The sequence below is a fragment of the Rhinatrema bivittatum genome, chromosome 2 (assembly GCF_901001135.1).
Source record: "Rhinatrema bivittatum chromosome 2, aRhiBiv1.1, whole genome shotgun sequence".
Taxonomy (NCBI): domain Eukaryota; kingdom Metazoa; phylum Chordata; class Amphibia; order Gymnophiona; family Rhinatrematidae; genus Rhinatrema; species Rhinatrema bivittatum.
Window position 1 is genome coordinate 762,903,929 of NC_042616.1, and position 72,089 is coordinate 762,976,017.

At 46.2% G+C, this 72,089-nt stretch overlaps 1 protein-coding gene and 1 long non-coding RNA gene across 2 annotated transcripts; both read right to left on the reverse strand.

Moving 5' to 3' along the window:
- Nucleotides 1–7,806: 7,806 nt before the first annotated feature.
- LOC115085686 (E3 ubiquitin-protein ligase TRIM39-like) lies at nt 7,807–30,113 on the reverse strand. The gene is made up of 6 exons (XM_029591991.1): nt 29,672–30,113; nt 16,395–16,625; nt 14,429–14,451; nt 12,625–12,743; nt 10,590–10,610; nt 7,807–9,333 (listed from the first exon to the last, which is right to left on the reverse strand). The coding sequence occupies exons 1-6, from the start codon at nt 30,056–30,058 to the stop codon at nt 8,789–8,791; spliced, it is 1,326 nt and encodes a 441-aa protein (XP_029447851.1). The 5' UTR covers nt 30,059–30,113; the 3' UTR covers nt 7,807–8,788.
- Nucleotides 30,114–50,169: 20,056 nt separating this feature from the next.
- On the reverse strand, nt 50,170–59,022 carry LOC115086282. The gene is made up of 3 exons (XR_003855206.1): nt 59,011–59,022; nt 57,583–57,584; nt 50,170–50,454 (listed from the first exon to the last, which is right to left on the reverse strand). It is a non-coding gene; the product is annotated as an uncharacterized LOC115086282 (long non-coding RNA).
- Between the last annotated feature and the right edge of the window lie 13,067 nt (nt 59,023–72,089).

Consider the following 72,089-nt stretch of genomic DNA (forward strand, 5'->3'; position numbering starts at 1 on the left):
GGCTCCGAAGAGGATCTGATAAAACACTCCCCTCTGGATGGTGATGACCCGAAGGTGGTCCGCCTATTTCACAGGGAGGAACTGGAGCCTCTTATTTCCTCTGTCTTATCCGAATTAAGGGTGGATCTCCCCCAAGTTTCATTACCACAAGGTTCTGTGGATCCTGTCTTAGCGGGGCTGCAGGCTCCAGCAAAAACCTTTCCCTTGCATCCTATGCTACTCCAGTTGATGACTCGGGAGTGGGAAGTCCAAGATGCTGGTTTGAGGGAAGGAAGGGCTATGGATAAGCTTTACCCTTTGCCAGAGGACTCGGACATTTTGCAGTCCCCTAAGGTGGACGCTTCTGTGTCCGCAGTCACAAAGTGGACCACCATTCCTGTCACGGGTGCGGCAGCCCTCAAGAATCTTCAGGATAGTAAACTTGAGGTTCTTCTTAAGCGGATCTTTAAAGTTTCAGCCTTGGGTATTCGCACAGAGGTGTACAATAGCTACATGCTGCGGGCGAGCCTCCGATGGGTACAACAATTATTGACTTCAAGAGAGCTTCCTCCTGGAGCAAGCGGAGCGTTTGGAGGCAGCGGTGGCTTATGGAGCGGATGCGCTGTAGTGCGGTAATAATGGGAGACTTCAATTACCCCAATATTGACTGGGTAAATGTATCATCGGGACACGCTAGAGAGATAACGTTCCTGGATGTAATAAATGACTGCTTCATGGAGCAATTGGTTCAGGAAGCAACAAGAGAGGGAACTATTTTAGATTTAATTCTCAGTGGAGCACAGGATTTGGTGAGAGAGGTAACGGTGGTGGGGCCACTTGGCAATAGTGATCATAATATGATTAAATTTGAATTAATGACTGGAAGAGGAACAGTATGCAAATCCACGGCTCTCGTGCTAAACTTTCAAAAGGGAAACTTTGATAAAATGAGAAAAATTGTTAGAAAAAAACTGAAAGGAGCAGCTACAAAAGTAAAAAGTGTGCAAGAGGCATGGACATTGTTAAAAAATACCATTCTAGAAGCACAGTCCAGTTGTATTCCACACATTAAGAAAGGTGGAAAGAAGGCAAAACGATTACCGGCATGGTTAAAAGGGGAGGTGAAAGAAGCTATTTTAGCCAAAAGATCTTCATTCAAAAATTGGAAGAAGGATCCAACAGAAGAAAATAGGATAATGCATAAACATTGGCAAGTTAAATGTATGACATTGATAAGAAAAGCTAAGAGAGAATTTGAAAAGAAGTTGGCCGTAGAGACAAAAACTCACAGTAAAAACCTTTTTTAATATATCCGAAGCAGAAAGCCTGTGAGGGAGTCAGTTGGAACGTTAGATTATCGAGGGGTTAAAGGGGCACTTAGAGAAGATAAGGCCATCACGGAAAGATTAAATGATTTCTTTGCTTCGGTCCTTATGAAGAGGATGTTGGGGAGGTACCCGTACTGAAGAAGGTTTTCATGGGTAATGACTCAGATGGACTGAATCAAATCATGGTGAACCTAGAAGATGTGGTAGACCTGATTGACAAACTGAAGAGTAGTAAATCACCTGGACCAGATGGTATATACCCCAGAGTTCTGAAGGAACTAAAAAAATGAAATTTCAGACCTATTAGTAAAAATTTGTAACCTATCATTAAAATCATCCATTGTACCTGAAGACTGGCGGATAGCAAATGTAACCCCAATATTTAAAAAGGGCTCCAGGGGCGATCTGGGAAACTACAGACCAGTTAGCCTGACTTCAGTGCCAGGAAAAATAGTGGAAAGTGTTCTGAACATCAAAATCACAGAACATATAGAAAGACATGGTTTAACAGAACAAAGTCAGCATGGCTTTACCCAAGGCAAGTCTTGCCTTATAAATCTGCTTCACTTTTTTGAAGGGGTTAATAAACATGTGGATAAAGGTGAACCGGTAGATGTAGTATACTTGGATTTTCAGAAGGCTTTTGACAAAGTTCCTCATGAGAGGCTTCTAAGAAAAGTAAAAAGTCATGGGATAGGTGACGATGTCCTTTCGTGGATTGCAAACTGGCTAAAAGACAGGAAACAGAGAGTAGGATTAAATGGACAATTTTCTCAGTGGAAGGGAGTAGACAGTGGAGTGCCTCAGGGATCTGTATTGGGACCCTTACTTTTCAATATATTTATAAATGATCTGGAAAGAAATACGACGAGTGAAATCATCAAATTTGCAGACGAAACAAAATTGTTCAGTGTAGTTAAATCACAAGCAGATTGTGATAAATTGCAGGAAGACCTTGTGAAACTGGAAAATTGGGCATCAAAATGGCAGATGAAATTTAATATGGATAAGTGAAGTGCAAGGTGATGCATATAGGGAAAAATAACCCTTGCTATAGTTACACAATATTAGGTGCTACAACCCAAGAAAGAGATCTAGGCGTCATAATGGATAACACATTGAAATCGTCGGTTCAGTGTGCTGTAGCAGTCAAAAAAGCAAACAGAATGTTGGAAATTATTAGAAAGGGAATGGTGAATAAAATGGAAAATATCATAATGCCTCTGTATCGCTCTATGGTGAGACCGCATATTGAATACTGTGTACAATTCTGGTCACCGCATCTCAAAAAAGATATAATTGCGATGGAGAAGGTACAGAGAAGAGCGACCTAAATGATAGGGGGAATGGAACAGCTCCCCTATGAGGAAAGACTAAAGAGGTTAGGGCTGATCAGCTTGGAGAAGAGACGACTGAGGGGGGATATGATAGAGGTGTTTAAAATCATGAGAGGTCTAGAGCAGGTAGATGTGAATTTGTTATTTAGTCTTTCAGATAATAGAAAGATTAGGGGGCATTCCATGAAGTTAGCATGTGGCACATTTAAAACTAATCAGAGAAAGTTATTTTTCACTCAACGCACAATTAAACTCTGGAATTTGTTGCCAGAGGATGTAGTTAGTGCAATTAGTATAGCTGTGTTTAAAAAAGGATTGGATAAGTTCTTGTAGGAGAAGTCCATTACCTACTATTAATTAAGTTGACTTAGAAAATAGCCACTGCTATTACCAACAACAGTAACATGGAATAGACTTAGTTTTTGGGTACTTGCCAGGTGCTTATGGCCTGGATTGGCCACTGTTGGAAATAGGATGCTGGGCTTGATGGACTCTTGGTCTGACCCAGTATGGCATGTTCTTAAGTTCCCCACCTAGTCTGAATCTGACCCTGTCTCTGCGCTTACAGATCTAATTCTGGGTTACAAGTTCTCAGCTCTATCCTGCGGATTATGTGATGCAGGGAGTGTACATCCCTGCCTAGTCTGAATCTGAATCTGACCCTGTCTCTGCGCTTACAGATCTAATTCTGGGTTACAAGTTCTCAGCTCTATCCTGCAGATTATGTGATGCAGGGAGTGTACATCCCTGCCTAGTCTGAATCTGACCCCTTGTCTCTGCGCTTACAGATCCAGTTCTGGGTTACAAGTTCCCAGCTCTATCCTGTGGATTATGTGATGCAGGGAGTGTACATCCCTGCCTGGTCTGAATCTGACCCCATGTCACTGTGCTTAAAGATCCAGTTCTGTGGTACAAGTTTCCAGCTGTATCCTGCGGATTATGTGATGCAGGGAGTGTACATCCCTGCCTGGTCTGAATCTGACCCCATGTCTCTGCGCTTACAGATCCAGTTCTGTGGTACAAGTTTCCAGCTGTATCCTGTGGATTATGTGATGCAGGGAGTGTAGATCCCTGCCTGGTCTGAATCTGACCCCATGTCTCTGCGCTTACAGATCCAGTTCTGTGGTACAAGTTTCCAGCTGTATCCTGTGGATTATGTGATGCAGGGAGTGTACATCCCTGCCTGGTCTGAATCTGACCCCATGTCTCTGCGCTTACAGATCCAGTTCTGGGTTACAAGTTCCCAGCTCTATCCTGCGGATTATGTGATGCAGGGAGTGTACATCCCTGCCTGGTCTGAATCTGACCCCATGTCTCTGTGCTTACAGATCCAGTTCTGTGGTACAAGTTTCCAGCTGTATCCTGCGGATTATGTGATGCAGGAAGTGTACATCCCCACCTGGTCTGTTTCTCTATATTATACTAGCCGTTACGCCCGTAACAACGGGCAACATTAAAAAAAAAAATTTTCGGTCCATTTCCTTCCCCCTCATTCTCCCTCCCATCTCCACCTCCCCCCTCATTCTCCCTTTCTCTCATTCTCCCTTCCACCTCCCCCCTCATTCTCCCTTCCACCTCATTCTCCCTTCCACCTCCCCCACATTCTCCCTTCCACCTCATTCTCATTCTCCCTCCCCTCAATTCCTCCTTTCCCCCTTCAACCCTCCCCCTCATTCTCCCTTCCCCTCATATTTCCCCCTTCCCCCTCATTCCCCCTTCTCCCTCCCCTCCCCCATTCTCCCTTCTCACTTCCCCCTCCCCCATTCTCCCTCCCACCTCTCCCTTCCACTTCTCCCTCCCACTTCTATTCCCACCTCACTCTCTCTTCCCTCCCCCTCCCCTCAGTCACTCCCCTCCTCTCCCAGCTTATTCAGAACTGCTTTGGATGGTGTGCGCGCGCGCCGCTGCTGCCGCTACAAGTCCTGGTCCTCGCCGCCGGTCCTGGTCCTGATCCGGGTCCTCGCCACCGCCACTGGTCCTCGCCGCAGCTGCTGCCGCCACTACGAGTCCTCCCAGCGCCATTTTTTTAAATAGGCCAACTCTGGCCGACGTGCTCGCATGCGCGGTAGAGCTGCTCTCTACTGCGCATTTGCGGCATGTCGGTCCCATCCCATTTATATGGTAGATCACACAGGGTGGGGTTAGCAGCAGCCTCGACATCGGAACTGACATTCATTTCAAGCTCCCTTGAGCTCTCCCGTGATTGATGCAGGAGTTATCCGGCTTATGACTGGTCGCATGCTAGATAGAAAGAGAAGCAGCAGCTCTTGAACTGTACTCAGGGAGAAAACTCTTCTGTACCACGCAGAACAAACAGTCAGGTCGATACTGTAAGACCGCGGGAGAGCGGACGAACGCCCGCTCTCCCGGCGCGCGCACCAGCCCTTCGCTGGTGCGGGCGATTCAGTATTTAAATGAGGTGACGCGGGAAAAACGGGGAAAAGGAGGCGCTAGGGACACTAGCGCGTCCCTAGCGCCTCCTTTTTGTCAGGAGCGGCGGCTGTCAGTGGGTTTGACAGCCGACGCTCAATTTTGCCGGCGTCGGTTCTCGAGCCCGCTGACAGGCACGGGCTCGGAAACCGGACGCCGGCAAAATTGAGCGTCCGGTTTTCGGTCCGACAGCCGCGGGCCGAATTCAAATTTATTTTTTTTTTTTTTTACTTTTTTTTAACTTTTGGGGACCTCCGACTTAATATCGCTATGATATTAAGTCGGAGGGTGCACAGAAAAGCAGTTTTTACTGCTTTTCTGTGCACTTTCCTGGCACCGGAAGAAATTAGCGCCGACCTTTGGGTCGGCGCTAATTTCTTAGAGTAAAATGTGCGGCTTGGCTGCACATTTTACTTACTGGATCCCGCGCGCATACCTAATAGGGCCATCAACATGCATTTGCATGTTGAGGGCGCTATTAGGTGCCGCGGGTGGGCCGCGTGTTTTCCTCCCCTTACTGAATAAGGGGTAAGGGAAAACACGCGTCCAGAGCAGGATGACAGTGCGCTCCGACGGAGCACACTTTACTGTATCGACCTGTGTGTAAGGAGCATTCATTCTGAAGAGACTTTAGAGAATGAACATGCTGCATAAGTCCATACAGCGAGGAAGGGGAAATGATAGTGCAGACTACTGCTGGGGGTTTGCAAGCTGTCTCCAGGATAGGATGACTGATGCCTGCGAGAGATTTACTGCAGTTCTTTTTCTTCCTGAAGCACTGGGCTTCATCTGAACAGCATCAGTGCACACTGTAATAAACAAGAATCTATATTCACTCCAGGCTTCCTTTAATGCAGGAACCTTTGTGAGGCACCTAAGCTCTCCAACCTCCGAGGGTCCTGGAGACAACATACTGTACAGAGAAGCTGTAATTTGGCAGGGAGGGACAGGATCCTGGCACTGCTTCCTGTTCTGGACAAATCTCAGACCAGCTCGCTCCTGTTTTCACATTGTAGATTGTACCTGGGCATGCTGGGGTTTGAAGACTCTTGTACTGCCATTGAGCCATGCAGGGCTTTTGTGAACCATGGCTGACACTTGCCAACAGAAGTCCTCATGGAGTAAGGAGGAACCACTGATTTTTATGTGCGAAACTTTAGAAAATTTACTTGCAAGTGAGAATTCCCACAGCAGTGATCATCACTGTGAATTGGCACAGAGTCCCTATCAGAAGGCAGGCATGAAAGAGCATCACCTCCCTTTCTTCCTCGCAGCTTTCTCTTCCCTCTGCCTCTTCTTTTAACTCACTCTCTATGGTACGTCCATTCCTGCATCTCTGGGCTCTCTCCCCCTTCTCTCCATCTCTCTCTCTCTGCTCTGTAACCCACTCTCTCCCTACTTTCTATGCCTCCCAGCTTCACTCTCCTCGGCTCCTCCATTCCTGGGCTCTCCCCCCTCTCCCTGCTCTGTATCCCACTCTCTCCTCTCCTCCTTTCTATGCCTCACAGCCTCTCTCTCTCTGGGTCCATGCTGCCTGTGGATCCCTCTCTCCCCATTCTCAATGCTTTTCTCTTTCTCTGTGTTTCCTTCTCACTTGCCAGGGTGTGTGGCTCCTGAGTTTTTGTACTTCGCAGTCTCTAAGCTGGAAATTGCCATCTCCAGATCTGTCTCTCTCCCTTCCAATCCTATTTTTCCAGAACCACTCTGCTCAGCCCTGTCTCAGCCCTCCATCCTCCCCTGTCTCTTTACCTCATCCCCCCTTACTCTCAGCCATATGTCTCACCCATTCCTCCATGTGCTCTGTCCCAGATCAGGGAGGCAAGAGACAGGACAGAAGTCAGACACCTTATAAAGTATCTTGGAGAAGGCAGCAGCCGCCGGCTGCCCCGGGAGGCAGGGGAGCCGCGGTGCGCGCCTCCGCAGGAGTGCAGAGAGGGCTGTAAGAAAAAGTAAGTTAACTTTGGTTACACTATTCACAATACTTTACATGTCGAGTCGCTTTTCGCCCTGCGCCTTGCTTCGGGAGGAGGGGATTTTAGGTTTTTAGGTTTTCTTTTGGTTAAAGTTGCTTCGGGAGGAGGGGAGAGAGGACTGGGCTTCCCTGGAGACTGGCACCCATGGACGTGGCCAGGGCAGGTGAGCGGGGGCTGGGGGAAAGTTTGCCGCCTACCCTTACCCCTGCCTCTAATGCAGGGGTAAGGGTAGGCAGTAATTTAGCAGGTTAAAGACGCGGCTAAACTGCAGGTTAAAAAGGCAATAGTCGAGGTGCGCGTTACTGTATGGAGGGAATAGCTAATCATATACATGCCGCGGGCGGAAAGGGTTACCCGTTGATTTAAAGAAGCGGTAAGGATGGGTTAAAAGGGATAGTGAATCGCAGGTTGGACTAACGCGGCCAAATTGTGAGTAGAAAGCGGGTTAGAAGCAGGGTAACTGCGGCCGCACTTTACTGTATTGGCCTGATTGTCACTGAGACCCCTCCTCACATTCACAGACTCTTATCCCATCTCTGTCACTCTCACCGTGTCCCCGAGCCCATCCTCACATTCAGAGGCTCTGATCCCATCTTTGGGCCACTGATACTTATACTATTTTCTTTTCAAGTCTCCTAAATCATTTTTAAATTGTGATTTTGTAATTGCTGCAATAGTACCTTTTCTTCACAAAATTAGCCCAGCTCTAGAAATCCCATCACATATTACATACAATAAATCTGATCATCATAGCTCACACGCAGTGCTCTCTGATTTATTTCTTCACTCTTGTTTACCGCTCATTCAGAGAAATCTCTGGTCCGTGCCATTTATAACTAATATATCCAAACCGAAGCAACATAAAGCAGCAAATCTACAATAATCTTCTGGTTAAAATGAAACCCATCACATAAAGAATGAAGGAGAAATTTCTATTCAGCAGAAGGGCATAGGAACATATAGGTCAGGACTCTTTCAAATGGCTGAGATGGAAAAAGACAACACTTCACCTTTGGATGAAAGGACTGATAATTCACTTCCAATCTCCGCTCTCTGGTGCTAAATCCCTAAACTCTGAGTGAAGCTTTTCCTCACTACCTTAATCGCTGGCACTTGGAATAAAGACTCTGAGGTGGACCGAGGACTTCTATTTGGTCTATAAATCTGGGCCAAAAGTTGTAGATAACTCACTCCCTCACCATGCGCAACCTTAAGCACTGAGCACATTCCCTTAAACTGGGCTCTTAACCGGACTGGTAACAATGTGGAGGCTGCGCTAAGTCTCCTCGGGCATGACAAAATTAGCCCTGCTGCCGTATTTGTAACTGGGAACCCCAGCAAAAGTGCACTGCAGTAATCTAACATTAGTAGCAATCGAACCCGGCCCCCCCCCCGAATTCTCTTTAGTTATCTGAATTTTAAAAATATCCTTTTCAGCAGCGTTGAAGAGAGAGAGAGAGAGAGAGAGAGGGGCATCAAGTTGCAGAAGTCATCACACCTCCAGATTAAGCTATAATGGGCGCATTGCTGTACCCCTGCCCTGATGTAAGACCATTCCATTGTGCCACATTTAAAAAGGGATGGGTGTCTCCGAAACCACTGCACCACCACAAGATGAGCCCAGCTCTAGAAATCATGCAATAAATCTGATTGTCTCCCTCTGATCCATCAAACGCTTTCATGCAGATCTGCACATTCATCATCTCCCAGATCTCACATCACAGCCCTGAGCCCGGCTCTCTCATTCCCAGGCTGGTACGGGGCGGATTCTCAGAGCTCCGGCATTTTTACCTCCTTCATTGAGGTAAGGACTGAAATAGGGCCGGAGTTTCTCAGTGAAGGTGTGGGTGAAGGTGAAGAGATGAGATTTCTCATCTGCATCGTAAAATGAGACCTTTCCTGCCTGATAGTCCAGGAGGATCCCCACTGCCCGGGGTCTCACCCTCAGGGTGAGGAGGGTGGGGGAGGAGGTGCAGGCCTTGTATTTATCTCCATCCATCAGTATCACTGTCCAGTATCCATCCTCAGGTGTTAGTGTGATATCCCCCTTCCTGCTCACAGAATCTTTACAAACTCCCAAATCCCAGTCAGTCTTGTCTCCCACCTCCACCTCCCAGTAATGTCTCCCCGAGGTGAAGCCCTCACGCCCCAGCACACAGGCATAATAATCAAATCTCTGGGGAGAGTCAGGCAGGTTCTGTCTTCTGCCTCCCTGTCTGACGCTTTTCCCATCCTCGGACAGGACGAGCCATGGATTTGCAGTCTCAGGATCCAGAGTCACATCCGCTGCAGGGAGGAGACACATTAATAAACATGAGCACACACTTCTCATTGGCTCCTCACACACCCAGTTCTAACCCTCACTGAATGCTTCCTCACTCATATTCATTAAGAGAAGCTCTGCTATTGGCTATCACTCACTGACAGGCTTGCAGAAAACAACACTCTTATTGGCAAATAGATCTGTTCTCCATGCTATTGGTCTCACAGCTCTGCTGAGTGAATGCATGAAAGAAAGATTCTGATTGGCTCATTCATGCACAGGCTGCATAAAACAAGTCTCCTCATTGGCTCCCCCTAGCACAGTGCAATAAGCTCAGCTTCTTACTGATCCCTGTAGGGCTGCAGTGCTCCTGTAACTGATGAGTGATTAGCAACGGGCTCCACTGTGCAATTAATTACACAGGCTCATTCCCCAGTGGCTTTCTTATTAAACTTTTTAATCTTCTTCAAAGGGGCCCTGAGCAGCTCCTGTAATCCTGAAGCTCTTCAACAATAAAGGATGGACCCAGTTTTACTCACTCACTCACTCAATCACTGCAGAATCTGAACAGAATGCAAAGTTCGGGATGTGTCTATCTGTAGCTGATGCCATCAATAAGTAAAGATTATCAGTAACCAGTGAGTTTCCAAAGGAAGGATTATATCAACTACAGGATGAACCCATCCTGAGCTTTGTAGGTCATTTTCCCTCTGCAGTAACTGATTCTATAGAAAAGGAATTTTAACCTGGGAATAACAAGACGACCACATGCAGCTGAGCTGAAGAGGTTGGATTTGTGAACCCTCATAAGAACATAAGAAATTGCTATGCTGGGTCAGACCAAGGGTCCATCAAGCATTGGCAAAAAGAGGCAACTGCCCAGCGTGCCGATTCTGAAGGCAGCAAATAATCTGGCTGAAGAGGAGCCTGCTCCTGTTTGCTTTAGGGCTGTGAGTCTGCGTCACTTCAGAGGGACGCTGCAGTGACACGCTATCCTCTCCCACTTACTGTCCCACCTCCAGCAGGTCCTGCCTATGGGCACCAAAATCTGGCCTTGGTTTCATGCTGCAGTATTCAGCCAGTAACATAACCCCAAATCCTGTGGCACCGTCTCTTTCATTTCTCAGGGCTCTGTCTGTGACCATAAAAACCTGAAATTGCTGTTTCTGGGTGCAGCCTTCTCTATTTATTGTAAGGGAAACAGGAGCCTTTCCAAAGCAGAGATGCACCTTAAATATTTTTTTTTTAATGTAAAAGAGAGAAACTGAAGAAAGCTTACCTAGTTCTGCAGAAAGTTTGCCTAAAAGAAAATGTAAGGATAAACAATTATACTGAGAAATGGTCAACATTTAAAATGAAGCATTTTTGCAATAAACTTACAGCCTGATATTCAGATGCAGGGAGTGTGGTGAACTTACCCAGATAAGCCTGTATAACATTACTAAAATCCATCCCTTCTTTTCTGAGCACGCTACCAAATGCTCAATATCTCTTATCACCTCCTCCTCAGACTTCTACAACTTGCTTTCTGCAGGCCTCCCCCTGAACTGTTGCTCACTGCAATCTATTCCAAATTCAGCTGCACCTCTTCTCCTCCTTCAGTGCTGCTATGCGCATCTATCCCCTCTTCTCAAGCTGCTACATCGCCTCCCTGTCTTCTTCTCTTACTCTCCTGTAAATGCACTCACTCTGCAGCTCCTCACTACCTGTCTTCTCCTCTCTCTCCCTGCATCCTTCCTCATAAAGCCCATTCATTGGTCAGGTCACTCTTATCTGTGCCCTTCTCCTCCACCACCAACTCCACCTTGCTGTACCGAATGACCGGAATAGGTTTTCTGAGCCTGTCCATTATGCTCGCTCTCTCTCTGGCCATGTTCAAATCCAATTTTTAAAAAAACTCACCTTTCTGAAGCTGCTTACTTGACAGGACTTCCCAAACTGTGAGTCTGGACCCCAACACCTTCAGCTGTGGTCACAAGTGCCTCAAATGCACCAGAAGCAGCAGCACTATTAGTAGTGGGAGTCAGCATGGGGCCTGTGAGCCTGCTCAAGCTCACAGGCCCTGGGGTGGTACTGCCCTTGCATGAGTTTCCGTGGTAACAGGAAGCCCTGCACGAGAAGGGACAGGACCGCTGCAGGGCCTCTGAGCCTGCATAACCCACAGGCCCTGTGCTGCTGCTACTGCTTGCAGATCACTGTCAGACCTGGGAGTAGCCATGAGGGGAGGGCAGGGCTGAGTGTGTATGGATCGGTGCAAATTACCACTGCTCTTCTCTCTTCACCCACCACTGAACCTGCCCAGTCATCAACCTGCCCTCTCGTCCCACCCGTTGTCATCCACCTTTTGGCCCAGGCCTAAAGGCAAATGTTACAGATGAGCCTGGCCAGGGGATGGTTGCAGGAGGGTCTATTTGAAAGGAGGGATGAGATGCAGGAGAGGTTGGAGGGTTGGATAAGGTGGAAGGTGAGGGGTAATGACAGAAGATGAGCTGAGAGATGTAAAAGGAGTTGGAGTGTGGCTGAGGGAAATGTAAGGAAAGGCAGGAGGGGAGGAGATGAGGATGGGCGGTGAGAGGGAATGCAGGATTAGTGAGAAGGGAATGGAGAATGGAGAATGGGGTGAGAGGGAGGGGATGACAGAGGATCAGTTGAGGGTTATAAGAACACCTTGCAGGTGATAGAGGATTAGCTGAGAGGACGTGAAGATGGATGGAGGGGGTGAGAGTGAGGCTGGGAGGTAAGAAAGGGGATGGCGGGATAGGTGAGGAGGGAATGGGGGATTGGGTGAGAGGGAAGAGGATGGGATAGGCTAAGGAGGTGAGAGGAGTGGAGGTAGGAGGGGGACCACACCCCTGGGAATTAGTTTGGGTCATTCTCTGGGGTCATGTGAATTTTCAAATGCTAAAATGGGGTCACATTGCCCATAGGTTTGGGAAGCCCTGCCCTAAGCACTTCTCTAAACAGTTATCCAGATAGTCAGTGGGTGACATTACGTTTCTGGAGAACGTAGCAGGATAAGTAGAAATATTCAGCCTTATTCATGTAAGATAACCAGCCTTATCCATTTAAGATAACCAGATAAGTTAAACTTGGCCCATAGCAGGTCTAAAGCTAGCCAGATACGCTTATCCTGCTTATTTTAAAACTTATCTGAATAACCAGAGTAAGTGAGCTGGATAAGTCTTCTCCGGCTAACTCACAGAGCCAGATATATTTTAATATTGGGCCTCCCTTATATTTTAAAGCACTACTAGACATTCAGCTACACCGAATCACAACTGCCCGCTAGCCCTGAGAATGAAAGGGCTCTTTACCTTGGTGTTTGGCGAGCACATCTTTCAGAACAAAATACTGCCGAAGGAAGCTGAGGTGCGAACATTTTCCCTCTCCCACAGGAGCAGCCTCCGGTTTTGGAAACGCCACGGCCTGACACCTGAGAGTAAGAGAGTGACAGGGATTATTCTGGGAGTCCCCGGGGAGAGAGATGGGACAGAGATCTTCTAACTAACTGTGCGCTGGGGAAAGGGAGAGGAAGTTCTGCTGATTGCTGACAGAAGGAGAAAACAGAAATTATTCTCCCACAATGCTGCCTTTATTCCTTCATTTAATGATTTATATTCACTCTTCATAATCCAGAGCAGAGCACCGCCCTGAACAAGGGATGAACAACTCACTGGAACTGAGGGTCTCATAATCCAGGATCCTTCTGTTTTCTGGGAATTAAGGTGAAGACAATTCTGACTCCCAATCTGAGACCTTATTCAAGACAGCATTCAATTGTGCCAGTGACGTTTTCCAATCCTTCCCCAATGGGTGCAGAAATGGACATCGTCTGCATGCACAGAGTAACACCCTTTCAGCTCTCAAAGCAAAAAGGTCAGAGGATAAACAGAGATGTTAAAAAGGGCAGGAGACAACACTGCTCATCTTCTAAGGAGGAGAGGTCCTGACTCCTGCCCTAACAAAAAAGAACAAAGTCATCATAAACTTTCCCTGCAATGCCCAGTCCTGCCCATCAGTCTCAGAGTGCTCCATGATCAGGAGCATTCAGAGCTGAGAATAATTTATAATAAGAACATAAGAAAATGCCATACTGGGTCAGACCAAGGGTCCATCAAGCCCAGCATCCTGTTTCCAACAGAGGCCAATCCAGGCCATAAGAACCTGGCAAGTACCCAAAAACTAAGTCTATTCCATGTTACCATTGCTAATGCAGTGGCTATTCTCTAAGTGAACTTAATAGCAGGTAATGGACTTCTCCTCCAAGAACTTATCCAATCCTTTTTTAAACACAGCTATACTAACTGCACTAACCACATCCTCTGGCAACAAATTCCAGAGTTTAATTGTGCGTTGAGTAAAAAAAGAACTTTCTCCGATTAGTTTTAAATGTGCCCCATGCTAACTTCATGGAGTGCCCCCTAGTCTTTCTACTATCCGAAAGAATAACTAACCGATTCACATCTACCCGTTCTAGACCTCTCATGATTTTAAACACCTCTATCATATCCCCCCTCAGCCGTCTCTTCTCCAAGCTGAAAAGTCCTAACCTCTTTAGTCTTTCCTCATAGGGGAGTTGTTCCATTCCCCTTATCATTTTGGTAGCCCTTCTATGTACCTTCTCCATCGCAATTATATCTCCGCCTGCAATGCGCAGTCCTGCCCGTCAGTCTCAGAGTGCTCCATGATCAGGGGCATTCAGTGCTGAGAATAATTTATAATAAGCTCCGCCTGCAATGCCCAGTGCTGCCCGTCAGTCTCAGAGTGCTCCATGATCAGGGGCATTCAGTGCTGAGAATAATTTATAATAAGCTCCGCCTACAATGCCCAGTCCTGCCCGTCAATCTCAGAGAGCTCCATGATCAGGGGCATTTAGTGCAGGTAATACATTATATTGTTTTATGCTCACTCTCCACGGGTTTTCTCTCTGTAATGTTATGGAGAGTGAGGATAATGGGGTGGGGTGAATAGGAAAGCGGGTGAGACCCCAGGACAAGGAGTTTGAAAGCAGGTCTTTCTCCCATCCTCTCCTCAGTCACTGGGGAGGGGCAGGTCCCACAGTGACGTTACAGAGCTGCTATTTCATACAGAATGAGAGCAATCAGAACAGAGCCGTACCTGCTCAGGGTGGCCTTTGCATCCTGGAGAGAAGAGAGAAAGAGAGATTATTACTGTTTATATTATATGGACTATACTGCAGTCATTATAAACACTACAACTTCAGGCACACGGCTCTGTGCAGTCTAGTTCCAGGTTGTTTGCTGAGAGAAAATAAGTATTGTTTCCATTTCATCCTGCTATACCAGTCCAGTCGAGACAAGTGGATTATGTCCCCCTGCCAGCAGATGGAGGCCGAGCGCACAGCTTTCCTTTGTGACATTATCGCCACTTTACGGAGGTGGATCAGCGTAGTGAAACGCCAGTAATCTCTGCCGCCAGCAGATGGTGGGGCAGCAGGATTTCTCCAGGCACTGATGGATTCTCGGGCCTGGTCCCTGGTTTGCACAGGACTGCGAGCCTATTGAAGGTGTCTTGGGCCAGGCTCCTGCTACGCCAGGAGAGCGAACCCATCCTGCAGGTTCCCAGTCCCTGAGGGGAGAGAGACTTCCCATAGAAAAATAAACAGGGAAGCTTTAAGGCAGAATCTTCAGCTTTACAATGAGGATGCTCACTGTCCACACCCCCTCCTCTGTCTCTGCTCCAGAAGTGTTTAAAGAAAAGAAAGAAATGGGGCCTTTTAATCGGAGCAAGTTCATCCAGGGAGGCTAGGACAGACTTCGGGTAAGTACCTGCTGGGGGACTTTGTTTTTCAGTGGGATTCAGTGTTTCCTGTATCGCACAGCTTTGGGGGAGGTGCCAGGCCTGCACCTGTGAGAATTTGAGCGCGGCTGCCACTGCTGGGCCTGCGGCATGAGCGGCAGTCCAGCATCTACCATAGGAATGCATATGTCATTTTCAGGCTATTTCTAGTGGATCCCCCCGGGAATCTGAGCTTTCGGTGTCTTTCTCTTGCTGCAGGAAGGAGCCCTGGCCTGCACCATGAGTGATGGCCTTATCGATGTATTTTTCTCTGGAGTTTACTTAGGGCAGGCTGATGGCCATGTTAAGTCCTTCACCTCTGGTTGGGTCTGTATACAGCAGCATTGTTTGAGGATTCAGGGGATTTTAGACTCCTTCCAGCTCTGGTTTCCTTGGAGGCTGCAGCTTTTTAAGATTTTCCTTTCTGGATGACTCTGCTTTGTAAACCATTTCTCTGGATCTCTTTATATCTTTCAACCTGTCTTTCTATGAATTGCAGAAGCCTGAAGCCAGGAGGAGGCCTTCCGTTGGCTTGGTTTCACTTACAGATCCCAGCCATGCAATCAGGTTCCCATGAAATGAAAACAAATAAAACTTGCTATGGTTATCTGTTTCCCAGCCCAGAGTTGGCACAGGAGTAGCCTGAGGTTCGGCCTGAATTGCTCATCTGAAGGGGTGGTGCCTTCAGAGTGGAAGGCACAGTTGTGCGCCTTTTTTCATGAGGATGATAGCATGGCCTTAGGATGATACCTTGCTTAGGTTATCAGAGGCTTAGATTGAGGCCTGGTTGGGAGCCTAATAGTACAGGACTCGTATGTCCTCTTATTTTGAGGAACTGGTGCTTTGTATGGTGTCCCCGAGTAGTGACCTCGGAGGTGTAATGACTTTTGGCAAACTGTGCCCTCTTTCCCAGAAAACGGTTCAGCACTTATTCCAGTAGCCTTGGTTAGCCACTTTCTCTCTCTCTTCTTGGCTACCAGGCACACCCCTGGCTACCAGGCACACCCCTGTCCCAGCAGACAGTGCTGTTCTCCTGGGGGTCCTCAGGATGGGCGGATTGAACTCCCAGTAATTCTCATGGCTAATGCCTCGAACACTTTTGTGCAGGTGAAGAGTCTCACATGAAACTGGCATTCGTTTTGGATGGCCTTTATGAATTTTCAGTGGCTTCAGCCTGCGTGTCATTGCTTTTGTTCATTTCAAACAAATGCTCGTCCCTATCGCGAATTGGGCAAAGTGGGGCCCAGTCCATTCTGGAGTCTGGGGATTTGTAATTCCATCTCACCTTCAGTAACTCCACGGCGGGCTGCTGGCACTTCTCCTCTATCTCTGAGATCAGTTTCTGGAGAGAGGAGCTTTGCTCTTCTAGCTGGCTCACATTATCCCTGATTTTCTTTACAATCTCCTTCTCTTCCTCTTCCAGCCTTGAGAGATGGATCTGCTGCTCCTCATTCAGGAACTGGTGCAGCTCCTCAAACTCAGACAGGATTTTCTCTCTCTTGATCGCTGTTTCACACTACATTCAACAGATAAGAGCAAAGAGAAAAAAATATCACTGACACTGACAATATATTTTATTGCATGCAACAGTGGAGCCTGTCCCTGCAATAAAGAGAGACACAGTCTGTGCCATTGTTTGTATTATTCGGAGCTTTATGACAAGAGAAGTTGCAAATCATCACTCCTGGGAATCAGCTGTGGATTTAACCCTCTGGCTGCCCCTAGGCACAGACTGTGGCGAACCTTGGCATGGTCTACCCTGGATGATGCATCAGCTCTCTGTCCTAAAATACTGACACAGCTGCGCAGGAGGGGTTGCTGAAGCTGCTTTCAGTGACAGAATGGTCTTCTGGTGGCAGGGCAGCTGCCCTTATGTAGTTACCTGCTCCAGTGGTTCTCCATATCCACAATGAATATATATGAGATAGATTTGCATGCTCTGCCTCCATCGTATGGAAATCTCTTTCATCCTTATTCATTGTGGATATCCTAGAAACTTAACTGGCTTGGAGTGTCCTGAGGGCTGGGGTTCAGAACCCCTGACCTGCTCTGCCCCTCTGGATTTTCACCAGGTTTCCTGAAATGCTCAGGAAATCTCTGGGTGCTGCCCTTCTTCTCCTGTCCTGTGCATGCTGCCCATGAGGAAGGAAAAACAACAGGAGGAGAGGGACTGGATTAGGGCCTACAATAGCTCTTCTTTACTCTGGCCACTCCAACCTCAACCACTCCTCTTCTATTCCCTGCACAGGTAGGGAGAAGAAAGGACAAAAGAGAAGGGAGGTGGAACAATAGGAGGTGAGGGGCTGGATTAGGGCCTAGAGTATCTCTTCTCTTCTCTGGCCACTCCAACCTCAACCCCTCCCCTTCTATTCAATGCACAGGAGGGGAGGGGGAAGGACAAAAGAGTATGGGGAGGAACAACAGGAGATCAGGGGCTGGAATGGGAACAGAGTGACTCTTCTCTTTATGCTCCAGCCTCAGTCCAACTCCCACCCCCTCCCCTCCTGTTGCCTGCATGCTGCAGCAGGAAGCACAGGGTTGTTCTTTGCTGGGGGAGATTCTTTGTAAAAGGCAGAGGGTGTGTGCTGAGGTGAGAGAAAAGGCAGAGTGCTGGGTTTGGGCCTGAGGAAAGGGGAGTGTTGGGATTGGGCCAGGGGATGGGGAAAGCATGCTGGAGGGAGGAAGATAGAGAGAAAGAATATGTGAGAGAGAGTACAGTGGATGACTGGAAGAGAGAAAGTAGATGAGACCTCCCCTCCCCATGTTAACCCACTCCAAATCTTAGAGTGATCACAACTCAAAATTTCCCAGATATGGGTGACCATACGGGGGGATGGGGAGGGGAGAGAGGAAGAGTAAGATGAGAGGCGGAAGGAGAGTGGGAGAGATGAGGTGAGAGCAGTGTAGGGGTTAAAAAGCAAGGGAGGAGATGAAATGGAAAGAGTGATGACAGCATGGAAGAGGGGAGAGCAAAGGGGAGGTGAGTGCAGGAAAAGAGTGAGAGAGCAGTAGAGCAGGGGAGGTAAGAGTGAGGTCAGAGAGCAAGGGGTAAGGAGTGAGAGAGATGAGAAGAAGAGGGGGTAAGGGATACAGCAGTTGTGGTAATGAGCTGCAGGGCTGACGAAGGCTCTGCTGCTAATCCTGTCTCCCTCTTTCTCTATCACCCTGGGGGCGGGTTCCCCTCACTGGGCCCAGTTACATCAGTCCCCTTGAAGGTAGGAGGGTGGGAGTGCCACTCGGCCCGGCTCTGTTTTTGTTTAAGGTGAGCGGGAAGTCGGGGGTTTGGCCTCTCTGTCTATAACTTTTTTAGCGTGGATTCTGAGTTAACTCCAGCTTTAGCATGGGTTTTACTACATCGGCCCCATGGGAAGGGGATCACCCAGCTCACAAAGCCCATGTGACAGAACCAGGACTGTCTGTGGTCCTCTCTCCTCCCAGATCCTAAACCCAGCAATCACTCTCTCCTTCCTACCAGGGCCTGCGAGATGATTCCCCTCTAGCGTACGCTGACCCTGTGACACAGGAAGCTGAGTGCATCACGCACCAGCCATTTTTATTGTTCCTGTTGCAACAGCCACTGTATTAAACTGCTCTTCTTTCTTGGGATCACGCGTCATATTTTCAGAAAAACATTGGCTTTTACTCTCAAGACTCCTCAGTATGGGGCCGAAGCAATACCATGCACTGCGGCTAGCGCACGGCTTAACACGCATGTGTTCATAACCCCTGATGCAATATGGGGATTAGCGTGTCCAAAACTCGTGTCCAAACCACTGCGAAGCTAATAGTGCTCACATGCAAATTCCATGTTGATGTTAGCTAATCCCCGCAATGCAAAAAATTTCCTATGCGGCCAATTTGCCCAGGGCTGGCGTGAAGGTACGGCATGCTCAAGGGCTCATTGATAAAAAGAAAAAATCCTGCTTTCTGTATCGTCAGGATACTAAGTAGGGAGAACCACAGAAAGCAGATTCAAGTAAAAAAAAATTCTGGGTGCCCAATATAAACGCACAAGATAGACAGTCCGGTCCGAGTATATTGTGCCGGTAGCGGGAGAAAGACGTTCGTACTGAGCATCCATTTTCCTAACCCACTGACAGCCACCTCTCCTGTGCGCCCGATGCCGAGGAGGCGCTAGGGATGCACAATTTTTCCTAGCGCCTCCTTTTTAGCGCCATCCCCTCATTTAATTATTGCATCGCACGCCCAGGAGAGGAGGCTGGGCTGCTTTAGGAAAGCGAACGCTCAACATTGAGTGCCCATTTTCTATGCACAAATATTGCATCAGCCCCTATGTATGTGAGGCAGCTGGAAGTACCCCAGGCTAGCATCTGCACAAACAGGGCCATGTAGCAAGGTGCCTGCAGCCGAATGGACAGCTTTACCCACACCTGAACACACATTTTGTGAGCATAAACCTTACTGCAGATACAGCAAGGAGTTTTACTCGCTCAAAACTCTGAGTCCTGTTTAGCACCCTCGCATGGAAATCCCATGCTAGTGAGGGCATTAAGCATTACTCCCTGATAGGGTTGCCAATGGGCTGCAGAATTTCAGGACAGATGGATCTAGTCCTGGTTTTACCCCACTGCATGCTGGGACTTATTCTGATTTCCCTATTGAATTCCCTAAGAAAAGCAAGACTAGCAGGGGAGTAAAGCCAGGACTGGATCCACCTGTCCTGAAAATCTGGAGCCCGTTGGCAACCTTACTCCCTGATGCAGAGAGGTGCGCTTGGCGTGACCCCAGGTTTATTAAATTTCGAGCGCTGCTGTGCTGGCACTTAAAACTATAAAACAGAAGTCTTCCCAACTCTTCTGACACTTTGCTGGCCAGAGAGCTGGATACGAACTGACCTTTCTGGCTATCACTTTTTTATTTTATTTATCTTAAATATTTATGTACCGCTTACAAAATTTTTCCTAAGTGGTTTACAATGAAAGTTTCATAATAAAAAACAATACTAACACACTACAAATCATCAGACAAAATCTAAACCAGTTAAGAATAATTAAAAATAGCCACTTATCACCTTACATATTCATGACAGAATATTTACTAAGCCACAAGGTTACCTTTTATTTTCATTGAATTAATTATAGTTAGCTGCATCTAAAGAATTTCATAAGTTTGATTAAATAAAACAGTTTAAAGCAACTTCCTAAATCTAATTTAATTTCACTCTCAGCACGGTCTCTATCTTCCCCTGTCCTCCCATCCACACCTAGAGTTAAAATGTGGCTCGGCCTGTGCAGAACGCACATTTTAGCTCAGTATAGGCACTTTTTATCTCCTGATGCATTAGCATATCATTAGATTGATGCATCGGCAGTTTAAAAAACTTGTACCCTGTGCAGTAAAACTTTGTGCTAAAATCCAGCGCACAGTGCCATGATTGCATCGGCCTGAAAGTGAGTTGCTAAGTTGTATTCTCATTAATCTTACTCATGCTACTTCCAACTTGATAGGAGCAATGACCGTACAGAAACCTGCTCAGACGGAGGCACAGACACCCACCTTCAACTTCTCAGCTTTCTTCTCTTCACTGGATTTAAACGCCTGAATCTCTTTCAGCTCCTTCCTCAGTGGACCCAAGTGGTTTTCATATTTTTCCTGTGAATATTAAACAGATCTAATTGAAAAATTTGAATAGTATGTTTGATGTTATAAATCAGGATTAAATGGCTCTCAGATCCTCCTGTCTTATACTATAATTGGCCCAAGAGTGACACATCAGGATGAACATTGTACCAGGGTGCTTTCTTGAATCCTAAGCCCTGGGATCACAGGCTGCTGCTTTCTCTCATCCAGCCCCTCCCCAGGATGGGAGGAATGAGACTAGAGCACAGGACACAACAGAAAAGAAATTGCTCTGCTCCTGTTTCTCCTAACCAAGACCCATATCTTTCTCCAACACTCCCTAAGCTATAGGACTCCATGCTGAATGCTCTCATTGCAGCCAATCAACTCAATACGGTTCAGAACTTGCGTGACTGGCTGGGGAAACTGCTGCTAACATAAGAACATAAGAACATAAGAAAATGCCATACTGGGTCAGACCAAGGGTCCATCAAGCCCAGCATCCTGTTTCCAACAGTGGCCAATCCAGGCCATAAGAACCTGGCAAGTACCCAAAAACTAAGTCTATTCCATGTAACCATTGCTAATGCAGTGGCTATTCTCTAAGTGAACTTAATAGCAGGTAATGGACTTCTCCTCCAAGAACTTATCCAATCCTTTTTTAAACACAGCTATACTAACTGCACTAACCACATTCGCTGGCAACAAATTCCAGAGTTTAATTGTGCATTGAGTAAAAAAGAACTTTCTCCGATTAGTTTTAAATGTGCCCCATGCTAACTTCATGGAGTGTCCCCTAGTCCTTCTACTATCCGAAAGAGTAAATAACCGATTCACATCTACCCGTTCTAGACCTCTCATGATTTTAAACACCTCTATCATATCCCCCCTCAGTCGTCTCTTCTCCAAGCTGAAAAGTCCTAACCTCTTTAGTCTTTCCTCATAGGGGAGTTGTTCCATTCCCCTTATCATTTTGGTAGCCCTTCTCTGTACCTTCTCCATCGCAATTATATCTTTTTTGAGATGTGGCGACCAGAATTGTACACAGTATTCAAGGTGCGGTCTCACCATGGAGCGATACAGAGGCATTATGACATTTTCCGTTTTATTCACCATTCCTTTTCTAATAATTCCCAACATTCTGTTTGCTTTTTTGACTGCCGCAGCACACTGCACCGACGATTTCAGTGTGTTATCCACTATGACACCTAGATCTCTTTCTTGGGTTGTAGCATCCTCCATCCACCCTTTGCATTGGAAATTCCGCAGGTTTGTGGTAGGCAAGGCTCACTATCAATATGGGGTCCTTCTGTTCGGTCTCTCAGCGGCTCCGAGAGAGTTTGGTGATAGAGGCGGCACGTCTACATCACTAAGGGATCTGTGTCTTCCCATATCAAGATGACTGCCTGGTGACAGGGCCTTCCCAGTAGATAGCATTGGATTCCAGGGACAGGATGATTCGCCTTCTTCAATCCTTGGGATCCCTCATCAATTATCCCAAATCAAACTTTATCAAAGGATAAAATTCATCGAGGCTTGGATAGACTCTCTGGAGGAAAGAGTGTTCCCTCCATCCAGAAGCATTGACTCAGGATCCATCAGTGTCCTCAAGCTCCATCTCAAGTGATTCTGATGGTCCTTGGCCACATGGCCGTGGCAATTTCTCTCATCCGTCTCAACATGACACCTCATCAGTGGGGCCTTGGTTCGCAATGGGACCAGTTAATTCAGCCACTATCTTTTTCAGTGGTGATAACTAGCATGATGTGGACATTGCTCAGGTGGTGGCTAAATCCTAGAAGTGGGATCCACCCTTTGACCTTTATCCTATTAAGTGACTTTGGTCACCAACGCATCTACCAAAGGATGGGACACCCACACGGGTTCCTCTCAGACTCCAGGAACATGGTCCATGTCAGAACATACTTTTTCTTCAAATTAATCTGTTAGCGTTACGGGTCATTCAACATGTCTTAAGAGTTACTTACCCAGACTTATGGGGATATGTAGTTTTAATTATAAGTTTATTTACTTGTCATTGGATAATTTAGATCTCTTTGGATAGCTAGAGAATGTTTGTTTTATGCAATCTTAATTTGTTTTCGTGTAGTTTATATAACTGTATTATTGTGAAATATGTAATGAATGTTTTTCTTGGATTTAGTATGCGAGTACTGTATTTTGTAATTATGTATTTATGAAGTGAATTGCATTGATAGCATTATGTGGATTTGGGGTATATCAAATAAAATAATACAGAAGAATAGTACATAGGCCCTGCACATCCCAACTTTGGCACATGGTGCTTGGACAAGAGAGAGCTTATGCTCAGATCTAACTTGCCGTGCCATCCTTTGCCAAAATGGCCTGGCCTGTGAGATTCTACCAAAACTGACATGCACAGCACCAAAGTGCAAACTCTTCTTTTATAGATGCCAATCCACTCCCTGCAGTTAAATCAAAGTATAAGCTCTCTGGGGAAGGCACCTTCAGCAGAAGAATATGCCTGTCAGTGCGGCACACGTCAACTCTGTGCACAGTCTTTATAACGCACTTAAAGCCATCAATGCAAAGGTGAGCTCAAGGGGAAAAGAGTTAAATGTAAAAAAACATTCTGCTGGCATGAAGGTGCTGTGTAGGGATCTACAGCAGCCTGGCTTCTTCTGTTTGCCCAGTAGGAGGGTCCAGTGTGATATTTATAGCATTGTCTTTTCATAGGTAATGTTGTTGCTGTTTGAGGTCTGAGAAGTTAGTGCTGTTTTGGTGAGGCAGGTATGCTATAAGGGTTCCGAGTGACTTTTTCACAGGGTTTTGTGTTGCTTCATAAATTATCTGGTAATGGAGGGAGTTTGTGTTACCAGGGGCGGCTCAAGGCAAACTGCTGCCTGAGGCGAGGGATGAGATGGCGCCCCCTGCCCCCCTCTCTGCCCCCTTACCCCTCCCTCCCCTTCTCTCCCTTTCCCACACGCACCCTCACATGTGCTCTCTCTAACCCCCCCCCCCCCCCCCGTTCGCATTCTCTCTCACACACACACACACACACACACACTCACTGGGACCTTCATCTTCGCTGTGAGTGGGACGGGCTCTGCTCACAGCTCACCGGGCCAATCATCTTTGCGCCGCTTGCGGGACGCTGGGGGTCTCCAACATCTTTCCCATTTTCTGCGCAGGAGGGGGGAATTATACACAGCACTATCCACCGGAGGCCCGCGGGTGCTTTGTTGTTTTGGCGGCAGGGTGAGGCGGCCGCTGGAGGGGTTTAGGGAGGCAGTCTTTGCTGCTTCCAAAGTTTGCCACCTGAAGTGAACGCCTCACCCTGCCTCATTGTAGAACAGTCTCTGTATGTTACTGTTACTGAGATAATAACAAAATATGATTTTTTTCTATGCTTTCAGTAGTAGGGAGAAACACCCGAGTTCAGAGCAGCCAGCCAATTCAGAGATTATCTTCAACTAATACAGCATCGATGTCTAACACCGACATGATTTCTGAAAGCTTTGCATTGCGTGCCTGCGTGTGTGTGTGTGTAATATATATCTGTATACATGTCTAGCTATCCATCTCTCTCTCTATATATATGAAACAAGTTTGAAATTTAAAGGGCTTGCTTTTACTGGATTGTTCCAGGAGGTGCGGTCATAATGACTACTGAGTTTCATTATCAGAACCTCAACGCAGGGACAATAACCCTGAAAGTTATATCACGGGAAAGGTGTACAAGGAGGGATGATCTCTTAGGCTGCCTCATCCCCCTCCCACACCGACTTCACCCCACACTGTCTCAGCCTGCATTGGCTGGAGGATAGAAAATTCCTCATACGGCACTTATATCAGCCTGTGCGGGCTTGAAGAAGATAGAAATATATCTGCATTGGCCCCAGGGACTGTAGGAATGGAGCAGTGGCCTGTGTTGGACAGCAGCGCAGAAGGACAAGGCATCATGCAGCTCCCTCATCCGCAGTCAGCACAGAGGAGGAAAGCTGCAGCAGTGGGTCAGCAGCCTCAGAGTAATGGGGCAGGAGATATGGAGGAGATTGCTAGGACTGGGGAGGAGAGGGAGCGTGCTGGATAATATGGAAATAATAAAAGGGGATCCATCCACAAATGACTGCTCAGGGACAATTAGGAGGTTAAAGTGGCCCCGCCCAGGACGCCCTGGGACAGTAAAGATCCTGACACTCACCTTGTATTCCTGCACAGCCTCCTCTATGGAGATCAGGGAGTGAGATCTGTGACCACGGGACACATTGTGATAATAAAGATACTGACGCTCACCTTGTATTCCTACACAGCCTCCTCTATGGGGATCAGGGAGTGAGATCTGTGACCTGGGACACACTGTGATAATAAAGATACTGACACTCACCTTGTATTCCTGCACAGCCTTCTCTATGGGGATCAGGGTGTGAGATCTGTGACATGGGACACACTGTGATAATAAAGATACTGACACTCACCTTGTATTCCTGCACAGCCTCCTCTATGGGGATCAGGGTGTGAGATCTGTGACCTGGGACACACTGTGATAATAAAGATACTGACACTCACCTTGTATTCCTGCACAGCCTCCTCTATGGGGATCAGGGAGTGAGATCTGTGACCTGGGACACACTGTGATAATAAAGATACTGACACTCACCTTGTATTCCTGCACAGCCTCCTCTATGGGGATCAGGGTGTGAGATCTTAGACCCCGGGACACACTGTGATAATAAAGATACTGACACTCACCTTGTATTCCTGCACAGCCTCCTCTATGGGGATCAGGGTGTGAGATCTTAGACCCCGGGACACACTGTGATAATAAAGATACTGACACTCACCTTGTATTCCTGCACAGCCTCCTCTATGGGGATCAGGGAGTGAGATCTGTGACTCCGGGACACACTGTGATTATAAAGATACTGACACTCACCTTGTATTCCTGCACAGCCTCCTCTATGGGGATCAGGGAGTGAGATCTGTGACCCTGGGACACACTATGATAATAAAGCTACTGACACTCACCTTGTATTCCTGCACAGCCTCCTCTATGGGGATCAGTGTGTGAGATCTGAGACCCCGGGACACACTGTGATAATAAAGATACTGACACTCACCTTGTATTCCTGCACAGCCTCCTCTATGGGGATCAGGGAGTGAGATCTGTGACTCCGGGACACACTGTGATTATAAAGATACTGACACTCACCTTGTATTCCTGCACAGCCTCCTCTATGGGGATCAGGGTATGAGATCTGTAACCCCGGGACACACTGTGATAATAAAGATCCTGACACTCACCTTGTATTCCTGCACAGCCTGCTTTATGGGGATCAGGGAGTGAGATCTGTGACCTGGGACACACTGTGATAATAAAGATCCTGACACTCACCTTGTATTCCTGCACAGCCTCCTCTATGGGGATCAGGGAGTGAGATCTGTGACCTGGGACACACTGTGATAATAAAGATCCTGACACTCACCTTGTATTCCTGCACAGCCTGCTTTATGGGGATCAGGGAGTGAGATCTGTGACCTGGGACACACTGTGATAATAAAGATACTGACGATCTGTGACCTGGGACACACTGTGATAATAAAGATCCTGACACTCACCTTGTATTCCTGCACAGCCTCCTCTATAGGGATCAGGGAGTGAGATCTGTGACCTGGGACACACTGTGATAATAAAGATACTGACACTCACCTTGTATTCCTGCACAGCCTCCTCTATGGGGATCAGGGAGTGAGATCTGTGACCTGGGACACACTGTGATAATAAAGATACTGACACTCACCTTGTATTCCTGCACAGCCTCCTCTATGGGGATCAGGGAGTGAGATCTGTGATCCCGGGACACACTGTGATAATAAAGATACTGACACTCACCTTGTATTCCTGCACAGCCTCCTCTATGGGGATCAGGGTATGAGATCTGTGACCTGGGACACACTGTGATAATAAAGATACTGACACTCACCTTGTATTCCTGCACAGCCTCCTCTATGGGGATCAGGGTGTGAGATCTTAGACCCCGGGACGCACTGTGATAATAAAGATACTGACACTCACCTTGTATTCCTGCATAGCCTCCTCTATGGGGATCAGGGTGTGAGATCTTAGACCCCGGGACACACTGTGATAATAAAGATACTGACACTCACCTTGTATTCCTGCACAGCCTCCTCTATGGGGATCAGGGTGTGAGATCTGTGACCTGGGACACACTGTGATAATAAAGATACTGACACTCACCTTGTGATCCTGCACAGTCTGCTCTATGGGGATCAGGGAGTGAGATCTGTGACTCCGGGACGCACTGTGATAATAAAGATACTGACACTCACCTTGTATTCCTGCACAGCCTCCTCTATGGGGATCAGGGAGTGAGATCTGTGACTCCGGGACACACTGTGATAATAAAGATACTGACACTCACCTTGTATTCCTGCACAGCCTCCTCTATGGGCATCAGGGTGTGAGATCTGTGACCTGGGACACACTGTGATAATAAAGATACTGACACTCACCTTGTATTCCTGCACAGCCTCCTCTATGGGGATCAGGGAGTGAGATCTGTGACCCCGGGACGCACTGTGATAATAAAGATACTGACACTCACCTTGTATTCCTGCACAGCCTCCTCTATGGGGATCAGGGAGTGAGATCTGTGACCCTGGGACACACTATGATAATAAAGCTACTGACACTCACCTTGTATTCCTGCACAGCCTCCTCTATGGGGATCAGTGTGTGAGATCTGAGACCCCGGGACACACTGTGATAATAAAGATACTGACACTCACCTTTTATTCCTGCACAGCCTGCTCTATGGGGATCAGGGTGTGAGATCTGTGACCCCGAGACACACTGTGATAATAAAGATACTGACGCTCACCTTGTAATCCTGCACAGCCTCCTCTATGGGAATCAGGGAGTGAGATCTGTGATCCCGGGATACAATGTGATAATAAAGACACTGGCACTCACCTTGTATTCCTGCACAGCCTCATCTATGGGGTTCAGGGTGTGAGATCTGTGACCCCAGGACGCACTGTGATAATAAAGATACTGACACTCACTTGAGAATAACATAATGATAAAACCGACAGTCTTTGTGCAAGGACCTTGGTATAATTTTAGAGAAAGACCTTAGCTTTAAAAAACATATCCACCAAACTGAGGGAAGACTACGACAAACTCATCACTCTACGAAGGTTAAAACCGTTACTTGAAAAAAACGCCTTTATAACAGTATTGCAATCACTGATTTTTTCCAATATCAACTATTGGAATTCACTGCTGCTGGGACTTCCTCATTCCACTATCCGACCTCTACAAGTATTGCAGAATGCAGCCGCTAGAATTTTGACAGGAAGCAAAAAATGCGATCGCATTACACGATTTTAACGTCATTGCATTGGCTGCCCATCGAATACCATTCACAATATAAAACAGCCTACATTGTACACAAAATAATTTATGGTGACCAAACTGAATGGTTAAATACTGCCATTCGATTACAGGCTCCCCAAAGGAATCTCAGATCAGCAAATAACGGTCTACTAACAATCAACTCTGAAGTCAGCACATCTCAGTCAAGTTCGAGAGCAAGCAGTAATGATAGCAGGCCCCAAACCCTGGAATACAATACCAGCTGAGATCAGATTACAAGCAGATAATAAAAAATTTAAGCCAGATCTTAAAACATGGCTTTTTGGCTGTGCCTACGCAGAATCTAACTAAATGATCTTTTATTTGTTGTTTTTATCTAAGAAGCTGTTCATATTTTCACTGCTTTTATTCATCTTATTGTACTTAATTTTATCTTGTATTCGCTTTATGCTTTAAATTTTGTACTTGTTTTAACTATTTATAATTTTAGAACTATAAATCATTTATTAATTTGTTCTTATTGATGATTTACTGTATTTGATTTCTTTTTATTGTAAACCGTTGTGATGGACCTTCCGATACGACGGTATATAAAACCTAATAAACTAGAAACTATTCCTGCACAGCCTCCTCTATGGGGATCAGGGAGTGAGATCTGTGACCCCAGGACACACTGTGATAATAAAGATACTGACACTCACCTTGTAATCCTGCACAGCCTCCTCTATGGGGATCAGGGTGTGAGATCTGTGACCTGGTGTTACACTCACCGGTCGCGGGGCTCCGCTTACCCTCCAAATCCTCCCTGACGCTGTGCCCGGTCTCGAGTCCCTGGCCGCGGCCAGCCGTCTCTCTGCTTGCAGTCCATCCGTCAGTACCCCATGCCGCCGGGATCTCCTCTGCTCTGTTTGCGCAAGGAGCCATCCTCCTCCTCAGCACAGGATCTCCATACGCAGGTGCGCACGGCTCTTGCCATGATTTAAAGGGCCAACAGCGGGAAATCACCGCCGGCTTCGTGAAATGATGTCATTGGCCCTGGCCTACTTAAGGCTCTCCCAGGCTGCCTACGGATGGCTTGGCAACGAGTCTCCTTGTGCTGAATTCCTCGTGGGTTTCTGCGTTCTTGCTCCTGAGTATCCGCTCCTGCGTTCCTGCTCCTGTTCCTGCCTTCCAGTACTCGCTCCAGCCTCCCAGTCCCCGTGCTAGCTTCCTTTGGACGAACCTCCCTGGCTTTGACATTTAGATTGGATCTCACCGTGACTGCTTGCCGCCTGCCTCTGACCTTCGGACTGGACCCCACCTTGGCTGCTCGCTGCCTGCCTTCTGACTCTCTGCTTCGCATGGCCGTACCACAAGATCCTCCTTGCAGGGGCCCACCTAACACCAGCCAGCCCCGGTACCCAAGGGCTCAACCTGCGGGGAATGAAGGCTGGTAGTGGTGAAGCTCCAGCTGGCCCCTGCTCTCCTCCAGCCTTGCCTCCTGACGGTGGTGACCTGTCCCCCTCAGGTAGCGACAACACCATCTGGGGCCAAGGGTGCACAGCTTACATCAGAGCTGCAACACCTGGGACCACTGTAATAATAAAGATGCTGACACTCACCTTGTAATCCTGCACTGCCTCCTCTATGGGGACCACACTGTGAGATCTGTGCTCCTTTCCTTCCTTACAGATAAGACAGATCGCTTTCCAATCCTCTGTGCAGAACAATTTTAATTTCTCTTCATGCTTCTGGCACAGAGTTTCCTCTCCTTTTCTCTCTGACATCTTTTTCACCCTTTCTATCAGATTCCGCAGCTCCCAGTTAGGCCTGAGGTTCCTCTGCTGAGATGTTTCTCTGCACTTGGGACAGGGGAAGTTTGTATCTAGGCCCTCCCAGGCCCGAGTGATGCAGGAGCGGCAGAAGCTGTGGCCACAGTCTATGGACACCGGGTCTATAAAATAATCCAAGCAGATGGAACAAGAAGCTTCCTCCCGCAGAGACTCCATGCTGCTCCCTGCAGCCACGCTCCTGAGAGAAGTGAAGACTTTACTTTTACTTTCATTTCTTCTCTAGCAGCGTCCCAGAAAGGGAGGGTCTCTCTCTCTCTCTCTCTCTCTGGAGTGTGCTCTATCAAAAATTATTTTTCAAGCTGTATTTCTGGTTTTACTACACATAAAACTTCAGAAAAGCCAACTTGTTCCCCTTTCACAACTGTGTTTCACTGCATTTTTACATCGTGGTGAACTTTAGAGAGATAAACTCAATAAACGCCTGTTTTGGTTCATCTACAGTTTTTCTTCTGTAGAACTGAGTACTTTTGGAAAGTTTGGAATGGAATTTAGAAGCAGTCAGACAAGTTATGAGAGTGGCTTGTTCTTTCTATTCCAAACGTATATCTATACTCACACACACTGAGGAGGAGAACTGCTCTCAGTTTCGGAATATAAATATCATGATCTGTGCTTCAGTAAAGCCGGTAAAATTCTTCTATGCATAAAACAAGCCTGGGATCTGGGGGCATTTGTATCTGATGATCTCAAGGAGGCCAAACAGTTGGATAAGGTGATAAAAAAAACAGAAAGGTGCTTGGTTGCCTAGTGAGAGGTGATAATGCCCCTGTATAAACCCCTAGTCCACATTTGAACGAGCCACTCCTGAATTAATACAAAACACATACATAAGCCCTCAAACCAGCCGCTCCTGAATTAATACAAAATACATACATGAGCCCTTGATCCAGCCGCTCCAGAATCCATAAAGAACACATATATAAGCCCTCGATCCAGCCGCTCCAGAATACATACAAAACACATACATAAGCCCTCGATCCAGCCACTCCAGAATTAATACAAAATTCATACATGAGCCCTCGATCCAGCCGCTCCTGAATTAATACAAAACACATACATAAGCCCTCGATCCAGCCACTCCTGAATTAATACAAAACACGTACATGAGCCCTCGAACCAGCCGCTCCAGAATCCATACAAAACACATACATGAGCCCTCGATCCAGCCACTCCTGAATTAATACAAAACACATACATGAGCCCTCGAACCAGCCGCTCCAGAATCCATACAAAACACATACATAAGCCCTCGATCCAGCCACTCCTGAATTAATACAAAACACATACATAAGCCCTCGAACCAGCCGCTCCAGAATCCATACAAAACACATACATAAGCCCTCGATCCAGCCACTCCTGAATTAATACAACACACATACATGAGCCCTCGATCCAGCCACTCCTGAATTCATACAACACACATACATGAGCCCTCGATCCAGCCACTCCTGAATTAATACAAAACACATACATGAGCCCTCGATCCAGCCACTCCTGAATTAATACAAAGCACATACATAGGCCCTCGAACCAGCCACTCCTGAATTTATTTATTTATTTATTAACTTTTTTATACCGACATTCGTGGGTACATCATGCCGGTTTACATATAACTAAAGGAGGAAAATACAAAAAACAGGGAGGGGGGAGGAGAGCAGCTAGGAAGTAAGGAGGATCGAGGAAAGGGGGTGAAAGAAGGACAGGTGGAAATAATATAGGAACAGTACCTGGCAGGGAACAAGGTACAGAGATGAGTGAACCATCCGATAAGTATTATATACAACATTGTAAAAATTATACACTCAAAAGGACTAAGTACAACATTGAAAATTATGCAATCAAAAAGGTTAGGGGTCTAGGGCAGTGGTTCTCAAGCCTGTCCTGGGGACCCCCCCAGCCAGTCGGGTTTTCCGGATACCCACAATGAATATGCATGAGAGAAAATTTGCATATACTGCCTCCATAACATGCAAATTTTCTCTCATGCATATTCATTGTGGATATCCTGAAAACCCGACTGGCTGGGGGGGTCCCCAGGACAGGGTTGAGAACCACTGGTCTAGGGGGAAGGGGAAAATATACAATGCTCAGAATTGTGCAATCAAATCAAGGCACAGGGAAAAAGGGGGAGGGAAAGGAGGGTAGGGAGGGGATGAGAGAAGGGGTAGGCACTATATACAATCATGCCAGATTATACAGTCAACAACATGGCAAGGCAAACGGGGAGATTGGGGGGGGGGGGGAAGAGAGAGACAGGAGGGGGAAAGGTTAGGGGGCAAAAGGACTAAGTAGGGTCCAAATCAGGATATGCCAGTTTAGAGAGCCATGTCTTAAGCCCTTTTTTGAATTTCCGAGAACATGATTCTAATCGGAGGTTAAGTGGCAGGGTGTTCCAAAGGGTGGGGCCTGCCATGGAAAGGGCTCTTTCTCTGGTGGAGGTGAGGTGTGCGATTCTGAGGGTGGGGGTGTAGAGGGTTCCTGTGAGTGCGGTTCTGGTGGGAAGGTTGGAGGAGCGGAAGCGAAGCGCATCCTCAAGCCAGGAGAGGTTGTGATTGTGCAGGGAGTTGTGAATAATGGTGAGGGTTTTGTATCTGATGTGGGAGGAGATGGGTAGCCAATGGAGTTCCTTAAGAATGGGGGTGATGAGGTCGGTTTTGCGGGTATTAGGATTCTGGCCATATCATTCTGCAACATTTGAAGGGGTCTAATAGTAGAATAGGGGACTCCTAAAAGTAGAGAGGTGCAATAATCCATTTTTGAAAGTATTGTCGCTTGTAAGACTGTACGGAAGTCTTGTGCATAGAGCAAGGGTTTAAGTTTTTTTGAGGATGTGGAACTTGAAGAACTTTCCTTTATAATTGTATTAATGTGGTTTTTGAAGTTTAGTTGGTTGTCTAGGGAGACACCAAGATCTCGTATGGAGTGGGGGAGTGAATTTGAGGGGAGGGGGAGGTCGCAAGCGGTGGGTGGCGTAAGGTCTGGGTGGTTAGATATGAAGGCCAGTTCCAAACAATGGTATATAAAAGCACATAAATAAATAAAAAAAATAAATAAGTAAATAAATAAAATAAATATGATGAATTAAGACAAAACACATACAGAAGACCTCGAACAGCCACTTTTTAATTTAGACAAAACACATACATAAGCCCTCGAGCCAGCCCTTCCTGAATTAAGGCAAAACACATACATAAGCCCTCAAACAGCCACTCCTGAATTAATACAAAACACATACATGAGCCCTCAAACAGCCACTCCTGAATTAATACAAAACACATACATGAGCCCTCAAACAGCCACTCCTGAATTAATACAAAACACATACATAAGCCCTCAAACAGCCACTCCTGAATTAAGACAAAACACATACATGAGCCCTCAATCCAGCCACTCCTGAATTAAGACAAAACACATACATAAGACCTCGATCCAGCCACACCTGAATTAAGACAAAACACATACAGAAGACCTCGAACAGCCTCTCCTCTGAATTAAGGCAAAACACATAAATAAGCTCTCATTCCCTGTAGGTACCTGAATCATTCCAGACTGTGGGTTATCCCTTCCAGCAGATGGAGACAATGAAAAAACTTAAAGGGCACCCTCTCTTAATCTTTTGTGCCACCTGCATCCCTTTAGTTATTCTCTGTCTCCAGCAGATGGAGGTGGTGCAAAACCTGCAGTCTTGACCTGTTTTTAGGGTTAAGTCTAGTTTCCTTTAAAAAAAAAAAAAAAAGATAAAGAAGCAATTGAATCTGACAATGAATCAAGCTTTTATATAAAAAACCCAAAAAAACAGGACTCTGAAAAAAAAATAAAATAAAAACGACATTAAGTCTCCCAGGGTGTGCCAGCGATCATTTCCCCCCTGGTAGGAGGCTCAGGAGCTGGCGTAGGTTACCCTGCGGGCTCCTGTAAGGTAAGGCTCAGGGGAATATACCCGTGGTCCAGTTCCTCTTCTCCCTTCTTGCTGCCCCCAGCCGATTACAGAAAAAAAAAAGTTAACATAGTGGCCTGCTGTTACTTTTTGGGTATTCTGGCCGTGCGATTCGAGTTGGAGCATATTTTGTTTCACGAACCGTGCTTCCCTCGCTCTCCTGCCAATTTTTTGTTCTGCCGCGATTTCTAAGCTCCCTCTTCCCTGCCACAATACTGCGGCCATCTTCTTGTACTGCCTGCACCTCGGGAACCCAGGGCCGATACATTCCCCCTCAGTGTGGGAACGGAGGCCATCTTAGACTTTTAAGGAGGCAGAAGCCAGAGCTTTGGGAGCAATGGAGTTTCCTCCGGATTTTTCTCCAGTCCCTACCAGTCCTGGGGATTATTTTGACCAGGACCATGATGCTGACCAGGACCAAGATGCTGATGAGGGTGTGCCCGATCCCCTGGTGGGGAAGGGGCTGGTTTGAAGACTTTCACCCTAGACTTTGTGCTTCTGATGCACAAGGCGTTTTTGGCTTCTCAAACTGCTTCCCACACTCAGCAAAGTGGTGCTTCATGATTGAGTCAGTCATCTGAGCCTCCAGATAAAATTCCTAAGCGCTCAGATACCCAGGAAGCACTTCAAGTCGTTAAATTGTGTGCTCCACCGGTGGCATGAGCAGACACAGTGGATGGTGGGGTTGCACACACGCCGACCCCTTCTGGCAAAGGCTCTGAAGAGGATCTGATAAAACACTCCCCTCTGGATGGTGATGACCCGAAGGTGGTCCGCCTATTTCACAGGGAGGAGCTGGAGCCTCTTATTCCCTCTGTCTTATCTGAATTAAGAGTGATCTCCCCCAAGTTTCATTACCACAAGGTTCTGTGGATCCTGTCTTAGCGAGGCTGCAGGCTCCAGCAAAAACCTTTCCCTTGCATCCTATGCTACACCAGTTGATGACTCGGGAGTGGGAAGTCCAAGATACTGGTTTGAGGGTAGGAAGGGCTATGGATAAGCTTTACCTTTTGCCAGAGGACTCGGACTTTTTGCAGTCCCCTAAGGTGGACGCTTCTGTGTCCGCGGTCACAAAATGCACCACCATTCCTGTCGCGGGTGCGGCAACCCTCAAGAATCTTCAGGATAGAAAACTTGAAGTTCTTCATAAGCGGATCTTTAAAGTTTCAGCCTTGGGTATTCGCACAGAGGTGTACCCTCCGATGGGTACAACAATTATTGACTTCAAGAGAGCTTCCTCCTGGAGCAAGCGGAGCGTTTGGAGGCAGCGGTGGCTTATGGAGCGGATGCGCTGTAGTGCGGTAATAATGGGAGACTTCAATTACCCCAGTATTGACTGGGTAAATATATCATTGGGACACGCTAGAGAGATAACGTTCCTGGATGTAATAAATGACTGCTTCATGGAGCAATTGGTTCAGGAAGCAACAAGAGAGGGAACTATTTTAGATTTAATTCTCAGTGGAGCACAGGATTTGGTGAGAGAGGTAACGGTGGTGGGGTCACTTGGCAATAGTGATCATAGTATGATTAAATTTGAATTAATGACTGGAAGAGGAACAGTATGCAAATCCACGGCTCTCGTGCTAAACTTTCAAAAAGTAAACTTTGATAAAATGAGAAAAATTGTTAGAAAATAACTGAAAGGAGCAGCTACGAAAGTAAAAAGTGTGCAAGCAGTGTGGTCATTGTTAAAAAATACCATTCTAGAAGCACAGTCCAGTTGTATTCCACACATTAAGAAAGGTGGAAAGAAGGCAAAACAATTACCGGCATGGATAAAAAGGGAGGTGAAAGAAGCTATTTTAGCCAAAAGATCTTCATTCAAAAATTGGAAGAAGGATCCAACAGAAGAAAATAGGATAATGCATAAACATTGGCAAGTTAAATGTAAGACATTGATAAGAAAGGCTAAGAGAGAATTTGAAAAGAAGTTGGCCGTAGAGGCAAAAACCCACAGTAAAAACTTTTTAAAATATATCCGAAGCAGAAAGCCTGTGAGAGAGTCAGTTGGACTGTTAGATGATCGAGGGGTTAAAGGGGCACTTAGAGAAGATAAGGCCATCACGGAAAGATTAAATGATTTCTTTGCTTCGGTGTTTACTGAAGAGGATGTTGAAGAGGTACCCATACTGGAGAAGGTTTTCATGGGTAATGACTCAGATGGACTGAATCAAATCACGGTGAACCGAGAAGATGTGGTAGACCTGATTGACAAACTGAAGAGTAGTAAATCACCTGGACCGAATGGTATACACCCCAGAGTTCTGATGGAACTAAAAAATGAAATTTCAGACCAATTAGTAAAAATTTGTAACCTATCATTAAAATCATCCATTGTACCTGAAGACTGGCGGATAGTAAATGTAACCCCAATATTTAAAAAGGGCTCCAGGGGCGATCCGGGAAACTACAGACCGGCTAGCCTGACTTCAGTGCCAGGAAAAATAGTGGAAAGTGTTCTGAACATCAAAATCACAGAACATATAGAAAGACATGGTTTAATGGAACAAAGTTAGCATGGCTTTACCCAAGGCAAGTCTTGCCTCACAAATCTGCTTCACTTTTTTGAAGGAGTTAATAAACATGTGGATAAAGGTAGATGTAGTATACTTGGATTTTTAGAAGGCGTTTGACAAAGTTCCTCATGAGAGGCTTCTAAGAAAAGTAAAAAGTCATGGGATAGGTGGCGATGTCCTTTCATGGATTGCAAACTGGCTAAAAGACAGGAAACAGAGAGTAGGATTAAATGGACAATTTTCTCAGTGGAAGAGAGTGGGCAGTGGAGTGCCTCAGGGATCTGTATTGGGACCCTTACTTTTCAAAATATTTATAAATGATCTGGAAAGAAATACGATGAGTGAAATCATCAAATTTGCAGACGACACAAAATTGTTCAGAGTAGTTAAATCACAAGCAGATTGTGATAAATTGCAGGAAGACCTTGTGAAACTGGAAAATTGGGCATCAAAATGGCAGATGAAATTTAATGTGGATAAGTGCAAGGTGATGCATATAGGGAAAAATAACCCATGCTATAGTTACACAATGTTAGGTTCCATATTAGGTGCTACAACCCAAGAAAGAGATCTAGGCGTCATAGTGGATAACACATTGAAATCGTCGGTTCAGTGTGCTGCGGCAGTCAAAAAAGCAAACAGAATGTTGGGAATTATTAGAAAGGGAATGGTGAATACAACGGAAAATATCATAATGCATCTGTATCGCTCCATGGTGAGACCGCACCTTGAATACTGTGTACAATTCTGGTCACCGCATCTCAAAAAAGATATAATTGCGATGGAGAAGGTACAGAGAAGGTCTACCAAAATGATAAGGGGAATAGAACAGCTCCCCTATGAGATAAAGACTAAAGAGGTTGGGACTTTTCAGCTTGGAGAAGAGACGGCTGAGGGGGGATATGATAGAGGTGTTTAAAATCATGAGAGGTCTAGAACAGGTAGATGTGAATCGGTTATTTACTCTTTCAGATAATAGAAAGACTAGGGGGCACTCCATGAAGTTAGCATGTGGCACATTTAAAACTAATCAGAGAAAGTTCTTTTTTACTCAACGCACAATTAAACTCTGGAATTTGTTGCCAGAGGATGTGGTTAGTTCAGTTAGTATAGCTGTGTTTAAAAAAGGATTGGATAAGTTCTTGGAAGAGAAGTCCATTACCTGCTTTTAATTAAGTTGACTTAGAAAATTGCCACTGCTATTACTAGCAACGGTAACGTGGAATAGACTTAGTTTTTGGGTACTTGCCAGGTTCTTATGGTCTGGATTGGCCACTGTTGGAAACAGGATGCTGGGCTTGATGGACCCTTGGTCTGACCCAGTATGGCATATTCTTATGTTCTTATCCTCCTGCACCATGTCCTCTGCTGTATCTGCACAGAGGCTCCTTTGGCTGAGTAACTCGTCGGCTGATGTTTCTTCTAAAACTCAGTTAGGCTCTTTACCATTTAAGGGAAAGTTCCTCTTTTGTGACGATCTAGAGCAATTGATGAAGTTTCTGAATGAAAACAGAGTTCACAAGCTCCCTGAGCCTTCCAAGGGTTTTCCGTCAACATGATCCTGTTTTCGAGGACAACAGAGGTTTCACCAGGCTAGACTACAAGCCACAGGGCAGAGATAGCCGGCGCCTAGGACACAATTCTAGAATTCTTTCTTTCGAGGGCGCAGAACAACCTGCGACACAATTGCAACCACGACCCTTGCCTCTTAAGTCTGCCCAATGAAATCCGGCAGGCTCATCCCTCGCTACCTCAGTTGGGGGGACATTTGTCCGAATTGTACAAGGCATGGGTCAGAATTACTTCTGATCAGTGGGTTCTAATCATCATAGAACACGGCTACGCTTTGGAATTTGCTCGGCCATTTGAAGACTTCTTCATGATTTCCCCCTGCAGTGCAGGAACCAAGGCTAAGGCCATATGGCAGACCCTCGCTGGCTCCTGGCTCTCGGGGCTATTCAGACAGTTCCCCAAGCGGAATGGAGGACAGGGCGTTACTCCATTTATTTTGTGGTCCCAAAAAAGAAGGGATCCTTCTGGCCTTTTCTGGACGTAAAGAAGGTGAACAAGGCTCTCAAGATACCACATTTCCGCATGGAGACCTTACGTTCCGTGATAGCTGCGGTTCGCAAGGGCGAATTCCTAGCATCCCTGGATCTGATGGAAGCATACTTACACATACCCATTCACGAGGATCATCACAAATTTCTTTGCTTTATGAATCTAGGTATGCATTTCCAGTTCTGCGCACTGCCGTTCGGCCTGGCTACAGCCCCTCGCACATTCACCAAGGTTATGGTGGTTGTGGCAGCGGCCCTGAGGAAGCAAGGCCTTCTAATTCATCCCTACCTAGATGTCTGGCTCATCAGGGTGGAGTCCAAGGTCCTCTGTATAGAAGCTATCAGCAAGGTCGTCAGGCTCCTGGAATCGCACGGCTGGGTGATCAATTAGGCCAAAAGCAATTTTGTATCTTCTCAAACGATAGACTTCCTGGGCGCCCGCTTCGATACCAGCATGGGGAGAGTTTTCCTCCCCCCGGACAGACAAAACAAGTTGATGGAGCAAGTTCAGCGCCTGCTGTCGCTGCAGCCTCCCAAAGCCTGGGACTATTTACAGGTCCTCAGCTTCATGGCATCCACTCTGGAGGTAGTCCCCTGGGCCTTTGCTCATATGCGGCCATTACAATGTGCTTTGCTTTCCCATTGGGACCCGAAGTCGGAGTAGTTCCAGTTTCCTTTACTGCTCACTGATCATGCCAGTTCCATTCTTGGGTGGTGGATGTGCCCGCACAACCTGTTCCGAGGGGTGGACCTTGAAGTCCCAAAGTGGATAGTCATGACCACAGATGCCAGTCTCTCCGGCTGGGGAGCTGTCTGTCAGTCCCACTCAGTCCAGGGCCTCTGGTCCCCGGAGGAGTCCAGCTGGTCGCTCAATTGTCTGGAAACCAAAGCAGTTCAACTGGCTTTGCAACACTTTCTCCCATGCTTCCGCAAACAGGCGGTCTGAGCTCTGTCCGACAATGCACCGATGGCAGCCTACATCAGTCTTCAAGGGGGCACCAAGAGTCAAGCTGTAGCAGACGAGGTAGAGCAACTCATGGCCTGGGCGGAAGAAAATCCCACATCGCCGGGAAAGACAACAGACAGGCGGATTTCCTGAGTCGGAAGCGCATAGATGCAGGAGAGTGGGAACTCTTGGACCATTGTTAATAAAAAAAAGTCCAAAGGGTCTTCTGCGTAATTTAAAAAAGCTGTACAGGAGAACTAAGGTTGGACAGGGGAGTATCAGCGCATCGACTCCTTCTGCACAGTGATTTCTTCTGCGACTGAAGAATCGAGGGGCCTTGGCATTGTCTCGCATCGCCATCAAGTCCATGTGGGGTGTCTCCCACCTGCGGGAAATTATTGACTTCAAGAGAGCCTCTCCTCCTGGAGAGGCAGAGCAAGCGGAGTGTTTGGAAGCGGCGGTGGCTTAAGGAGCGGATGCGCTGTATGATCTCCTTCATACATCCTCCCGCACCATGTCCTCTGCTGTATCTGCACAGAGGCTCCTTTGGCTGAGTAACTGGTCGGCTGATGTTTCTTCTAAAACTCAGTTAGGCTCTTTACCATTTAAGGGACAGTTCCTCTTTGGTAAGGATCTAGAGCAATTGATGAACTCTCTGAATGAAAACAGAGTTCACAAGCTCTCTGAGAACAGGCCGAGGCCTTCCAGGGGTTTTCCGTCAACACGATCCCGTTTTCGAGGACAACAGAGGTTTCGCCAGGCTAGACCACAAGCCACAGGACAGAGATAGCCGGGGCGCCGAGGACGCAATTCTGGAATTCTTCCTTTCGAGAGCGCAGAACAACCTGACCTTTGCCTCTAAGTCTGCCCAATGAGATCAGGCCTGTGTGTGTTTCTGTGAGAGAGCATGCCTGTGCCTGTGCATATGTGCTTGTATTGATGTGTGTGAGGCTATTAAAGTTTTTATGCTCTCCTCCAATCCACAACAATCTCAGGATGAATAGAAATCTAAAGTTCTCAGGTATGGAGAGCGAGAGAATTTTTATTATCGTTGTTAGTTTTAATTATTTGATTTGATGCATCTGTCATTTTGAAATATTTTATTAGTGTTTGGTAATTCTATTCATCTGTTTTGAAATGTATAATTTTTTAGTATGGTTTTACCATTCTGATTGATTAATATTTCTTGATTGTATTGTTTTGAGGAATAGTGATGTTCTGCTTTTCCATTGTTGCACTGCATACAGAGTCTGCCTTGTCATGGTTTCCAGTTCAGGTTTTGTCTGCATATGTGTGTGTGTTAGTGTGTGTGAGAGACAGAGGAAGCATGTTTGTGTTGTGAGAGACACACAGAGGAAGCTTGTGTGTGTGTTTCACAGACACACACGCTTTCTCTATTTCTACTCCATCAGCTGGCCACACCCCTTGTGAGTCCTGTACATTTTCTTCCCTTTTGGCATCTGTAGCACCCCCTCAAGTATTATGCTGCCAAGGGAGAGGGGCTGCACAAGAAGAATAACCCCCACCTGCACCTCTGGGTATGATTATCAGAGTGGGGGGTTGCGGGTTACGTTAGCATCTCTGGGATAAATGATCCGAAGGCCCCGACCCATCTCTTCTAGGAGCCTCTGTGGTTCTCACCCCCCCCCCCCCCCCCCCCTTTCTGGGAACAGTGTTCAGCACAAAAATCACCACTTTACTGTAAACATTAACTTCTTTTACTGTTAACAGGTACACAGAACACTGCAGAAATGATAAAGCAAACGAAGTGAAAATAATTAGTAATAGCACGCATCCATAAGCATATCAATCACAATTTGGCCAAATATTGTTCTGGTACATAAATCAACCTGCCCAGTAAACCAGGGCCATGAGCAACTTGAATTTTCAGTAGCAGCCTGAGGATTCTCCTGTTAAGACCGCCCTCTGGCAAACCTTATGGTTACCCAAGACCTTAAGGGTAAATGTCATACCAGTGCACAAAATAAATGTTATACAGTTACTGTCATTAGTCCCCAATCCAAGGAGTGTACACCCCCAAAAAAAGGAAAATGCCAAGAACGTTGGGCACGAGTATCAGTAAGAAAGTGGTTGTTATATCCTAATCACTGCAGGCTGTATAAGTTGAGAATGTGTTGGCACTCTCTGGAAACTCCAGTCTTATAGAGGCTCCAACACAGCGGAAACCAGCTGGTTCCCTGCCCTGATGCAGGGATTTAGAAAGTCTGGGCCGGCCTCTACTTGGTAGCAAACAGGAGGGGTTTATCTTGCAGCTCCCTGATGCAACTGTCTGGGGCCAAGAACGCCAAAGGAATCTCTGTACTGCTGCTGAGCAAATTAGGATTACTTAGCTGAACTTTATCCTGCAGGAGGGGGACGTCAGCTCTCAGCTCCTGGACTCTCCTTCTGCTGTGCTCTGTATCCTTGTAGCCATGGGCGGAGGGCAAGGAGGGATCCTAGCCCAAGCACAGCTCTCGTCTTCCTTCCCCTGCTGCTCTCTCTCCCCCCGACAGGGTTGTCAGGTTTTCATGAAAGAACAAGCACTTTTTTCCAAAAAAACAAGCCCAAAAAAAGCCCAAAATGCGTGAAATTGAAACACCAATGTCTGTGAGTTGCATAGATGACAAAGGAGCTTAGCTTTTTGCATGTTTCTCTGTTTTAGCATGTTGCAGAAGGTCTTCATGATGTGCACGAATGTCACACTTACAAAATCTGCACATAGCCTTACTCTCATTGCTGGCAACAGAGTGAATTCATGCTTTTAGTTCACATTCCTCTTCCCATGCTTAATAGTATCTTTTACTTCCTTACTTTAGCTATAGTAGATCAAAACCATTTAGTAGTGTAGCAGCCAAGGACGGAAACAGTAGGTATGGACAGGCTTTCTTACAGAGGTGATCTTCTGCAGGAAGAAGAAATGAAAGAGAAAAAAAAGCAAAATTAGATGAAAGCAAAAGTGGTGTAGAACAAATAAAAAAAAATAGCATTACAAGTTTCCATGTCACATTTTTTACCTGTAGTCAGCAGGTATGGACAAGCTTTCTTTTAGTCAAAATAAGGATTTTTTATAAAGGTGATCTGCTGCAGGGAGAAGAAATGAGAAAAACAAATAGATGAAATCAAGTGGAGTAGAACAAATTAAAAAACACCAGCCCCTCTCACTCATTCCCTCCTCTGAGCACATCCCTGGCCCCCACACACTCATTCCCCTCTCCCACCCCCTATAAACACATTTTCAATTACCTCATGCTTATTCCCCCCTCCAAGCACATCCCTGGCCCTCACACACTCATTCCCCTCTCCCACCCCCTACAAACACATCTTCAATTCCCTCATGCTCATTCCCTCCTCTGAGCAGATCCCTGGCCCTCCACACACTCATTCCCCTATCCCACCCCCTACAAACACATCTTCAATTCCCTCATGCTCATTCCCTCCTCTGAGTACATCCCTGGCCCTCACACACTCATTCCCCTCTCCCACCCCCTACAAACATGTCTTCAATTCCCTCATGCTCATTCCCTCCTCCAAGCACATCCCTGGCCCTCCACACACTCATTCCCCTCTCCCACCCCCTACAAACACGTCTTCAATTCCCTCATGCTCATTCCCTCCTCCAAGCACATCCCTGGCCCTCCACATACTCATTCCCCTCTCCCACCCCCTACAAACACATCTTCAATTCCCTCATGCTCATTCCCTCCTCTGAGTACATCCCTGGCCCTCACACACTCATTCCCCTCTCCCACCCCCTACAAACACGTCTTCAATTCCCTCATGCTCATTCCCTCCTCCAAGCACATCCCTGGCCCTCCACACACTCATTCCCCTCTCCCACCCCCTACAAACACATCTTCAATTCCCTCATGCTCATTCCCTCCTCTGAGTACATCCCTGGCCCTCACACACTCATTCCCCTCTCCCACCCCCTACAAACACGTCTTCAATTCCCTCATGCTCATTCCCTCCTCCAAGCACATCCCTGGCCCTCCACACACTCATTCCCCTCTCCCACCCCCTACAAACACATCTTCAATTCCCTCATGCTCATTCCCTCCTCTGAGTACATCCCTGGCCCTCACACACTCATTCCCCTCTCCCACCCCCTACAAACACGTCTTCAATTCCCTCATGCTCATTCCCCCCTCCAAGCACATCCCTTGCCCCCCACACACATTCCCCTCTCCCACCCCCTACAAACACCTCTTCAGTTTCCTCATGCTCATTCCACCCTCCTAGCACATCTTTGGACCTTGGCTCTCACACACTCATTCCCCTCACACACCCCCTACAAACACGTCTTCAATTCCCTCATGCTCATTCCCCCCTCCAAGCACCTTCCTACCCCCTCAGAGCACATCTGTGGCCCCCACATTCCCATTCCCCCCTCCCAACATACTAATTCCTCCCCTCCTGATACCTGGCTGTAGCTGCACAGTCAGAAAATTCCTTCTCTGTTGCTTGCTGGCAGCTGCAAAGTCGTGCTGGCCTTCCAGGTCTGCCCACGTGCGAGGCTTGTGCAAGCCGTGCTGGGTTTGCCCCACAGCTGGTGTGAAGGTTCGCAGCTCTGGTTGGCTTACTGCTGCAATAATTTAGGGTGCGCCTGCTATGGACAGGCTTCATTGCAGCAGCAGCCAATCAGAGCACAAGTCCTGCCCAACAAGCCCAACAAACCGCGACTGGCAGAAAAAATAGCCCAATTAAAAGCAGCCTGCAAATTGGAAAAAAACCCACGAATGACTAGGAAAAGAAGCCCAATCTCGCGGTAAATAAGCGAGGATGGCAACACTGCTCCCCGATCTCCCACGCAGCCTCGTGCCTTTCTTAGCTTGCTCCGCACTGATTGGTCTGACGGTCTCTCCTCTCTCTGGGTAGTAAGCTGGCTCCCCATTGGTTCATTGTAGTAACTGAACCCCCCTTTACCTCTTGTAATCCAATACTGCTGCTTTTTGCAACAGCACAAGTCTCATGCTGGATCTAAACTGAAACAGTTTTATTATGACCTCTCTCTGCTCCACAGGGAAAAACAACAGTGCCCAGTTGTCCCCTTGCTGCAATTCTGAGATACAGTTGTCACCAGTCCAGTTATTCTCTGTTGTCCTTTTATTTTTCCTGTCCCTGGGTTACACCATACCTCTCTGCCCAGGTAAGGTCTGGGGGGCAGGGACCCAAATCACAGTCCGGCCACACATCCCTCACAGTGTTTTCCCACCCTCATAATGTAACCGTCTCTTTTTTAGTCAGTAAGGAGGCCCAGACAACTGATCCGTAAAGATAGACTTTTATTGCCAGCAAGATGCAGCTAAGACAAAGGCTCAGTACAACTGCATGCCACGCCCCCTCAGGAGCAAACCTTTATGCACTTTACAACTCTTATCTTTCACACATGCGTTCTGGTTTTTGCTGAACAAACAATTTACAAACTGCTGAACAAGCATTAGCTAGCGTGGTCCTCTAGTAGGTGTAGCTTATGATCAGACTATTGTTTCGTCATTTAATTGACGTGTTAGACATTTTACAGCGACGTTCGTATTAATACAATACAAATTATTATTCCAAAATGGAGTTACGTTACACTAAATGTTAGTGCGTAACTGCGTCACTACGCATTATGTGCCGTTTGCGTTGCAAATATTAGTACAGTAAAAATGGCTGTGCGTTTCACTGCTGGCAGGGTTAGACGAGAGGTTCAGTCTTCGGAGGTCCATGAAATTGAACTCCTTCATTCCCCCCTTTGATACTTCAACTTCGGCGGAAGGCGGAAGTATCACTCTTATCTGGGAAGTAACTGGAACGACAAACAAGAATTAATACTGGTAATATTCAACATGGGCCCTAAAATGTCGCTAGGTGGTTGGTTTCTTCACGGGTTTGAGACGGGTGGACCCTAGTGGTGTCACCCCCCTTGGTAGCCTGGCTTACCCTAGCTAACAAAGTGGCCCAGAGTGATTACATCAATAGGACTAGGTTGCATTAAAGGTCAGTAGTTGCAAGGTCATCATCATTATCAGAATCGGTATCGGAATCATATGAATCAGATGAGGGGAATGTGGAAAGTGACACATACTTATTCATCATCATAACATGAGCAGCCGCTCTTCGATCAGCAATTCTTTCAATCATGGAGCGTAAATTTCTGAAAATAAGAGGTAGACACAGAGGAAATAGAATACAGGTTAGCAAGAAAAACAATAAAGGGATGAAGAGTTCTTTCAGCCCTGGAATTGACGTCAGCCAATTTGGTAGCGAGGCTGTCCAGTCAAGAACTCCAGTCCACGTCTGTACAGGAACGTGGGCTAAGCGTACCATTCGATCAGTGATTTCTTCGATGACTTTGCTCTTGTCATCTGTATAAGAACAGCGAAGCCAAAAAAATGAAAATGTGCAATGTGCTGACAGAGTTTCTCAATGTCCTAATTACAGCTGTATTGCAGACTGTAAGTAAACCCGTCATGAAGCAGGGAATTCTGGTACATGAAGTCCTTTGTCAGGTTGAAGCCTTCAGACTCCTTCATTCCCCCCTTTGATACTTATCATTCTCTATGAAAAGAATCACACCATCACAACGCAACTGTGGAGCTGAAAGAAACAGAAACAAGAAAAATTAGCAATTTGAGTTCTCAGGGGGCCCTAATTTCCCAAACAGTCCGATGGTTTCTTCACGGGTTTGAGACGGATGGGCCCTATTGGCTCCACCCCCCTTTGTAGCCCGAACTTGTCATGTATGGGAAGATGGCCCAGGATAAAACATGAGGATGGTTAAACAGGTTCTATAGGTTCAGAGGAATACATGTACAGTGACAGGAGCTGCGTGGCTGTTTTGCGTTCAGCAATGTCCTTCATCACCCGACGAAGGCGGTTTGAGCAAGAAAGGAATAATTCAGGGTCCTAAAAGACAAAACAGAATTAAACTGGCTGGGATAACAAACAAGCTCTTAAATCCACCGATCATGGAAAACCAACCACGGAATCCATTGGTCCAGTCCCAAGCACTATTCCATTGCTGGACAGGGACGTGTGCCATCTTGACCATGCGATCAGTGATGTCTTGGATAACCTTGTTTTGGTCATCTACCTGTAAACAACAATTGGAGAGGTTAAATGTTCCACAAACCCTCCTTCCTGGGCCAGAGGGTAATCTAAAACCAATCTATTCTGGTACACTGCAGTCATAATTTTGGTATTTTCTTTTGCCCAGAGTTTAAGAGCGAAAGCAGTCGTTGGTGATGAGCTCCAGGACTGCTTGAAGCCTGATTGTTCAGTTGTTTTCCCTCTATAATGCTCCATGCACTTGAATTGTAAGAAAGGCATATTTAGAGTCTGTATAGATATTACAGTTTTCCTTCTGCCAACTGCAGAGCTCGAGTAAGGGCAATTAGTTCAGCTTTTTGTGCAGACGTTCCTGGGGGAAGAGGTTGAGCCTCAACGATTTCATCTTCGGATACAACAGCATATCCAGCAGAACGTATCTCATGAATGATTTGGCTGCTCCCATCAGTGAATAAAGTCCAAGCTCCTTGCCAGGGTTGATCCCTCAGGTCTGGTCTACTGGAATGTATTGTAGTCATGACTTCTTCTCAGTCATGGGCAACTGGTTCAGGTGCCGGCATAAGAGTGGCCAGGTTCAAGTTTTGCTGTCTTGTATTTGAATTTCAGGTGTTTCACACAGTAAGGCTTAATACTTGACGAGACGTGAATTAGTCATCCATTTTGGTCCATGGGTCTCTAGTAGTCCTTGAATAGTATGAGGAGTTGTTACGTTCAGAGTTTGACCAAAAGTTAATTTGACGGCTTCTGGAATTAGTAAGCATGCAGCCGCAATGCTTCGAAGACAACCTGGCCATCCTTTTGCAAATTGTCCATTCCTTTTGACAGATATGCAACAGGTCGTTCCCACGAGCCTAGAGTTTGAGTCAATACCCCAATGGCCATTCCTTTCTTCTCATCGACGTATAGATGAAATGGTTTCATTACATCTGGCAACCCTAGAGCAGGGGGTGAGATCAAGGCTTCTTTCAGTTGATGCAGATTTGCTAGTTCATGTCCTTCCCACTGGAAGGGATGAGATTCCGATTCTTTTCCTCGTAACTTGTCGTACAGGGGTTGGGCAATAACTGCATAGTTAGCAATCCACAGTCTACAGTATCCTGCAGCTCCAAGGAACGCTCGGAGCTCTTTCTTGCAAGTGGGTACAGGTTGACCTCGATTTGAACTAGTACGAGAGATTCCAAGACAACGAGTGCCTTCACGGATTTGGAAGCCCAAATATTCCACTTCCAATTCACAAATTTGTGCTTTCTTTTTACTTGCACAGTATCCTTTGGAGTACAACGTCTTTAGCAAGTGGAGGGTGGCTACTGCACATTCAAGATACGTTTCTCGAAACAACAGAAGGTTGTCCACATACTGTATCACTGGCCCATACATGACTTGGTACATCTTCAAGTCTTTTGCCAGTTGCTCACCAAACAACGTAGGTGAGTGCTTGAACCCTTGAGGCAAGCGAGTCCATGTGTACTGCTGCTTTATTCCAGTGTGCGCATTTTCCCATGTGAAGGCAAAAATCTTCTGACATTCCTCCGCTACCGGAACGGAGAAGAAAGCATCTTCGAGATCAATGACACTGTACCACTTTGACACAGGAGAGACTTGAGCCAAGATTGAATATGGATTTGGTACGAGGGCTACTAGATCTGCCACTTGATTGTTTATTCTCCTCAAATCTTGTACTGGCCGATAATCATTAGATCCAGGTTTCTTTACGGGTAACAAAGGGGTGTTCCAAGCAGATCGGATTCGCCGGAGAATGCCCAAATCATACAGTCTCTGCAGATGTATCTGGATTCCTTGCCTGGCCATATATGGAATGGGGTATTGAGGTTGATTGATCACCTGTGCATTCTGTTTCATCTCTATCCATATGGGGATAGCGTCGATAGCTATTCCTCCCGGGTTCTGTTCGGACCATACTTGGGGTACACTATCCATCAGTTGTCTTCGTTTTTCGTTGAGGGGGGTGTTGTTTTCATATCGATGTTCGATGGTTCGTTCGACTATGGGAAGATGTAGTCTCCATTCTTCTTGGAGGGGACAGATGAGTATCACTGGATGGTCCCCGAAGGAGGCTTTAACTTCCCCTGTTGGTTGAAATCTCAATGTGGTCTGAGGCTTACACAGCAGGTCCCATCCGATAAGGGATACCATGGTCCCGCCTACTTGTATAGTTCATTCTTTCTGCAGAGGGGCAGTGAGTACCTGACCTGAGGCACCCACTATAGAAACAGTCTCTTTCGTCGGGGGGGGCCGATTGGTGCAGTCATGACAGATCGTTGGCCTCTGAGTCCAACAGGCCCCTGATTTTTGTTGTGTTACCTCGTGGATCTCCACCAGAGGGTCAGTGGGGATTCTTCCCTCCTGATCTCTTCAGGCTGTATGCTCCTTGTCGCCTCCCCCGCCATCTGCCAGTGGGGGTTGTCCGATCTCCTTCCTCCTCGGCCCCTTTGTGTCGGTGCAGGTCCATTTTTGTCGTTAGTATTCACTGCAGGGCTTCCGTATTTCTTTTGCCATTCTTCACAGTCTCTCTTCCAATGGCCTTCATTTTTGCAGTACGCACACTGATTCTTTCCCAAAGGGGGTCTTGTTCCCCCTCTTCGCGGTCTGCCATTGTCTTGGCTCCTTCCCGTCCGAGTGTCCTCGAGAGCGGCGGCTAACAGTCACTTTCTCCTTCATGTCTCTACTTGCTTCTCTCTTTTCTCTTCCACTTCTCTATTTCCACATACCTGGTCTGCTATAGCTTTTAACTGGCTGAGGCTCATGCCCTCAAAGCCTTCGGCCTTCTGCAGCTTCTTTCGGATGTCGGGTCTCTATTATTAAGTTCCTGGTTGCAGGGACGGGCCCTTTTCTTCTCTTCCTGATCCCTGTTCCCATACACCTCAAGATACGATGAAAAGATCACAGTCCATCTGGAAATTGAATAGGTGACCTGCGCCTGGAGGCAAATCAATTCTGACGAGGCTGAGAAGCTGCAAAACATTGCTTCCTTCATACTTGTAAGTTTGGCATTGGGTTAATTCAATAAAGTCAACCTGGATCTGCAGGCAAGGATCCAGGGGGGGCGCTTTAGGTGTGCAGGAGTGATGATCAAACCCTTGGAAGCCTTGTATCAATTACATTGCAAACACTAAGAACATATGGTAATAGCCAGAGCCCAGCCCCCACTAGTGGTAAAAGAACATAATTGCAATATATATATATATATATATATATATGCGTGTGTGTGTGGGCCACTACTTTATCATTTGGGCCGACTCATATTTGCTCTTGTTCCTAATCTTGCATATTGGCCCCTTCTCTTGCCCACAACTTCCAATCATCCTTATCTTGCGCCTGCCACTGAATCAAAATTTTTAATATTAAGTCTTTGTTTTCTCTGTTTTTTTTTGTTTTTTTTTACAAACGGCATCCTGTAATTCCCACAGTCAGAACTGCAGCTGTCCTATCTTGCCGCTTGCTATGCCCTGCATATTTAACAAAGCTTTAACAAAGGTCCCATTCTTAATCATTTCTCCTCTAATTTTCCCAGAGACAGCTTCAAAATAAAACTGCGTCAGAAAAAGGGAGTTCATACTTTATCATGCGTTCCAATGTAACTTTTAAATAACAGATAATATATAGGAGACAAGTAAGAACAATAATTAACATGGTATTAGAGAATAGAAAGATAAGCATAGGGAGGACACTGGGATAGAAGATATGAGAAAACTAAAAACTTCTGATTAACAACGCCAGCATTGAAACGCACAGCCATATTGAATGCACTACGTACTGACACACTTGACACGCAGTGGAATGCACCACCATTCCACAATTACATTTTTGTACTGTAACAATGAATTTGCTGCTATAAAATGTCTTAAAAATAGCCTGCATCATAAGGCACTAAATGATTTGTAAGGGACCCTTGGTTCTGGTATTTCTTTGCAAGTAGCAATCCTTTGTCAGATTACAGACAGTTTTAGCAAGGACCTTGGAGAATAAATTTAATCAGCAGAAACTCTGAGCAAAAAAAACTTCAACTTCTGTGAAACAGCCTATAAATGCCATTTGTCTTCATTCACCCAGGCTGGCTCAACCCCCTTTTTTTTTTTTTTCTCTTCTCTCTCTGGCTCGATCCCCTCCTCTCTCCTGTAATTATCTCTGCCGTTAACCCTTAACTGCCATCAAGTTCTAAACTTCAACACCAGTAAATGCATTCTCCAGTAATCAAATCAGTATTTTAACTTAACACTGTAAATTAATTTGTTGTATAGTAGTCTTGTGCAGCATCTGTAACCCAAAAATCTCTTCTTATTAGGGTTTAAAACAATTAAAAAATCCCTGGTACATGTGCTTGCAATTCACAGATAGCAGTTACATACATTACAATCCTTAATTAATAATGGGGACTTCCAGTTCCCCATTTTGTGCGCCTGAGCCACCATTACGAGGGCGGCTCCCTCCACTAACTTCTTCGCCCATGACGGAGGATCTAAAATGACTGCAATCCAAGCAGCTATGTTCTGATTCATCCCAGTCCTTCATCCACACAGAACTTCCGATTTGGAATGGATGAATCGGGGTTAGCAAGACTAGTGGTTCAACGTCGCATGTATAGTTCTGGATGGCAAGTACTGTGTTATGGAGTCCTTTGAGTTGGTTACTAAGAGACATTTCTCCTTGTATCTGCAACGACTCGGGAAAAGATGGAAGGGGCGGAGGTCTTGCATACATCATTTCATAAGGTGTCAGACCAGACTTTCGTGGACTACATCGGACATGTAGTAAGGCTAGTGGTAGGATGTCTGGCCATTTAGTCTTTGTTTCTTGGCACAGCTTAGCTATCTGATTTTTCAGAGTTCTGTTGGCTCGTTCAACAGCTCCGCTGCTTTGAGGTCTCCACGCACAGTGTAGATGCCATCTGACACCCAGAATTTGGCTTAGTTGTTGAGTGATTTTGCTGGTGAAAGCTGGTCCATTATCTGAATTTATTTGCCTTGGCAATCCGTACCGTGGTAAGATTTGATGAAGGAGCAAAAACACTACTTCTTTGGCAGTTTCAGTTCGTGTTGGTATGGCTTCGATCCACCCGGTATAAGTACAGATAGCCACCAGCATTGCTTTGTATCCTTTTGAGGGTGTCATGTGGGTAAAGTCGATTTGACAGACTTGGAATGGTGTGGTTCCTCGTAGGATGTGTCCGGGGGCAGGACCAGGTCCATTTCTGGGATTGTTTCTTGCACAAGTGATACATTGATTAGTTGCATGCTTGGTCAATGGAGTGATTCTGTTGATATAATAAGTTTTCCCCAATAGTTTCATTAAGGCATCTCGACCAAGATGGGTTTTGTTGTGGGCTTCCTTGACAATAGTCCAAGCTAATGCTTCAGGTATCCATACTCGATCATCTTGCGTAATCCACCATCCATTTTGCTGGTGGAATTGCTCACTTTGTGCCCAATCATTTTCTTCCATGGAATAGCAGGGATTTCAGTTGGGAATTGCAAAAGTGGGCACGTGGTAGCTGAGGTATGTGATAACTGTGTACGTGCTGCTTCTTTCGCTGTTTTGTCTGCCCATTGGTTTCCTTTGGCAATGGGATCTGATTTCCCTGTGTGGGCTTTACAATGCATGACGGCTACCTTTTTTGGTGCCCATACGGCATTTAACAGTTGGTGTATCTCGTGTGCATTAGTTAGTTGCTTCCCTTCAGCAGTCAGGAATCCTCGTTCTCTGTATAAGGCTCCATGCACTTGGATGGTAAGGAAAGCATATTTTGAGTCAGTGTAGATGTTTACAATTTTCCCTTCTGCTAACTGTAAGGCTCGAGTGAGAGCGATTAGCTCAGCCTTTTGTGCTGATGTCCCCGGGGGTAGAGGCTCAGCTTCGATGATGTCATCTTCAGAAACCACGGCATAACCAGCGACCCGAAGTCCATTTATAACCTGGCTGCTTCCATCAGTAAATAAAGTCCATGCTCCCTGCCAGGGCTGGTCACGTAGATCAGGTCGGCTGGAATGCACTGTAGCCATGATTTCCTCACATTTATGAGTAACTAGAGCGGGAGTTGGGAGTAAAGTTGCAGGATTCAAATTCTTGCTGTCTTGTATTTGAATTTCGGGAGTCTCACATAACAGAGCTTGATACTTTACAAGACGTGAATTAGTCATCCATTTTGGTCCATGGGTCTCTAGCAGTCCTTGAATGGTGTGGGGGGTGGTTACGTTCAGAGTTTGACCAAAAGTTAATTTGACTGCTTCTGGAATTAGTAAGCATGCAGCCGCAATGCTTCGAAGACAACCTGGCCATCCTTTCGCAACATTGTCCATTCCTTTTGACAGATATGCAACAGGTCGTTCCCACGAGCCTAGAGTTTGAGTCAATACCCCAATGGCCATTCCTTTCTTCTCATCAACGTATAGATGAAATGGTTTCATTACATCTGGCAATCCTAGGGCAGGGGGTTCAATCAAGGCGTCTTTCAGTTGATGTAAACTTGCTAGCTCGCGTCCTTCCCATTGAAAAGTTTGAGACTCTGATTCTTTACCCCGCAACTTGTCGTACAGGGGTTGGGCAATAACTGCATAGTTAGCAATCCACAGTCTACAGTATCCTGCAGCTCCAAGGAACGCTCGGAGCTCTTTCTTGCAAGTGGGTACAGGTTGACCTCGTATTGAACTAGTACGAGAGATTCCAAGACAACGAGTGCCTTCACGGATTTGGAAGCCCAAATATTCCACTTCCAATTCACAGATTTGCGCCTTCTTTTTACTTGCACGATATCCTTTAGAGTACAACGTCTTTAGCAAGTGGAGGGTGGCTACTGCACATTCGAGGTACGTCTCTCGAAACAACAGAAGGTCGTCCACATACTGTATCACTGGCCCATACATGACTTGGTACATCTTCAAGTCTTTTGCCAGTTGCTCACCAAACAGCGTAGGTGAGTGCTTGAACCCTTGAGGCAAGCGAGTCCATGTGTACTGCTGCTTTATTCCAGTGTGTGCATTTTCCCATGTGAAGGCAAAAATCTTCTGACATTCCTCCGCTATTGGAACGGAGAAGAAGGCATCCTTGAGGTCGATGACACTGTACCACTTTGACGCAGGAGAGACTTGAGCCAAGATTGAATAGGGATTTGGTACGAGGGCTACTAGATCTGCTACCTGATTATTCACCTTCCGTAAATCCTATACCGGTCGGTAATCAGTAGAACCAGGTTTCTTTACGGGTAACAAAGGGGTGTTCCAAGCAGATCGGATTCGCCGGAGAATGCCCAAATCATACAGTCTCTGCAGATGTATCTGGATTCCTTGTCTGGCCATATACGGAATGGGGTATTGAGGTTGATTAATCACCTGTGCATTCTGTTTCATTTCGATCCAAATAGGAGTCGCATTGACAGCTATTCCTCCGGGATTCTGCTCAGACCACACTTTAGGCACGCTATCCATTAGCTGTCTCCGTTGTTCGTTGAGAAGGGTGTTGTCTTCATATCGATGTTCAGTGATGTGCTCAATTATGGGGAGATGTAGTCTCCATTCCTCCTGGAGTGGACAAATGAGGGAAACTGGATTATCAGCGAAAGATGCCTTGATTTCACCAGTGGACTCGAATTGTAAATTAGCTCTCAATTTACAAAGAAGGTCTCTCCCTATGAGTGGTACTGGGCATCCCGGGACATAAAGGAATTGGTGGGATACTAATTGTCCTCCTACTCGGACCTGTCGTTTCTGGAGAAAAGGAGCAATTAGTGGCTTTCCAGAGGCCCCAACTATAGAGATGTTCTTCGAAGTGGGCGTGGTGATGGCGGTGGTCATTACAGATCTTTGCGCTCCCGTGTCTAGCAATCCTTTGAATGTTTCAGTCCCTACTTTTATTTCCACCAAGGGATCAAGGGGAAGGTTTCCCTTGTCTAGTCATGCTTCACTGTCTTCGCCGGAAGTTTCACCTACGGCCATCTGCCATTCCGCTTCCTTAGGTTTGGACGGAGTATATCCTTCCTGTTTTACTTGCACTTGCAGGGACTCCGGGCACTCAGATTTCCAATGTCCTTCTTGTCTACAGAATGCACATTGATTAGTTCCTAACGGCATTCTTCCACCTCTAAACGAACCTCCTCTATTTGCTCGTCCTCTTGGCGGCCCCCTAGAGGGCGCCCTGCCTCTTCCTCAGGGTCCAGGATGTCCTTGATAGTGCCTGGACGGATTCCCGAAATTAGTTTCTTCCAACGCTGCGGCTAACAGACTAACACTTTCTCTTAACTTTCTAGTTTCTTTCTTGTCCTTCTTGTCTCCATCCGGTTCTCGGTTTACAAAGACTTTATCGGCCATGGCTTTTAATTGGCTGATAGTCATTCCCTCGAATCCTTCCTGTTTCTGCAACTTCCGGCGAATATCTGGACAGGATTGTCCGACGAAGCTCATCACTATGATGGATTGATTTTTGGAGTCTTCTGGATCAAATGGACTGTATTGCCGGTATGCGTCCATCAACCGCTCCAAAAGGTTTCCGGGGGACTCATCTCTCCCTTGCACCACGTCCTGGATTATTCCCATGTTCACAACTTTCTTCTTCCCTTTCTTTAAGGCTTCAAGAAACGCAGTCTGATAAGCAGCAATGCGCTCACGACCGGCTGCGGTCTGGAAGTCCCAGTTGGGGTCGGCGACTGGGGCTTGTGCTCTCACCGCTTCATCAGGATTACCATCCGCCCCAGCTCCTAATCGAGCTGCCTCTTCCAGATTTAATTGTATTTGCCGACGTTCTTCAGTGGTGAAAAGAATGGAGGCTAGGTGCCGAATGTCAGCCCAGTTGGGGTTATGGGCTGCAAAAATTCCTCGCAAAAAATCTATCATCTGATCAGGTTTATCAGCGTAAGAAGGGCCAAGTTGTTTCCAGTTAAAGAGATCGCTGGATGTAAAAGGTATGTAGGTAAATAACTTTATTGTTTGTGTAGCGCGATATTCGTTTTCTTCAGTGGGAACCACGGGAACTACAGTGGTTGTTTCTCTGATTGGTAATTGCAAACTTGCGGCTTGGGTTTTACTGCGAGTGCCGTCTGCCACGGACGACTCGCTGCCGTCTTCAACTTTTGCTGCCGCCGCTTCAAGCCGTACTTCGGGAGTCGGCGCTATTCTAGAATCAGCTTGTGCATTGGCGGGGGCTGAGGGACCAGGCGGCACGGGATATAATTGAGGACAACTAGGGGCATATGGTGGCGGCAAAAGATGTTCTGCATCAGATAGTACTGCGGGCGGCAGGGGTTTAACTTTTTTTTCTTGAGTCTGTGAATTCCCTTGCACTACAAACATGGCCGCCGCAGATGACGCCTGATCTTTGATTCCCATTATGGCCGCCTGTCCCTTTCTCTTCCGGTTTGGGGACTTCCGGTCACCCATTTTGTGCACTTGAGCCACCATTACGAGGGCGGCTCCCTCCACTAACTTCTTTGCCCATGACGGAGGATTCTCAATGACTGCAATCCAAGCAGTTATGTACGGTATATCCTCAGGGCAACCCGGATTCCCTTCTTTCAAGGCTATATTCAGGACCCTTGTGGCCGTTTGGAAATCGAAAGTTCCTGCCGGAGGCCAATTTACACACAAACTGGGCCACCTATGGGTACATCGCTGAATCATTCCGGGTTTCGTACATCTTCGTCTGTCGAACACTTTACTATAGTGCTTCGTCATGACTTTTAGCGGAGTTGAATAGCCCCCTCCCATTAGGATAGAACCACAGACAAAGGAGGGAAGGGAAGACGGATAGGTAAGGGGTCCGTATCCGTCAGACACAAAAGGGTCACAATCGCCTCGACTAGAACGCGGTCTCCCGGTCTAGAACTGCGAGGCCATTCACTCTCTTTCACACAACAAGAAACCTATTCCCACTATTATATACTTCACTTATAATTTTTCTCTTATGCGCGTGGTCTTCGGAACCGAATTCCTACTGAAACACTGCGTGGGGTGTGATCAAAGCCCCCTCGGTCCGCTCGGGGATGGACCGGTTATTTCCTTATCTAATCTCCACTCCTTCCACTATTCCCATAATACTCGCCTGCAGGGGTCTTCCGATCATCACGAAAGCCTTCTTCCCGGATCACCAGCCCAGAGGTCTCAGAAGAATTTCTGTGGAACGGTCCCCTCAGAAACCTGATCGCTGAACTCAGCGGTGGCCACTCACCAGGTACGTCTGGGGGATCGCTCCGCCACCAAACTACCGGACCCGCTGGGGGGCTAAAATAGCGTCCCCGGTACCTCCTGGCTGGCTCGCCAAATGTAACCGTCTCTTTTTTAGTCAGTAAGGAGGCCCAGACAACTGATCCGTAAAGATAGACTTTTATTGCCAGCAAGATGCAGCTAAGACAAAGGCTCAGTACAACTGCATGCCACGCCCCCTCAGGAGCAAACTTTTATGCACTTTACAACTCTTATCTTTCACACATGCGTTCTGGTTTTTGCTGAACAAACAATTTACAAACTGCTGAACAAGCATTAGCTAGCGTGGTCCTCTAGTAGGTGTAGCTTATGATCAGACTATTGTTTCGTCATTTAATTGACGTGTTAGACATTTTACAGCGACGTTCGTATTAATACAATACAAATTATTATTCCAAAATGGAGTTACGTTACACTAAATGTTAGTGCGTAACTGCGTCACTACGCATTATGTGCCGTTTGCGTTGCAAATATTAGTACAGTAAAAATGGCTGTGCGTTTCACTGCTGGCAGGGTTAGACGAGAGGTTCAGTCTTCGGAGGTCCATGAAATTGAACTCCTTCAATAAGGCAAACAATATCCTCTATACTCTGTCAACTGTAATTTCAGTGGTGTTGTCTGCATCATCACCTGTCCTTTACCTATGATTTATGTTGGTAAAACCATTAGGAAAATTCAAACAAGAATCTTTCCTAGCGTGTAGCAGATGGACTCAGGACCAATGGGTATAGTGTACTCCTGATAGCAGCGGGCATACCAGCAATTTTCGCTTCAAGTATTGCCACACCAGGTCACTCTTAATCATAGGTCCAAGTCCTTTTTTATTCAACTCAAAAGTATATTTTTGTATTTTTTCGGTTTTATTCTGGACTTTGAGAAAAAAAAAAATTGCCTTCTGAATGAATCAGCCTTATGAAGTGCGGTAGAGCCTCTGAACGACGCATAAGGAAGGTATCATTCCACCACTATTTTAGAATAAAACCGAAAAAATACAAAAATATACTTTTGAGTTGAATAAAAAAGGACTTGGACCTATGATTAAGAGTGACCTGGTGTGGCAATACTTGAAGCGAAAATTGCTGGTATGCCCGCGGGTGTTATGATGGTCCTTAGTAAAAAGTAATATTGATAAAGTTTTGCACATTGCACATTGAAGAAAAAACTGGAATTTCACAACGACTCATAGTGAGGTTTTATACTCGTTGCGTATTAAGATTAACTGTCATTATTTTGTGTAGACTTCAATTACCCCAATATTGACTGGGTAAATGTATCATCGGTACATGCTAGAGATATAAAGTTCCTGGATGGAATAAATGACATTTTTATGGAGCAATTGGTTCAGGAACCGGCAAGAGAGGGAGCAATTTTAGATCTAATTCTCAGTGGAGCACAGGATTTGGTGAGAGAGGTAATGGTGGTAGGGCCGCTTGGCAATAGTGATCATAATATGATCAAATTTGAATTAATGACTGGAAGGGGGACAGTAAGAAAATCCACGGCTCTCGTGCTAAACTTTCAAAAGGGAAACGTTGATGAAATGAGAAAAATTGTTAGAATAAAAACTGAAAGGAGCACCTAAAAAGATAAAATGTGTGCAAGAGGCGTGGTCATTGTTAGAAAATACCATCCTAGTGAAGGAGTCTGAAGGCTTCAACCTGACAAAGGACTTCATGTACCAGAATTCCATGCTTCATGACGGGTTTACTTACAGTCTGCAATACAGCTGTAATTAGGACATTGAGAAACTCTCTGTCAGCACATTGCACATTTTCATTTTTTTGGCTTCGCTGTTCTTATTCTCTGATAAGCTTTCACTGCTGTAACCTAGAATAGAACAATGGATGTATTATGTGAAGGGCTGTATTACTGCAGACTCGCGAATTCCTTTCCAGAACTGCAAGTCCCAGCAGCCTCTCCTGCAGAACATGGGAGAAGTTTCACGAAAGTTCCAGGGTGTCTAGGGAGGGGGTCAGTAGCCCCTTCAGCCAGAATATGCTTGCCCAGCAATGCTTAGAACGCATGTGTAAAAGATAAGAACTGTAAAGTGCATAAGAGTCTGCTCCTAAGGGGGCGTGGCATGCAGTTGTACTGAGCCTTTGTCTTAGCTGCATCTTGCTGGCAATAAAAGTCTATCTTTACGGATCAGTTGTCTGGACCTCCTTACTGACTAAAAAGAGACGGTTACATTTGGCGAGCTCAGCCAGGAGGTACCGGGGACGCTATTTTAGCCCCCCAGTTGGTCCGGGAGATTTTGTGGCGGAGTGATCCCCCAGACTTGCCTGGTGAGTGGCCACCTCTGAGTTCAGTGATCAGGTATCTGAGGGGGTCATTCCACGGAGATCCTCTGAGACCTTTGGGCTGGTGATCCGGGAAGAAGGCTTTCATGACGATCGGAAGAACCCTGCAGGCGAGTATTATGGGAACAGTGAAATAAGTGAAGAATAGATAAAAGAGTAACAAGTAACCGGTCCATCCCTGGCGGACCGAGGGGGCCTTGATCACACCCCACGCAGTGTGTTAGTAGGAATTACGTTCCGAAGACCACGCGCATGAAAAGGAGAAAAATACAAGTGAAGCTTCTGATAGTGGGAATAGGTTTCTTGTTGTGTGAAAGAGAGTGAATGGCCTCGCAGTTCTAGGCCGGGCTGACCGCGTCCTAGTCGGGGCGATTGTGACCCTTTTGTGTCTGACGGATACGGACCCCTTACCTATCCGTCTTCCCTTCCCTCCTTTGTCTGTGACTCTATCCTAATGGGAGGGGGCGGTTCTACTCCATTAAAAATCATGACGGAGCACTATAGCGAAGTGTTCGATAGACATAAATGTACTAAACCCGGAATGATTCAACGATGTACCCATAGGTGGCCCAGTTTATGTGTAAATTGGCCTCCGGCAGGAACTTTCAATTTCCAAACGGCCACAAGGGTCCAGAATATAGTTATACGAGAAGGGAATCCGGGTTGCCCTGAGGATATACCGTACATAACCGCTTGGATTGCAGTTATTGAAAATCCTCCGTCGTGGGCAAAGAAGCTAGTAGAGGGAGCCGCCCTCGTAATGGTAACTCAAGTACGCAAATTGGGGAACCGGAAGTCCCCAGTGTCTGTCTGTCTGTAAGGTACTTGTAAAAAAAAAAAAAAAAATAAATAAATTCTACTGTGGTAGATCGGTTAGACAAATTTCTTTTTGTGATCAGAATGCATTATTTCTTTTGATCTACTCTGGTGATGCAGACTATTTTTACTTAAGGAAAACTTATTAAAAGTGATTGTGAATTATTTATCTGTATATGTGTGCTGAACAGCGGCAGTTAGCTGCTGCGGGCAGAGACTGCTTCTCAGCGGGACAGTTTAACCCCTACAACATTTCTCTGGTACGTTTGGGTTTTCAAATTATTAATTAAGGATTGTAATTTATGTAACTGCTATCTGTGAATTGCAAGCACATGTACCAGGGATTTTTAATTGTTTTAAACCCTAATAAGAAGAGATTTTGGTTTACAGATGCTGCACAAGACTACTATACAACAAATTAATTTACAGTGTTAAGTTAAAATACTGATTTGATTACTGGAGAATGCATTTACTGGTGTTGAAGTTTAGAACTTGATGGCAGTTAAGGGTTAACGGCAGAGATAATTACAGGAGAGAGGAGGGGATCGAGCCAGAGAGAGAAGAGAAAGGAAAAAAAAAAAAAAGGAGAGGTTGAGTCCGCATGGGTGAATGAAGAGAATGTGTTTTGTTTTTTTTCCAGAAAAGACAAACAGAAAGAAAAATTGTTTCGTTTGTTTTAACAGAACATTATTGAAAGTTAGTTGATGGTGTGCGTATGTGAATAAAGATAGAATTGTGGTATGTTAATTACACGAAAGGAAGATTCCTTGGCATTTATAGGCTGTTTCACAGAAGTTTTTTTGTAGCTCAGAGTTTCTGCTGATTAAATTTATTCTCCAAGGTCCTTGCTAAAACTGTCTGTAATCTGACAAAGGATTGCTACTTGCAAAGAAATACCAGAACCAAGGGTCCCTTACAAATCATTTAGTGCCTTATGATGCGGGCTATTTTTAAGACATTTTATAGCAGCAAATTCATTGCGCCTTCACTCGATACATCCACAGGTTAGTCAATTATTCTCTACTTGTCTCCTATATATTATCTGTTATTTAAAAGTTACATTGGAACGCATGATAAAGTATGAACTCTCTTTTGCTGACGCAGTTTATTTTGAAGCTGTCTCTGGGAAATTTAGAGAAATGATTAAAAATGGGTTCTTTGTTAAAGTTTTTCTTGTTGCTTCTTTGGCTAGCAGTAGTTAAATATGCAGAGCTACTCCCTGTTTTAAGGAACTGGCAAGATAAGACAGCCAAGCATGTGCAGCGCTGACTGTGGGAATTACAGGATGCCGTTTGTAAAAAAAAAAAACGGAGAAAACAAAGACTTAATATTAAAAATTTTGATTCAGTGGCAGGCGCAAGATAAGGATTATTGGAAGTTGTGGGCAAGAGAAGGGGCCACTATGCAAGATTAGGAACAAGAGCAAATATGAGTCGGCCCAAATGATAAAGTAGTAGCACACACACACACACACATATATATATATATATTGCAATTATGTTCTTTTACCACTGGTGGGGGCTGGGCTCTGGCTATTACCATATGTTCTTAGTGTTTGCAATGTAATTGGTACAAGGCTTCCAAGGGTTTGATCATCACTCCTGCACACCTAAAGCCTGCAGATCCAGGTTGACTTTATTGAATTAACCCAATGCCAAACTTACAAGTATGAAGGAAGCAATGTTTTGCAGCTTCTCAGCCTCGTCAGAACTGATTTGCCTCCAGGCGCAGGTCACCTATTCAATTTCCAGATGGACTGTGATCTTTTCATCGTATTTTGAGGTGTATTGGAACAGGGATCAGGAAGAGAAGAAAAGGGCCCGTCCCTGCAACCAGGAACTTAATAATAGACCCGACATCCGAAAGAACCTGCAGAAGGCCGAGGGCTTTGAGGGCATGAGCCTCAGCCAGTTAAAAGCTATAGCAGACCAAGTATGTGGAAATAGAGAAGTGGAAGAGAAAAGAGAGAAGCAAGTAGAGACATGAAGGAGAAAGTGACTGTTAGCCGCCGCTCCCGAGGACACTCGGACGGGAAGGAGCCAAGACAATGGCAGACCGCGAAGAGGAGGGGGAACAAGACCCCCCTTTGGAAAGAATCAGTGTGCGTACTGCAAAAATGAAGGCCATTGGAAGAGAGACTGTGAAGAATGGCAAAAGAAATACGGGAGCCCTGCAGTGAATACTAACAACAAAAATGGACCTGCACCGACACAAAGGGGCCGAGGAGGAAGGAGATCGGACAACCCCCACTGGCAGATGGCGGGGGAGGCGACAAGGAGCATACAGCCTGAAGAGACCGGGAGGGAAGAATCCCCACTGACCCTCTGGTGGAGATCCACGAGGTAACACAACAAAATCAGGGGCCTGCTGGACTCAGAGGCCAACGATCTGTCATGACTGCACCAATCGGCCCCCCGACGAAAGAGACTGTTTCTATAGTGGGTGCCTCAGGTCAGGTACTCACTGCCCCTCTGCAGAAAGAATGAACTATACAAGTAGGCGGGACCTGCTGTGTAAGCCTCAGACCACATTGAGATTTCAACCAACAGGGGAAGTTAAAGCCTCCTTTGGGGACTATCCAGTGATACTCATCTGTCCCCTCCAAGAAGAATGGAGACTACATCTTCCCATAGTCGAACGAACTATCGAACATCGATATGAAAACAACACCCCTCTCAACGAACAACGAAGGCAGCTAATAGATAGCGTGCCTAAAGTATGGTCCGAACAGAATCCAGGGGGAATAGCCATCGATGCTACCCCTGTTTGGATCGAAATGAAGCAGAATGCACAGGTGATCAATCAACCTCAATACCCCATTCCATATATGGCCAGAGAAGGAATTGAGATACACCTGCAGAGACTATATGATTTGGGAATTCTCAGGCGAATCCGATCTGCTTGGAACACCCCTCTGCTGCCCGTAAAGACAAGATTTACGGAAAGTGAACAATCAAGTAGCAGATCTAGTAGCCCTCGTACCAAATGCATACTCAATCTTGGCTCAAGTTTCCCCTACATCCAAGTGGTACAGTGTCATTGACCTCAAAGATGCTTTCTTCTCCGTTCCAGTAGCAGAAGAATGCCAGAAGATCTTTGCCTTCACATGGGAAAATGCACGAACTGGAATCAAGCAGCAGTACACATGGACTCGCTTACCGCAAGGGTTTAAGCACTCACCCACGATGTTCGGGGAGCAACTGGCAAAAGACTTGAAGATGTACCAAGTCATGTATGGGCCAGTAATACAGTATGTGGATGACCTTCTGTTGTTTCGTGAAACGTATCACGAATGTGCAGTAGCCACTCTCCACCTGTTAAAGACGTTGTACTCAAAAGGATACCGTGCAAGTAAAAAGAAGGCGCAAATTTGTGAATTGGAAGTAGAATACTTGGGATTCCAAATCCGGGAAGGTACCCGCTGTCTTGGAATATCCCGTACCAGTTCCATACGAGGTCAACCTGTACCCACTTGCAAGAAAGAGCTCCGAGCGTTCCTTGGAGCTGCAGGATACTGTAGACTGTGGATTGCTAACTATGCAGTTATTGCCCAACCCCTGTACGACAAGTTACGAGGAAAAGAATCGGAATCTCATCCCTTCCAGTGGGAAGGACATGAACTAGCAAATCTACATCAACTGAAAGACGCCTTGATCTCACCCCCTGCTCTAGGGTTGCCAGATGTAATGAAACCATTTCATCTATACGTCGATGAAAAGAAAAGAATGGCCATTGGGGTATTGACTCAACCTTTTGAATCATAGGAACGACCTGTTGCATATCTGTCAAAAGGAATGGACAATGTTGCAAAAGGATGGCCTGGTTGCCTTCAAAGCATTGCTGCGGCATGCTTACTAATACCCGAAGCGGTTAAGCTAACATTTGGACAGACTTTACAAGTAACAACTCCTCATACTATTCAAGGACTACCAGAGACTCATGGACCAAAGTGGATGACCAACTCACGTCTTGTAAAATACCAAGCCTTACTGTGTGAAACACTTGAAATTCAAATACAAGACAGTAAAAACTTGAACCCGGCCACTCTTATGCCGGCACCTGAACCAGTTGCCCATGACTGTGAAGAAGACATGACTACAATACATTCTAGTAGACCAGACCTGAGGGATCAACCCTGGCAGGGAGCATGGACTTTATTCACTGATGGAAGTAGCCAGGTTATGAATGGAATTCGGGTCGCTGGTTATGCCGTAGTTTCTGAGGATGACATCATTGAGGCTCAACCTCTTCCCCCAGGAACGTCTGCACAAAAAGCTTAACTAATTGCCCTTACTCGAGCTCTGCAGTTGGCAGAAGTAAAACTGTAAATATCTATACAGACTCTAGATATGCCTTTCTTACAATTCAAGTGCATGGAGCATGATAGAGGGAAAACAATTGAACAATGCATCAGAAGTACGTAAATTACTAGACGCAGTTTGGCTACCTCGCAAGGTGGCTGTAATGCATTGCAAAGCACACACCAGGAAATCAAACCCTATTGTCAAGGAAATCAGAGAGCAGATGAAGCAGCAAAAAGGGGCAACTCGGGAACCCTTCCAAGCAGTAATAATTGCATCGAATCATCAAGCTTCAGGCAGTCCTGGAGCTCATCACCAACGACTGCTCTCGCTCTTAAACTCTGGGCAAAAGAAAATACCAAAATTATGACTGCAGTGTACCAGAATAGATTGGTTTTAGATTACCCTCTGGCCCAGGAAGGAGGGTTTGTGGAACATTTAACCTCTCCAATTGTTGTTTACAGGTAGATGACCAAAACAAGGTTATCCAAGACATCACTGATCGCATGGACAAGATGGCACATGTCCCTGTCCAGCGGTGGAATAGTGCTTGGGACTAGACCAATGGATTCCATGGTTGGTTTTCCATGATCAGTGGATTTAAGAGCTTGTTTGTTATCCTAGCCAGTTTAATTCTGTTTTGTCTTTTAGGACCCTGAATTATTCCTTTCCTGCTTAAATCGCCTTCGTCGAGTGATGAAGGACATTGCTGAACGCAAAACAGCCACGCAGCTTCTGTCACTGTACATGTATTCCTCTGAGCCTATAGAACCTGTTTAACCATCCTCATGTTTTATCCTGGGCCATCTTCCCATACATGACAAGTTCGGGCTACAAAGGGGGGTGGAGCCATTAGGGCCCATCCGTCTCAAACCCGTGAAGAAACCATCGGACTGTTTGGGAAATTAGGGCCCCCTGAGAACTCAAATTGCTAATTTTTCTTGTTTCTGTTTCTTTCAGCTCCACAGTTGCGTTGTGATGGTGTGATACTTTTCATAGAGAATGATAAGTATCAAATGGGGGAATGAAGGAGTCTGAAGGCTTCAACCTGACAAAGGACTTCATGTACCAGAATTCCATGCTTCATGACGGGTTTACTTACAGTCTGCAATACAGCTGTAATTAGGACATTGAGAAACTCTCTGTCAGCACATTGCACATTTTCATTTTTTTGGCTTCGCTGTTCTTATTCTCTGATAAGCTTTCACTGCTGTAACCTAGAATAGAACAATGGATGTATTATGTGAAGGGCTGTATTACTGCAGACTCGCGAATTCCTTTCCAGAACTGCAAGTCCCAGCAGCCTCTCCTGCAGAACATGGGAGAAGTTTCACGAAAGTTCCAGGGTGTCTAGGGAGGGGGTCAGTAGCCCCTTCAGCCGGAATATGCTTGCCCAGCAATGCTTAGAACGCATGTGTAAAAGATAAGAACTGTAAAGTGCATAAGAGTCTGCTCCTAAGGGGGCGTGGTATGCAGTTGTACTGAGCCTTTGTCTTAGCTGCATCTTGCTGGCAATAAAAGTCTATCTTTACGGATCAGTTGTCTGGACCTCCTTACTGACTAAAAAGAGACGGTTACACTAGCATCTATCTACAGCAGTTCAATAAAGCTTTCCATCTCCAGTGTCTGCTCTCTATGATCAGCCTATCACTGTGGTTCTCCACGGGGCCCCTCCTTATGGGAGGAGTCATCTCCACAGTGACCAAGGGTCCACAAATGCCTCAAAAACAACAGTAGGATTAAATGGACAATTTTCTCAGTGGAAGGAAGTAGACAGTGGAGTGCCTCAAGGATCTGTATTGGGACCCTTACTTTTCAATATATTTATAAATGATCTGGAAAGAAATACGATGAGTGAGGTAATCAAATTTGCAGATGATACAAAATTGTTCAGAGTAGTTAAATCACGGAGGAGAAGGAAGTGAAAGGAGTGGCAAGAGAACTGCTCGGTGTACAGGGGGGTAAGGTTTTGATATACCTGGCCCCGAAGGAGCTTCCGAAGCCACACCCTCCCGAGTGACGTGAGGACCGGTGGGGTTCTTTAAAGCTGATTAGACTGTGGGGCATCACGACTTGGCTCCGACTTTGCTCTGGACTTTGATCTGGATTTGAATCTTCTTACTCCTCCACAGAAGGGTCAAAAATTATTCCAAAAGGAGGATTCGTGATGGTAAGCCCTCAATCTATATACTTTTAATAATATGCCTCATACGAAGCGGAAGGGGCGACTGAGGCCTGAGTCCACTGCCTCTGCCCCAAACACCCCTTCTCAAACGAGAATTGAGGATTTTTTCATCCCGGCTGCAGCCTCAACACCTGGAGAGAAGTCTACAGAGGGACTGGGCATGGAACAAAGCCTGTCCTTCATGGACAACCAAACATCTCTGACCCCAGGTGCACCTGTAATCCCCCCACATCCAAACCTAGGAAATTCACAAGAGCTCATTCAGGACCCATTGCTACAAGTTCAAGGGATCATGGACGCAGAGGGAGGTCTTGAGGAAAGTACAAGGGACTCATTGAAGGGTTAATGTTGTTGAGGTGATTAATGAAATTGTGAATGAGAAAGTGGTATTAAATGAATATTCAACAATTGGAAAATTTAATAAGATAAAGGAACAGGATGGGGGAGATGATCCGGCAGGGGAAATACAAATGATTTCCGAAGCCTGCCGAGCAGGGGTGGTAAATGCTGGCATAAAATTACCCAAATTAGATAAACCTAATATAATCACTTTGGAGTCAATATGGAAAACAATAACAACACTGGAGAAATCAATTACTTTATTAGCTAGATCAATGAATAATTCACAAGATATGATACAATCGATAGAGCGAAAGGTAAATATATATGAGAAACAAATTAAGGATATTACAGATAATATCAGCTCAAGAGGTGCAGACCACATTGATTCAGTCAGAACTTATGTTAAGAAGGAGATTAGAAAATATGGAGAATCTGATCTGAATCTGACCCCGTGTCTCTGCACTTACAGATCCAGTTCTGGTTACAAGTTCCCAGCTGTATCCTGTGGATTATGTGATGCAGGGAGTGTACATCCCTGCCTGGTCTGAATCTGACCTCTTGTCTCTGCGCTTACAGATCCAGTTCTGGGTTACAAGTTCCCAGCTCTATCCTGTGGATTATGTGATGCAGGGAGTGTACATCCCCGCATGGTCTGAATCTGACCCCGTGTCTCTGCACTTACAGATCCTGTTCTGGGTTACAAGTTCCCAGCTCTATCCTGTGGATTATGTGATGCAGGGAGTGTACATCCCCGCATGGTCTGAATCTGACCCTGTGTCTCTGCGCTTACAGATCCAGTTCTGGGTTACAAGTTCCCAGCTCTATCCTGCGGATTATGTGATGCAGGAAGTGTACATCCCTGCCTGGTCTGTCTCTCTATATTATATCACACAGCATGGGGTTAGCAGCAGCCTCCACATAGGAACTGAAGTTCATTTCAGGCTCCCTTGAGCTCTCCCGTGATTGATGCAGGAGTTATCCGGCTTTTGACTGGTCGCATGCTAGACAGAAAGAGAAGCAGCAACTCTTGTATTGTATTCAGGGAGAAAACTCTTCTGCACCGCGCAGAACAAACAGCGTAAGGAGCTTTCATTCTGAAGAGATGTTAGGGAACGAAAATGAGGCATAAATCCATACAGCAAGGAAGGGGAAATGATAATGCAGGCTACTGCTGGGGATTTGCAAGCTGCCCCCAGGATAAGGATGACCGACTTCTGCGAGGGATTTACTGCAGTTCCTTCCCTTCCTGGAGCACTGGGCTTCATCTGAACAGCATCAGTGCACACTGCAATAAACAAGAATCTATATTCACTCCAGGCTTCCTTTAAATTTAATGCAGGAACCTTTGTGAGGCACCTAAAGCTCTCCAACCTCCGAGAGTCCTGGAGACCACATACTGTACAGAGAAGCTAATAATAGTGTAATTTGGCATGGAGGGACAGGATCCCGGCACTGCTTCGTGTTTTGGACAAATCTCAGACCAGCTCGCTCCTGTTTCCACATTGTAGATTGTACCTGGGCATGCTGGGATTTGAAGTCCCTTGTACTGCCATAGAGCCATGCAGGGCTTTTGTGAACCGTGGCTGACGCTTGCCAACAGAAGTTCTCATGGAGTAAGGATCCACTGCTTTTTATGTGCAAAACTTTAGAAAATTTACCTGCAAGTGAACTCCCACAGCAGTGATCGTCAGTGTGAAATGGCAGAGACACAGTCCCTATCAGAAGACAGGCATGAAAGAGCGTCACCTCCCCTCCTTCCTAACAGCTCTCTCTTCTCTCTGCCTCTTTTTTTTAAGTCCCTAGTCCCCACTATCGATAGTACTTCCATTCCTTCATCTCTAGGCTCTCTCTCCTTCCTCACCATCCCTCTCTGCTCTGTATCCCACTCTCCCCTCACTCACTCCTTTCTATGCCTCCCAGCCTCACTCCCTCTGGGCTCCTCCATTCCTGCATCTCTGTACTCTCTCCCCCTCTGCTCTCCATCCCTCTCTCTGCTCTGTATCCCACTCTCCCCTCACTCACTACTTTCTATGCCTCCCAGCCTCACTCCCTCTGGGCTCCTCCATTCCTGCATCTCTGGGCTCTTTCCCTGCTCTGTATCCCACTCTCTCCCTACTTGCTATGCCTCACAGCCTCTCTCTTTCTCTGGGTCCATGCAGCCTGTGGATCCCTCTCTCCCCACTCTCAATGCTTTTCTCTTTCTCTATGTTTCCTTCTCACTTGCCAGGGTGTGTGGCTCCTGAGTTTTTGTACTTTGCAGTCTCTAAGCTGGAAATTGCCATCTCCAGATCTGTCTCTCTCCCTTCCAATCCTATTTTTCCGGAACCACTCTGCTTATCTCTGTCTCAGCCCTCCATCCTCCCCTGTCTCTTTACCTCATCCCCCCTTACTCTCAGCCATATGTCTCACCTATTCCTCCATGTGCTCTGTCCCAGATCAGGGAGGCAAGAGACAGGACAGAAGTCAGACACCTTATAAAGAATCTTGGAGAAGGCAGCAGCCTGGTTACTGCACTCTCACCATGTCACTGAGACCCCTCCTCACATTCACAGCTCTAACCTCATCACTGTCACTCTCACTGTGTCACTGAGACCGTTCCTCACACTCACAACTCTGATCCCATCTCTGTTACTTTCACTGTGTCACTGAGACCCCTCCTCACATTCACAGCTCTAACCTCATCACTGTCACTCTCACTGTGTCACTGAGACCGTTCCTCACACTCACAACTCTGATCCCATCTCTGTTACTTTCACTGTGTCACTGAGACCCCTCCTCACATTCACGCTCTAACCTCATCTCTGTCACACTTACCTTGTCACTAAGATCCCTCCTCACATTCACAGGCTCTGATCCGATCTCTGTCCCTCTCACTGTGTCACTGAGACCCCTCCTCACACGCACAACTCTAATCCAATCTCTGTCACTCTCACCGTGTCACTGAGACCCATTCTCACATTCACAGGCTCTAAATCCATCTCTGTCATTCTCACTGTCACTGAGACCCCTCATCACATTCACAGTATCTGATCTCATCTCTGTCACTCTTACCCTCTCACTGAGACCCCTCCTCTTATTCACAGGCTATAATCCAATCTCTGTCACTCTCACCGTGTCACTGAGACCCCTCTTCACCTTCACAGGCTCTAATCTCATCTCTGTCACTCTCACCGTCCCCGAGACCCATCCTCACATTCAGAGGCTCTGATTGTATCTCTGGGCCACTGATACTTACACTATTTTCTTTTCAAGTCTACTAAATCATTTTTAAATTGTGATTTTGTAATTGCTCTTCAGTGGCTCACCACATAGAGCAGAACAGCTCTGGAAAAGTATTGCTTTCTGGAACACAGGTTTGAGACCACCTCCAGGGAAAAGCAATTTAAATTAATAAATAATTTTTCACCAAACTGACACCCATACAGGTGGAGGAGCAGACTATTTAAAAAGGAACCCAGAAAGAAGATTTAAAAGATCCCTAGACTGGAGAAGAGCGGTGGTGATCTCACTTCACAAGAGCGGAAACAGAGACTGGTTAGCCTCACCTCAGTGGTGGGAAAAGTAATGGAGTCGCTGTTAAAAGAAGGAATAGTGAGCTATCTACAGTCAGAAGAATTGCTGGACCAGAGACAGCATGGATTCACCAGGGGAAGATCCTGTCAGACACATCTGATAGAATTTTTTGACTGGGTAGTCAAAGAATTGGATCAAGGAAGAGCGCTCGATGTCATCTACTTGGACTTCAGTAAAGCTTTTGATACGGTTCCGCACAGGAGACTGGTGAATAAAATAAGAAGCTTAGGAGTGAGTGCCAAGGTGGTGACCTGGATTGCAAACTGGTTGACGGACAGATGACAATGTGTGATGGTAAATGGAACTTACTCTGGAGAGAGCGGTGTTGAGCGGAGTGCCGCAAGGGTCGGTGTTGGGACCGGTCCTGTTCAATATCTTTGTGAGTGACATTGCGGACGGGATAGAAGGTAAGGTTTGTCTTTTTGCGGATGACACTAAAATATGCAACAGAGTGGACACTCCGGAAGGAGTGGAGAGAATGAGACAGGATTTAAGGAAACTGGAAGAGTGGTCGAAGATATGGCAGCTGAGATTCAATGCCAAGAAGTGCAGAGTCATGCATATGGGATGTGGAAATCCGGAAGAACTGTATTCGATGGGGGGAGAAGGGCTGATGTGCACTGGGCAGGAGAGAGATCTTGGGGTGATAGTGTCTAATGATCTGAAGTCGGCGAAACAATGTGATAAGGCGATAGCTAAAGCCAGAAGAATGCTGGGCTGCATAGAGAGAGGAATATTGAGTAAGAAAAAGGAAGTGATTACTGATTATCCCATTGTACAGGTCCTTGGTGAGGCCTCACCTGGAGTACTGTGTTCAGTTCTGGAGACCGTATCTCCGAAGGGACAGAGACAGGATGGAGGCGGTCCAGAGAAGGGTGACCAAAAAGGTGGAGGGTCTTCATCGAATGACTTATGAGGAGAAATTGAAGAATCTAAATATGTACACCCTGGAGGAAAGGAGGAGTAGGGGTGATATGATACAGACTTTCAGATACTTGAAAGGTTTTAATGATCCAAAGACGTCAAACCTTTTCCATTGCAAAAAAATCAGAAGAACCAGGGGTCACGATTTAAAACTCCCGGGAGGAAGACTCAGAACCAATGTCAGGAAGTATTTCTTCATGGAGAGGGTGGTGGATGCATGGAACGCCCTTCCAGAGAAAGTGGTGAAGACCAAAACGGTGAAGGATTTCAAAGGGGCGTGGGATAAATACTGTGGATCCATAAAATCTAGAGGATGTGAATGAAGAGAAGAGGCATGGGGGTGGCTTGAGGGAATGATGGCTACTACCTGGAGATGAATATCCTTATTCATTAATGCGACTCCAACACTGATCTAGGAAGAGGAAATGACTCCAACATTGATCTAGCAAGAGGAAATGTGGAAAAAAAAGAATTTGCAACCACATAAAAGCAGGGGAGTAGCTGGCTTGTTACGGCGGTTACTACCCCAAACCAAAAAATACCTGATACTTCACTTTCAATGCAAATCCAGCATAACTCTCTGCTTCAACGACAGGGGAGGAAATTTGACAATTCACACATATCCAGCATAGCTCTCTGCTTCAACAGCAGGGGAGGAAATTTTGACAATTCACACATATCCAGCATAGCCCTCTGCTTCAACAGCAGGGGAGCAAGTCTGATATTTCACTTCAATGCAAAGCCAGCATAGCTCTCTGCTTCAACAGCAGGGGAGGAAGTTTGACACTTCACGCATATCCAGCATAATCCTCTGCTTCAACGGCAGGGGAGCAAGACTGATACTTCACTTTCAATACATAGCCAGCATGGCTCTCTGCTTCAAGGACAGGGGAGAATGAAGAAAGGTTGATCTATATTCAGGCAACAATCAACAAGGACTGAATTACACAGTCTGAATAAACAGATAAGAATGGGTGTAGCTTGCTTATTGCGGTGGTTAATACCCCTAACTAAATTAAGCTATTTAAC

Excerpts from the sequence above, each read along its gene's own strand:
- LOC115085686 (XM_029591991.1), bottom strand. The coding sequence starts at position 30,058 with ATGGAGTCTCTGCGGGAGGAAGCTTCTTGTTCCATCTGCTTGGATTAT. Across the intron at positions 16,626-29,671 it reads AGGCAGTGCAGGATTACAAG|TGTGAAACAGCGATCAAGAG; the intron begins GTGAGTGTCAGC and ends TGTTGAATGTAG. Across the intron at positions 14,452-16,394 it reads CCGCCGTGGAGTTACTGAAG|GATGCAAAGGCCACCCTGAG; the intron begins GTGAGATGGAAT and ends TCTTCTCTCCAG.